This window comes from Phalacrocorax aristotelis, chromosome 1 (genome assembly GCF_949628215.1).
Source record: "Phalacrocorax aristotelis chromosome 1, bGulAri2.1, whole genome shotgun sequence".
Taxonomy (NCBI): Eukaryota; Metazoa; Chordata; class Aves; order Suliformes; family Phalacrocoracidae; genus Phalacrocorax; species Phalacrocorax aristotelis.
This window is the reverse complement of record NC_134276.1, coordinates 198766723-198838811: the sequence shown is the minus strand read 5'-3', so window position 1 is coordinate 198838811 and position 72089 is coordinate 198766723.

Here is a 72089-nt window from a genome sequence, read left to right as displayed (position 1 = left end):
AGCACAGACAGGGTAATGTAAGAGGAACTATGAAGAGGAATCAAACCATGGTAATTCCATTAAGGACACTGATTTTAAGAAATAGAATTCCAAGCACACTTCATAATGCAAAAGGAAATCAACCATTACATCATACTTAAGGCATGTGAGATGTGATGGACAACCATGTTAACCAAGGTATACGCTTATGTAATTTCTAACGTTTAGGACCTTATGGGATAGCTGACTTACAGATGCTATTGCCTACATCTGTATAAATATGTAGCATAGGGAGTGAATCTGCACCTGGCAATTGTTGGTGTTGAGGACCTTTTATCCCCACTGTATAAACTTGCTTTGGTTTTGGGGTTTTTATTTCCTTTTTTACTTCAAATTATCACTAGTCTGGTTCCTTGATGGCACCAAAAATAAAAAAATAAGTTATTGGTTGGAGCACACCAGGTGTTTTTCCATACTTTATTTGCTGATTTGATTTCATCTAAGAGGAGCTAGCTTGCACACTCTAAGACTACTCTGTGATCTAAATAATTTCAATAAGTGGGATCTCTCATTTTAGAGGTGCAGCCTTGGTCCACACAAAAATGTTAACCATTTTTGCTTTTCCTATGCTGATGAAACAGTCACTGACTCTGCCCCCTTTACATTCTACTGGAGAGTCATAATTTAATTATAATTATTATAATTACATTTTTATAATAATATCAACACCATGTTGTTCTTAGAAGTCTAGATGTAGGTAAGATTTTTAAATACAGGTGCTCTGCTACTAGTAAACCTTCTGAAAGTACAGTATACTTGGAACTATGGTAATACAGCTATTAAAAATTTGGGTAAGAAGAAAAGTACTTATACCTTAAATAGAAATTCTTAATATTAAAAATAATCCGTAGTTTTCTCAATGTATTACTTCTGTTGTCTATTAAATGTTTTGTTTGTGTATGAAAAAATCTTCAAAGGAAGCACAGAATCACAAGTAATTGAAATGATAGTATATCCAATACTTCTGCTCTACAGTACTCAATAATAAAGCTGACATGTTCAGAAATGGGAATCCTGTTTGTTAAAGAAACTGCAGATAACCTTACTAGTTCTGGTGAACTGTATAGACACTTGTGAGGTTAAGATTCAACACATAAACTTCACGTTTTACTTTCCTCTTGGATTGTAATAACACTTACTGTTCAGTATTTCTTTTTATTTCAAGTTAAATTAATGTAACTGTTTATTTTGGTGGGAGGAAGTTTTCAGTGCACTGGATTTGTGAAAGCAATATATATTCTTGCTCCAGTATCTTGGTATTTTTTTCTTGATTTATAATTCATACAAGTTATCTGCAGAAAGGTAGATTTATTTCTGTTTAGCTGCTAGATGCTCTCATACAGTAAGATTGCACTTTCCATAAATAGATTAGTAGTGAATGGCAATAAGACAGTTGTTTTTTTAATATACACTAGCATTTCAGTACAAAAAGAATGAAAAAAAAAAGCCTAAAAAGCCAATTCTTTCACTGTTGTCAAGCCAGACAAGCAAACATATTTTAAAATTTACTGCTACCAATGGCAGAGATATTAATTCAAATGTTAATTAGTACTGGCTTGAAAAGAAACATTGCTATTACTCTGTGCAGTTTCACAAATATGGTGCAAGTCTATGATTTTAAAAGGTTAAAATATTATTTCTTTTTCTTTTTATGTTTTTTTTTTTTTTTTCCCCCTGATAAAGAACTGACCTAAGTTAATTCTCAGCAGAAAATATCAGGTACAAAGCCTCAGCTGGTTGTTGTGGTTATTTACTAGGCACTTACCTTATTATTTATTCTTCCTTAGTGATCAGGTACAGAGGTTCCTATGAGCAGATTTGTTTGTCCAAGTTCCACAACTGTCACATAAGAAATAGTAATTATTAGCAGAGATCACTTAGCCTCGATCTCAGTGCTTGCAAGATTTGTGCCTATTGCTTATTTACACCTGAATAGAGTTCAGGAGTTTTATCAACAGCAGAAGCAAAACCAAATAAAGTTTCTTGGCACCTTGGTGTCGGAAGTGACAAGAACACTTGTGTAAATATCACTTATCTAGTGGCTGCACTCAATGCATTTCTTAATCTTTATGTGTAGAATACTTCTACTATGACCCTTTGTAAAAATTCATAATGAAAATAAGCATTCACCTAGTTAAAAATGGACAATCATATGTTGATATTTTATGTTAAGTCTACAGGACTTTTGTTAAACACTGAAAATGGTCCATAGTCACTACATTTCTAAAGCTACTGAAAAAGTGTGTGAAGTATTACCATTTGTCTATTTATCATTGTCAAATATTACGTAATTTGTTCCAAAGATGGAAAGGAAGGCGAGAGTGGCATGCTTTGGCAGGTAATATTAAAATGCAGAATTACAATCCATTATGTTCCATTAACAGTGAACAACCTGAATCATAATACAGTGTTAAGTGCCAATTTTTATAAGCACTCTGCTTATTAATTGACATGTGCTAGTAAGCATTATAGCTTTTAAAAAAAGGTGGAGATTAATTTGGATTGGCATACTGATTCTTTCTGAGGACTGAATACATGCTATGAAAAACTACTATCTTTAAACAAATCTAGTTCCTAGTGATGTTTTTCAAACTCATTCTAAATATTTTACCTTGGGGGTAAAAATGCACAAATATGGAGACAAAAATATCCTCCAAAATGTGCCGGGTTCCCATGGATATGTCCCTTCCTCCAGATTGTTGCACTGAGTAGAATTACTAGAATTTTTCTCTTTAAGTCATGAGCTCAGATTCCCCACTCTGCTGAAGTAGTTTCTATCTCACAAAACTTACCAGCCATTTAAGGTCTGAAGGTCAAATTACCGCTATAGATTTATCTATATACTGTAGTTGTCTTTCATGTGGTACCATTCTGTTTGCCTCTGAATGCCCCAAACTTTTCTGAAGTTTTATTTTATTACTTGAAATGTTTGAGGAATCATTCTCAAGGTTTTTTCTGCCTGAAGTACACTGTTTAAACTAGAGATTCTTCAGAAGAAAAACCTCAATCAACCAACTACACAAATAAAAAGAACAGGTAAATGTTAAGGATAATATAGTGTTACCTTGCTCCCTCTAATTTTTCACTAGGCCTACAGGGGAAACATGGGCATTCCCTGGAGAGAACCTACCAGACATAAAGCTGGCCTGCTTACATGCAAGACATTAAGGTCTGGATTTTTCTACAAAACTGTATTAGATTAAAATAGAATCTAATTTCTCAGAAAAATTCTGCAGAATTTTCATCTGAGTTGTGAAAATCACTGCTGTTCATCCTAATTGTTAACAATTGCATTATTATAGATGTCAACACATGTAATTTGGAAAATGAGCCTATACCAGAATTTACTCAAATGTATCTAATTAACAATAGAAATTACATGCTTGTTTATACTGAGAAGATCAGTTATTAGCAGAGTCAACAGATAGTCTATTTACATTACAGAGATTTTGGATAGTTTTCTGCTGCTTTTTTCCTTCTCACAAACAATAGCATACATACACTTCAGGAGAGATTTTGAAGATGTCAAATGTTAATCAACATTTCCAGGTGCATTTGCGATTTGAGGAGTCAGGGGCAGGGTTGGCTGTGTAACAATTACTTAGCTAGTGGGACAATTTCAGTTTTGCATAAGAACATCGTGACCTCCCTTAGGCACATCCCTCATCTGTGTGTTAGCTGCTAAGAATATAGTTATGATTAACTTTACTGTATGGATACTGATTCAGTAACATAGCTTTGATCTATTGATAACAGTTTGTCTACCCAGTGTCCGTGGTAAGTTCTTATATCACAAAAATATAATTAGTCTCTGTTCTGCTATATAGCATAAAAATTCAGCTATTCATGCTATTATTTTATTTTAAAACCAAGTTCGTTTTATTTCATAGCGATTGTGGACGCATCTGCACAAACCACAGAGACTGAGAATTCAAGCATATACCCCGCAGCAATAAAACTTAGTCCCTGAGGTTATTAGAAACTCTTTAAGTACACATAAAACAAAGGTAAAAATTCATCAGCTGAGATTAACTTTCTTTTGTTAAAGAACAGCTATTATGCATGCCACTTTGAGGTTCATTCTCCAATGTGTTACTGTACATAAAATAAAGGCTGACTGAGTGATTGATGGATAACAAGGCTAAGCTTAAGTAGAGCAAAGTTTTCCCTGGGGAAGTATGAAAGTGTTTAATGCTTTACTTTTATGTCAAGAAATTCTATAATGGGAAAATTGAGGAAGAGTGTTTGTAAAGAAAGAAAAAACCAAAAAGGAACCAAAATCTGAATTCACAAAATATTAGAACCTTTAATGGAGAAATATTACAATATATCAAATGTTCTGAACAATCAGACTAGGTAAAAAATCGTGGTGAGAAAAAGCTTCTCTAATTTCTTTGAGTAAGGGCTTTTTCCTGATCATGCAGAAATTGTTAGAGTGGGCAATATTTCTAATACACTTTCAAATATCTCTCCTCTGGTTTGAGACTACTTTCCTTCTCCATTTCCCTCATGTCTCTCTATGGATAATACTTGAACTACAGTTCATTAATCTTGTTAGTAATAATGATAATGCTAATGACCCTTTGAAGACTGTAATCTTTAAATTAGAAACAGAAAAAAAATTGCTAGAAGACGTTTTGTACAATCTGTTTAAAAATAATGTTATGGATTTGATCAGAAAGAAGTTTGTTTTAATTCCCTTTTAGCCAGATATTAATTTATATTCACACTGTTTTTATATCCCATAGAAATCCACCAGGTGTTGTATTAGAAATGATGCTGCAACCTGAACTGTATTAACTCTTTTTGAAATAACTATGCCTCAGTGTTCACCAACACTGTTACAATCTTTAACCTTGAAAAAATATTTTACATATTTTTTTAATTAAAAAGAGTTTCAATCTAAGAAGTTAATTGTTTCAGTCAACACAGAAACTAAACATCTCATTAATAGATTTAATCTAAAAAACACATCTGTGATGTAGAGAAGAATTTGTCAATGAAAAATAAAAAGAAAAACTACAGATCCCCATGTCGTTTTTCCCAGACCAATGAGTGAGTTTTCTCAGATATATCAGAAATGGGTGGAAGTCTGGAAGACAAAGGTTTGAATCCTGTAATTTAAACCTTGAAGGCTTGGATCATTTATAGAGGAATAAATGTATAGGAATTTGGGAAGAGAAATCAAAAATAAGTCTATAAAATTAACACAGAGCACACTAAGAAAAGCAATTGACTTTTCTGTGAGAAATCATTCATGTCTTCCTAATTTCAACATTTTCTACCTGAGCAGCAAAGCATAAAATCTTGCTTCTTACTCATAAGTGTAAAAAATGACAAGTAGTTCTTTGAAAAAAAAAAAAAGTAGGTGAAAGAGCAGAATTTTCTCAAATGTTAAATTAACGGATACTTTGAACATGTTTTACTTTAATTTATATTATACAAATTGAACTTTTCATTTTTCTCCTAGGCAAAAATGCATAGTATTTGAAATAGAATTAAGCGCATAATAACATACCTATTATGACTTTCAAGAAACTGAGGTATTCTTGTAAAGATCAAAGCAGATCAAAAATCCAATATAACCAATGAAAAGACCAAGATCAAGAGCAGAAAAAGCTGAGGAGTCAAAAAGAAATATAGAGATGGAAACATACAAATAAAAAACTCATTATTATTAAGGTACTTGATGTGTAAATGTTCAGCATTACTTCTGGTAAGTGCATTTTAAGTTCTTCAGGGTGTAATAATGGTTCCTCTGATGTTAGTCTGAATATTTTCACTGATTTTTTGTTGGCCTGAAGTTCATCAGTGTTTGAATATGACTTATATGCTGTGGATTTAGTCCTGTGATATACTAGAAGTATACAATTTTGAGTCAAAGTGCTAAATAGAGTGTTTTGGTTTGAAGGTGGTGATAGAAACTGTTCTTTATTTTTTTGTGTATCTACAGCTTTCTGTTCATAAACTGAGACTTAACCACATGCTATGAATTTAAAAAAAAATATATTTTGAGCTTTTGTAGACTGTACTCCTCCTGCACAACCATTCTGAAAGATCGATTGTATTGTTTGTGTTCTCTGAAAGACTGGAAACATCTGCTGGAGACAAGAACCCACATGAAAATTTCCAGATTACTGACAAGGCAATTTAGAAGAATTCATAGGTGAAACAGGAACAGGAAGTGATCTAAACAAGCATGTTAAATGATAGCAAAATTATGATGTACCAATGCTGTCTTAGTCATTATATTAGATTTCTGTCCTACTCTGTGCTAGCAGATGTAATGCGATACTCCTGTTCCTGTTCTCATCCATCTGGTTTGTTTTTCAAACTTCTCTGGTACTTATCAGTTTTAGTGGTGGAGAGGATCTTTGTAGGCCAGAACCCACTTCTGTTTTCTAGAAAAGCATAGGAAATAACTCCTATTTTAAAACAAAAGAGAGGACAGAGGCCTCTTGGAACATGGAGGGAAGTGGGTAAAGCAAAGGATTTCATCCTGCACTGCACAACCTGCATAACAAGTCCCAGCCCTCCACAGAAATCAGATGAGCTAATCACAATTGTCTGGGAAATAAGGAATCAGAGAAGAGACGCAGACTGTTGACACCCCTATCCTCAGAACCACCGTAGTATAATAATTACATGATTTTGGTATTTTTTCCTGTATTTTTGTGTTTTCAGGCATTTAAATTATTAGATTGTTAATAATTACCAAAAGGATGTTCACTTGACAACACATTTTGTAGCAGACAAAACCTCCTAGACTACTCAACCTATCAGTGTCACAAACACATAGCAGGATACATGAATCCTAATTCTTTAATTTCACCACGCTTAAGTGGAAAAGAAAGTCTTGGTGATGCAAGCTAACTACTTAGTAGTTCTTGCAACTGTACATTACTATAAACACTTGGACTCTTACTGACAGTTTGTATGATATATAAATAAACATATCATAATAGAAAATGTCCTTGAAACATGGTTAAAAAAACCCAAAACAATGGAGAGTACTTGATTAGTACCTCTTCTTGCTCTCTTTTTGAAAATGGGAACAAAGTGGTGTACAATTACATTTAGTGTATCTCTGAGTACTTCTATGCTGAGTATTTCCATCCTGAATTGCAACTTTTTTATTGTTTTTATTTTATTTGTAAAAGTATCTTATATCATAGATGTTATCCTAGAATATCAAAGAAGAGAGAGAAGAACGTCAAAGGAATGTCTCTGCAGGTAGAGAAGGTATAGACTAACAAAACCAGTTTTCATTATTGGGCTGATAGTTGATTTGTCACCCAGACAGAGGAGAGGGAGCAGATCCTGGGCATTGCAGAATATGGCTAACAAATTATTTGGGTTAGAGAGAAATCACAACAGGATGTTGTGATTTGTGCATTTAGATTTCTTTTTTTATTAATGAGGGAAGTATTTTATCTCTTGAACAATCTAATATAACAAGTGAATGGTTTAGAATATCTTGTGAAATCTGGATGATGTGTATGTCACATTATATGTTAATAAACAAACCCTGTTTGAATATTTGCAAAGGAGAAAGGGGAGGTACCTGAAATATCTTGGCAGCTGAAACATAGAGACTGATTTCTGTGAGGTAAAACAAACTTGTGTCCAGAAATCATCTCAGAGTGCCTAAACAAAGATATTGTTGTACTGAATAGTAGAGAAAGGAGAAAAGTGTATGTGTGAAGTAAATTAACAAATAAAACCTAAAAGTCAAAAAAAACACTCAGAAAAAGGGCGGAAAAAGCTGAGAAGTCCTCACCTTGGAATCAAAACTCTAGAAAACAGAATTCATGGAGTTTGTAAACTGTGTGGAGGTGAAGATGGATAAATATGTCATCCTTTCTTTTAAAACTGGTTACTCAGGAGTCCTATGCATTGTGTACAAATGTGCACAATTAAAAAAATCTTAATATTATGAATATGCAATAAAGGAGTTTTAAAAGTATCCATGGAAAAACACCTTTTTTAGCATTTGCCTTCAAATATTATTGTGGTCTGCCAGATCCCCCTGTACTTCACTACAGTCTGTTTAGAGAGGAGGTAAACTGTCTTTGGCTTCTCATGGGTAACACAAGAAAGAGGCTACAAGTAAGAGATTTGCATAGATAATGCGCTAGGAATAATTTATTTTACATGCTTCCTTTTTTTTATTATTTCTAAATTATTCACAGCAGAGTTCAATGTTTACCAATGAGTTGCTTATATAAAGTGAATCAAGAATTTTTTTGTGCAAATAGTTTAATATAGTACAAGCCACAAATTGATTACAAACACCTTGCTTCAAGTTTTAACTATTCAGTCACTGTTGCTCTTGACGCTACTTAAATCACAATATTATTTCCTTTTCCAGACTGAATGTCTCACAAACCAGCAGTGAATTTTCAAGATGTTGTAAAACACTTCCTTTACTAAGTGGAGGTGATGTAGCCATGATCATCTAAGAACATTAATAACCAAGGCAATTTTTGGTTTTCGGCTTGATGGCTCTGACAAAGCACTAGACATGTAACTAAGACTGAGAAAATATAGTAATTCTCCCTAGAGACCTGTTTGTCTTTGAAAATTCACATAAACATAAGCGTTCACAAACATCCTCCTTTGCTGCAGTCAGTCCTGCAGACAGAATGGCAACAGGCATCTTGTGGTATCGGACAAGCCAAGACACCAGAAATGATGGATGAGTTGGAGTAGCTGAGGTGACAGGGTATGTTAGCATTTTCAGTTGTGACTATGAGTCAGCAGAAAGCCTTAAACTACCATATGGATATTTAAAAACCATCATTACAGTAACTGTAGGTAAGCCTGAAGGCTCACAACACCAGGACTCCAGATGAATGCCTGAGGCATGAAGAATTTAAGGTAAAAAAAGTCTTTAAATGAAATAAATAACTAGATAAGTAAATATTAATTTTATCTAACTCTAAGAGTTCTGAAGACTCTCATTTTCTAGCATGAAAATAGTATATATTAAGTGGGTTTTTTTTAATATTTCTGAAAATATTCTGTTGAAAAATACAGCTGGAACCTTAGGTTTTTCATTTGGACCCTGGCTGACAGGACAGTTAATTCAAAAACTCTGCACACAAGTGCTATAGTTCTATAGTTCTTCCTATATTTCATAGAGAAATAGCCTCAAATGTCATGTGAATTAGTAACACAAATTAATATGTATATATTTATATAAACATATATCTCAGTGCACAAAGAATTCCCCACAATAACATGTCTTCTGTACTGAAAGATACAATAGACATTAACAAAATTACCAGTTTTTCAAAAAGAAAAAAACACAAACATGCACAAGGCATTTAGGTAAAATGCTAAATAAAAATTTATGCATAAAGTAAAATTACGAAAAATAAACACTGATGTTTTTTAATCTTCAAGAAAAGGACCAGATTCAATGCTACATAACCGCAAGTGTTTCCTAAAGGCTAGTTTAGAAAGTTTCAAATGTTCAGAGTCTGTTGATGCTGTCAGGCATCATTTATATGTCTTTGCATTGTATAAGGAAAACATATGTCTAATTTATAGTTACTGAGGTGTACTTTTCAGATGTTCGTCACCTCAAAATTGTAGACAGCTAAACATAATCTAATTCCAAATTTCCCTTTGGTCACTAACAATGAGTTGAAACTTCTATAGCACAATTTTTCTGTCCTATTTTAGCCTACATTAGGCAAATTGCATCCTGTAAGTGCTTGTTTTACTCTATTGCCCATAAAGGAGTCTGTTTAGGTCATTAGATGTCTGCTCTGCGAATATCTGGGGTTAGGTGAGATGGGCCAAAGCAGTAATGATGAGGCAATGCAATAATCAGTGCCTAAGTACTTTTCTTGATCCAGATCTTAGCGTCTAGTTAACTGACACTGTCAGCACTGCCCAGCAGTTTGAGACACAAGATTCTGTTGCTTGAAGGACCTCTTTGCATCTTTCTCAGTATGATTCCATTAATATGACAGTTCTGGATTTTCTGGTTTGGGTAAAACAAGTGTTTAGGTAAACACAAAATGACTGAAAGCTGGAAGGGGACAATTCCTACCACTTCCTGTAACTGCTGATTCATTTGTCTCTGTCTTTTCACCATTCTTCTGCTGAAATTAAAGGGGGACATCTAAGCAACTTTGTGCAGCTAAAGACAGGTTATTTTCTCTAGCTTCTATTCTTTCTTGGAACGCAGTCATTTAGCACTCTGTAAATTGGGACATGGAAAAGTATATGAAAATTGTAGAAAACTAGGACAATAATAGAGAATGCTAGCTTTTTGCCAGCTTAGGTCCTTGTGCATGTTTGGAAGTTACGGATAATTGCTTGGACTCTGAAGCTAGTTTGTTTATTTCCAGAGCTTTTCCCTAAGGTGGGTGTGACAAATATGGGCAATTCATTTTCTCCACCTGACCGGAACAACTGTTTGAGTTTTAGTTAGTTTTACAAGCTGACCCATCCACTCAATCTGTGTGATACATTTGCTGAGGGCTTTGTTATTGTAATGACTCAGAAGGAAGAGAACCAACACAGAAGCAATGCAATTAGTACAGCTGGTTATCATCCCATCTTTAGATCTTTTACAGTATGCCCAGTGAGATGGACCGAGAAAGCATGATAAAGTTCTTTATTGGCTACTGGTCTGGAAAGGTTCTGATGGCTTCTGAAACACTTAAGGCTGCTTGAGTGTACATGCTTATTTAAACGTAAATGAACACATTCCTATAAATGAATTAAAATAATGAGGGTTTTTTCATGGATATTAATTCTGGAATGATACTGGTAACAGAAATATCTGAAAATGGAGAACAATGGAGGAAAAATCATGACAGAGATGCCATGTGTAACTTATTGTTTGGGTGTCTCCTCATATGCTCTTCTTAAGGAATACCAGAGATAGAATGAATTATCCATGATCTGCTATAGTAGCCACCCTTGCCAAGTGGGTATCTTAAACTGCTGGTTTGGGTTTTGGGTTTTTGGAGGAGGTGGGAGACATGGCTATAATATACAACACATTCTGCGTTGAAGTAAAAAACACAGATTCCAGCTATAAAGAATGTTAATGCAGAACATGTTTTTTCCTTCGGAATTAAAGAAATACTGAAATCACAGAACCACAGAATGGTAGGGGTTTGAAGGGACTGCAGGAGATCATCTTGTCCTACCTCTCTGCTTGAGCGGGTACACCTAAATCTTCATCTCTTGAAAAGCTGGAGTGCAGTTTGAATGTCTTTGAGGAAGGTACGCTTTAGTTAAATGCTCATTATTGGACCTGGAGTGCACAGTGGGTCATGTTAGATGATCCAATATCCTTTTCTGGCACAAAAGTCTATGAAACTATAAGCTAATAATATACCTATAATATCCTAGGCAAAAAATAGTACATGAAGTTTAAGTCATTAATATAATGCTAACAAAATTCTAAAAGAAGGGATGTTTACTCACAGCGTAGCCTACTATTACTGAAAATGTCTCCTTAATTGAACATCAACTTCATTAACTAAAAGATCAAGCATGATTTCTGTGGAGTGAAATGCATGGCAGAACTTACCAGTAGTGGACTTTTCTTCTCCTCAAGACACTTCCAGGTCAGACTTTTTGTTTAAAATATGATCTGAAGAGATTTCCTCTTTTTAATAAGTAAGTCAGTAGTCAGAAAAATCACCCAGAGGCTCTTTATGCAGAGCAGGAAAGATTATTTTATGACCTCTATGTCTGGAATGCTAACTTGGTGGGAGATATCCCAGTCCTTACTTTCCCTGCCTTTCCTACTTTAATGAGATGGTTCTTGTGGGGATGGATCAGACAGTAACTTCATCACAGATCCTTTAATATATTTTAAATTCTAGTTCTCACCAGATTTGTAAAAATGTTTGACTTTGGGCAAAAATCTCTGAGGAATATCACCAAGTTATCTTTTTGGTACAAGACAGTAAAACAGCTATAAAAATCATGTAGAAAATCAAGAAACACTATTACAAATGTCTTAGAAACTGTGAGAGAAAGATGATGGAGCAGAACTTGGAAAAGTAATGAGGGAAGTTGGAGAAAACTAAGTTCCTTGTATATGATAATAATAGGATATTCAAAGGATGCAAGAGTTGAAAAAAGAGGAAAGAACTGTAGAAGAGAATGAGGTAGAAAGCATAAACACTGGGAGAAATTATGCCTGACTTTGATGCTGCTACAGAGTGTAAGGTTTATTGCACAGATATGTTATTTTATAGTTTAGTTATATTTTGCAATGATGGGCAACAATAAGGTGGTACTCCCTGTGCCTGAGAATAGGATATTATTTCAAATGCATATTTACTTTCCAGTCATTATTCACAAAAAATGTGATCTGTGGTTACTACACTGTTGTTATAATGAACATTGGTGATTTATAGCCAAAAACTGCATCAGCTAAGAAGCAGACTCATTAAGATTTCATAGACTTTCACTGTCATTCATGTTTTAGTCTTCCCCCCCTCCTCCCCCCCCCCCCCCCCCCGATTTTTTTTTTTCAGGGGGATAAGGGGATGGAGGTTAGCTGTTGAAGTGTATGTACAAAAAAGTATTATTCATGGCACAAGGGAATGAAGCCATCTGTTCATTTTCAGCAGGGACACAGTGCAAGCATTTTGATTTAGTTCCACCACTGGATTTAAAATCAAAGAACAGAATATCCTCTTGATGCATACAGTAATTTCTTGTAAACATGTTTCTAAGTGTTCCACTTATTACTGTCTGGTTCTCCTTGGTGGGATGTCCTAGGCACTAGAGTACAAACTGCTCTTCATCCCGTGTGAATTCTGATTTCAGTCTTCATATATGTTGAGGGGCTTCTTTTTCCCTGAGGCAGAAAATTCCAGTTCTTTTTGAGTCAGATTATATTAATCATCAAACCCCCAAATCCATTTTGTTCTACACTCATTACCCCAACACAAGAGACATTATTAATTGCTTCACAGATGTTTACAGTTCCCTCAGTCAGTATGAATTCTAGACAGAAGGATTAGAAATGCTGATTTCTGATAGGAATTAGAAATTCTGGATTCAGTATAAACCAGGACATTTTACTGATAAATAAATACATGAGAAAAACACAAGAGCATATGAATACAGTATAATAAAGCATAAGTGTGTGAGTTGCCACTTAAATCAAACTTTACAGTAATGGACAATACATAGTGTTATGACTAAGAAAATGCAAACAAACAAGAAAACAAAACCCAAAATAAGACGCTGCAAACCTGTGAAACTGTCAAAGGATTATGAGGATATGGTTTGGCCAAACAACTCGTGAATTTTTTTCATTTTTATTTTTAAAACGTTGCCAGCTGTCTTGTAAAAAGCTAGCCAAAACTCCTAAGTTTAACTAAACGTATTTATAAGTAATATTTTCATAATATTTTATCTGCAGATTATTGTTTGAAAGACAGTTTTAATAATCTTGTTACAAACTCTGTATCAATCCTAAATATTGTCAGCTCACAGCCTTCTGTCATATGAGCAAGAGGAATTTTTTATAATTGCAGGAAGTTTTCATCTTCTTTGTAAAGTGTAATTGAGTTGTTGCCCCAAGACTAGTTTCACACAGTGATCATGAATTCCACAACATGGGCTAGGAAGTTTTCTTATCAAAGATCCATTCTCCTAAACTAGTCAGTACAATATTCTTTTTCTTTTGGACTCCACACTATCAGTCTGCAAAACTGGGGAAGTAAAGAACAGAATAACACTATCAGTCTTTTGAGGGGATACAATAAAACTCAGAAGACTGCTAAACTTTTGATGTAAGGAGGGTCAGCACTGCAGATATCCAGTGGCTGAGTCAGAGTCAACTGCTGTGGAGGCAAGCACGTTCTTCAGGTCACCTTGACGTTCCAGCAGGATGCTGCTGGTTCCCCTGTACCGTGGATGTGAACTCTAAGGACCAAGATAGGGGTCTTGTTAACTTAAGTATGTTGGGAGAACTCAGGGATTTGGAACTGAGGGTGCCCACCATACCCATAACACTATTCTGCTAATATTTCAAAGATTGCGTGATGTTGAGTTTGTAGTAGTTATCCACTAAATTGGACACTAAATTTTGTCCATTGACACAATTTAATTAGTTATTTTATAAGATTGCTATGATTATATTTTCTACTGCCATTCTCATAATTATATTATTGCCGTAATTGCCAGTTATTATTTGTTGTTTTGCCCCATAGTTGAATGTTGTTGAACAGTAGTTGTTATTGTTATGTTTAAGTGTTAGAATTTACATAAGCTTCCAATCAACAAAAGCTATTAAATATCATACATATCTCTTCACATCATTAATTAGTTTGCATAGACTGCCTCAGGTGTACAACAACGCTATGGTTTCTTACCAGACTATATCCATGCATATCTGTCTAGCCTTTCCAGACAGCTCTAATTTCCCTTCAGTTTTAATTACAGATTCCTGAACCACTCTCCTGGAGTTAAATACTGGAATCCTGTTGATATTTTTTTTCCATTAAGTCTCAGTTTACACTATGTTATGTGTTTTTCTTGAAACTGAACCTCCTGTGCCACACCTAATCTCTGTTTAGTCATGTAGTTCCAAAAATATCTTGATTGAATTCAAATAGGATAGTTTGCATCCTTGCCTTCTCTATCCACTTTCTCTTGCTGCCTGGGCACAAGTACAGAGCTGTCAACTGGTTGTTCAAGAGGTATAATCCTTTTGTTGTCTCTTGTAATTCTCAGACATAGAGCCACCATAATGCATCAATATCTGCTGAGACCTGGCCAGAACATCTTCAGTGCAGACAAAGTATTTAGGAAATGGAGCTGCGAAATTCTGCTTTTCAATTGAATATGTAAGAATTGCAAAATTTTTTAACATGTGTGATTTGGCTAAATTCTGTGTTTTTTTCACAAACATGGCAAAAATCCATGTTTCCTGACATTTTTCATCTCACAACTCAAAGCAAGAGGCACAAAGAGCTTATAAGAAGATTCTAGATTCCTTTAACATGGATAAAAACCCAGAGATTTACCCTCAGCCTCTTTCAGAGAAAGGTCTAGCCTATATGGGCTTGAATTTTTTCTTTTTATACTAGGCATACATAATGTTTAGAAGCTGAGAGCTCAGATTATTACAGTTTAGCTAATTTTGGTTAAGTAATAAGACAGGTAGAAAAAGGGTGTTATTATGGGAAACATTAGGAGACCTTATAGTAAGTAATGCTATCACCTCTACTTGTTGTAATTACAATTAAATACAGTGTTGTGTTATTTTAGCTGCTGTTAAAATAGTTGTGTGATTTAATAAAATGCCATTTAAATAAGTTGCAAAACATCTTTCTTGTCTCTTGCAACATTTTATCCAGCAGCATACAGGTCTTAGTTTGATCTGAATTTTTAAAGGATGTGGCAATATTTCCATATAATAGTGTGTCCATAAGGACTGCTGAAGCCAGGATTTTTATTCAGTGTCAGTTTCTCAGCAGAGAATTGTTCTGTTCTTTGTTTAACACCAGACTGATTTGTCTGCACGTTACAAACACAATGATTTGCTTTCCCAGAAAACAGTAGTACCATGTTTTACCAAAGTGACAACTGTGTTTGAAAGACAGAAATTACTTTAGAAATTGATATCAGTGCCCTGACAGCTAATGTTCATTAAGAGATCTCAAGATATTTTTATAAGGATAAGGGTATTAATGCGTGAATATCTAGTCTGGGTAAGTTGATTCTGTGTGAAACATCCCTATACTTCTCTCTGGAGAGGTTATTAATCATTTCCTTTCTTAACATCTCAGGTTCAGGTTTTTTCGGGGGTGGAGGAGCTGTTTGTTTCTTTGGGTTGTTTTTAAAGAAGTTTTGTTTATAGAGGATAACTACTATACTACACTCCAAAGACAAGTGCATTGAAGTAGTGAATGATCACTTCACACAACAAAAAGCTCTATTGGAAGAATAAAAAATATAAAGCAAAGAATATAATGAAAATAGAAGTTGCTTGCATGAAAACTAATTAAATAAAGAGCCTTACAGATAGATTAAACGTCTGTGGTGTATGCCTATACAAAGATAAGAAGATATATTAGAACAAGAACAATAGATTATTTGTGGGATGACATTTTAAGGTAGCGCCTTCGTACTCCTTGGTTTCCAAAAGTCAGTTGCACACATAATTGAACTGACACTAGCTAGTGCTAAAGGCAATTATTAACTCTTCACCTTTCCATGAATGAAGTTTGGGTATGAATAATTTTAATTTTATTTTTAGAAAAAAAACTGTTTGTGAGAACAAAACATAAGACCTTTTATGAACATAGTCATATCACCAAAACCAGGGTGAGCACTTTGATGTTATGTCCTGGTTTTGGCTGGGATAGAGTTAATTTTCTTACCCAGTATCTAGTATGGGGATGTGTTTTGCATTTGTGTGGAAACCAGTGTTGATAACGTGGAGATGTTTTAGCTGTTGCTAGTAGTGCTTACACTTGTCAAGGACTTTTTCATCTTCCCATGCTCTCCTGGGTGCACAAGAAGCTGGGAGGGGACAGAGCCAGGACAGCTGACCCCAACGATATTCCATACCATATGACATCACGCTCAGCATATAAAATGGGGGAAGGAGAAGGAAGGGGGAGACATTCAGAGTGCTGGTGTTTGTCTTCCCAAGTAACCATTACGCTTGATGGAGCCCTGCTTTCCTGGAGATGGCTGAACACCTGCCTGCCCATGGGAAGTAGTGAATTCATTCCTTGTTTTGCTTTGCTTCTGCACACAGGTTTTACTTTACCTATTAAACTGTCTTTATCTCAGCCCAGGAGTTTTCTCACTTTTACTCTTCTGATTCTCTCCCCCATCCCACTGCGGGGAGTAAGCAAGTGGCTGCGTGGTGCTAAGCTGCTGACTGGGGCTAAACCACAACATGCTAGCATTACTATTTGTCCATTATTTTGTTATCAGGGTCTAAGTTATCAAAGAACTTTTAAAATTTACATAGGGGACTGGAAAGAAAGGGAATTATTCAGGATCTACTTATATCTACGTATATGTATTTGCATGAGTACATGAATCAAGGAAATGTGCTAAGGCAGATGCACAAATACTTTTCACATGGCAACAACCGTTCATACAGATTTTACATCAAAAATTAGCTCATTTACACCTGGTACAATTTGGAATGGTCTTATACTCTGACAAATTTTCAAATAAATTTAGCTGAAGTTGCATACTTTTGACAGAACTGACTTTGCTCTCTTATAAGGTTTAATATTTTTCATGCTAAACTGTTTCAAAAGTGCTTTATTTTAAATTAATTTATATGTCTTTTGGGGGCTGATGATTGTTGTGGTCATTATATGAATTATTGGCTGAAAATTCCATGTGAATGCTGCTGTGTTCGTGCTCACTAATGGAAATCAGTATTTCATCTGTTCAAAGCTATCAAGAATGTAAACTTTAATACTATTTCTAAGCAATTGGCTGAGAATCCTTAGTACATAACACATATAAAATATAGTCATGACAGAGACAAGTAACCCCTTGAAAATGAATAATTTCTAAGTTTATGGCTAAACAGAACCCTAGCTGGTTTAATGTGGTGGAAGTACATTGAAATTTTAGCAACTCCCAGCTAAGCATGTGAGCTGTAAATGTAAACAGTTGGCAGCAGAATAGATGTACTTGCAATTCAAGAACATACTTCACCAGAAGTGGAAATCTAACTCAAAAGCATCTTAAATTTGGTGAAGGGGAAGAAGTAGAGGAGAATGATTTTGCTGAGAATGGAGATACTTTGCTCATTTCTTGCATTTTCCCACATACGCTATCTTGCTCTCTAAGTTATAATACTGAAAGCTCCCAACTGATACCCACACATAATTTGTGCAGCATTCCATTAACATTCTGACAAATAGTTAATATTTTTAGTGACTATGGGCTGTCTGAACACTTGCCAGAAAATTATGAAAGTGAAGAAAGTGTTTCCCATGTTACCACACAGAAGGTGTTCTTGTCAGTTTTCCCTCTTGCACATTTGGTTCTGCCTCATCCAGGACATGACAGAACTAAACTATTGCTGAGCAGGAGAGCTTTTTAGGTCTGCACTTTGCCAGCTACTACATTTTCTAGAGAAACTGTACTATTAACAGAGAAGTAACGGTTACTGCCAAACAATTTTCTAGTTACAGATGAAAATTATATGGAATACCATGGCAGGGATATCCATCTCCATTTTATTTGTGTGACCAATCAACAAATACCTACAATGGAAGAAGGGTCACAGAAAATAGGTGTGGTAGGTTAAGCTTGGTTGGCTGCCAGATGTCCTCTAAGCCACCCTCTCACTCCTCCTCCTCAACAGGACAGGGAGAGAAAATATGATGGAAAAGCTTGTAGGTTGAGATAAAGATGGAGATCACTCAGCAGCGAGCATCACTCATCACGGGCAAAAAAAGACTCACGTTGGTGAAACAGCAAATAATTTTTTTGCCAAAAAAAAAAAAAAAAGAAAAAAGAATGAAATAGTGAGAAACAAAGACAAAACTAAAAATACCTTCTGCCTACCCTTCCTTCTTCCCAGGCTTGATTTCATTCCTTCATTCCTAAATCTTCTACCTCCTCTTGCCTGGCATAGGGAGATGGGAAATGGGGACTGTGGTCAGCTCATAATATTTTACCTCTGCTACTCCACTTTTCACCTGCTCTAGTTTGGGATCCCTCATGAGGGATGCAGTCGTTCATGAACTGCTCCAACATTGAGTCCTTCCCATGAGATGCAGTTCTTCCAGAACTACTCCAGCGTGGGTCCTCTCCATGGAGCACAGTCCATCAGGACCATACTGCTACAGCATGGGTCCTCCATGGGCTGCAACTCCTGCCAGGACCCTGCTCCTTCATGGGCCCTCCACCATTTGCAGCTTCCTTCAGGACATATCCACCTGCTGCAGGTTGGGGTCCTCTGTGGGCTGCAGTGTGGATATCTGTTCCAGTATGGTCCTCCATGGGCTGCAGGGAGGACATCCTGTGTCACCATGGTCTTCTCCACGGGAATCTGCTCTGGCATCTGGACACCTCCCCCAACTCCTTCTTCACTGTCCTTGGTGTCTCTAAGTATTTTTCGTGCACCTTTTTTTTCACCCCCCACTCTCTCAACAGTTGTGCAGCATTTTTCACCCTTTCTTAAATATGTTATCACCAGCCTGCCTGACAGGCTCATCTGTGTCTTGTTGTGCGTCCATTGCAGCAATCTGGAATCAGCAATATCCAGCATCTGGCATCAGCTATGTCCAGCATCTGGCAGCCTTGGTCTCTCCTCACATCCCCCTGCTACCAAAACTTGGACACATAAACCCAATACTATAGCAAGGATGGTGTGCTCGTGAATTTCAGAAAAGAATATAGTGACCACAGCTATTACAAAGGAAGCACAACATAACGGGGACCAGAGAGCAGACTTTGCTTTAGATAAACGGCTGTTTCATTTGACTGCATCAAGCAGTTATACAAATGGACTTCCCTAAAATGCTCAATAGAAAATATTATCTTCCCCAGCCAGCCAGACCTGCATGGGAAAGTGCATATGTGGCTTTCATAAAAATTGAAAAAAAAAAAACACACAACAAAATGAAGTTTAAAGAGAGCAACTAGCTTGAGCTAGCTTTAACTCATGTGTTCTTTCCTGGAGACTGAGGACACCCAGCACTGTGATTAGAGACCAGCAGTAGGAATCATGTCTGTATTGTGATCTAACTGTACACTGCTATTTTTACATTGTGTTTATGTTGTGATTTCGTTATATTGCTGTATCATTCCGCAAAATCAAAGTCCCATGTAATGTCAAATATACACAAATAAGTAAATTTGATATTAAACACTAAAGCCTCCTTGTGTGGAATATCTAAAAGAACCTGGCCAGAGAGTACTAGATTCTGAAAATTTACAATAATTTCTAAATATAAAAATAAGAGTTAATCCTGAGAAAAATGTCCCAAAGCTAAAAAACTGTCTCTAACAATAACAACAGAAAAAGAACAAGCCCAATTATTGCATGTGGAGTGACTGGAAGGTTGGAAAAGGAAGAAAAATAGAGTAATTATAACTCTATAACTACTCTGGCCTGTCCATAATATTAAAACCATTACATAACTCTTTGAAGTTTTAATTTTAACTTAGTTTAAGGCAGTGAACAATTCCATTTATATCCAGATATAATCTGATCAGTCTACAGAGTGTTATTAATATCATGATCCATGTCTTCAAATCGTCAGACTGCATTACTCACATGTCTGCGTATGACATGTCTAGTTTTTCAAGAAACCACTGAGCAGAAAATATTTACCGATTTCATATTTTGAAATTTATTTCTTATAGCTAGCAGTGATAGACTTTATGAAATATTCCTTCTAATGTTTTGAAATACTTATGTTTGTCTGAAAATATTTAAGTTACTGTTAATAATATTCAACATTTTACTTTCCGCTGTGTTTTCTGTAAGTCAGACTTGTAGGCTAGGCTGGCAATCCCTTATTTGAAAAAGCAAGATGGTGTTTGAAACCTTTATTCTGAAAGAACATCCTGTTCCTCATTTAGTATTTAGCTTTGTTAAGCAGTGTCATATCAGATTAAAAGCAAGTACCAAAAAATGAATAGTGAAATCTCCACTCTGCCAAACGGCCAATATATGATGTTAGTCACTGTCAAATAACCTCTGAGTCTTGGACACATCTCCCTTGATCATAGAACAATTTGATCTGGAGTCTTATGAGAACAAACCTGTCCTTCATTGCGGCATAGTATCAAATCCATAGATATTTTATGGGCCATAAGCAGCTGATGGATTAACTCCCTTGCACTTGAAAAATCCTACAGAAAGGCTCCCCTGCTTCTCATGGAGCTTTCAGAGGTACCCTCTTTACTTTTTAGTAATTCAAGGGAAAGTCTCTTGCTTTGTACCACTGTGATAAGACACACTGTGCTGAAAGAAAGGCTAATTAGATTTGACATTTTAATTGAAGAATGATAAATACTCTTTACCAAATTTTGTAGAAACAGTTCACAGGTGATTGCTTACAGAATAGGTTTTATCCACAGCAGCCTCAAGGTATGCTTTGAAACTCTTTTTGGCTACAACTAAGAGAATGAAAAATATCTTTTCCTTCATTTTGCCACATCTCACTCTGTTGTGAAAGGTATATATTATTTGGCATCATCTTCGTTATTGATGGGTTAGTTGTTCGTAATGCAAAAGCTATTTATTGGTATGTCTGTAAAGGTTTATAAACTTCATACTTGGAAAATAAAGCCAAACACTGTATCAGAGTTAATAGAAATATGATAGAAGAAATAATGAGAAAAAACCACTTTATTTTAAATCAAAGGAAAATGTCCACTGCATATTCCTACTACATCTGTGTTGTAAATACCTCTGTGTCTGTTTTGCCACAAAAGGGGAAGAGCACTTATTTTCCTGGTCAAAATGCCTTTGAAACATTAAGAGCTATGTTCCCTAAATCTCTATGTACTCTGCACATAATGATAAGATTTCCACAGGCCAGCAGATCACTTCCTGAGTGAATTTTCTATGTGTTCTCCTACATATCATGATTAACATTTTCCAACTACACTTCTAATTAGCATATTCTGAGTTGGCTGGAACCACTAGATATCTTAGGGTTTAGAGTTGACTCAATCTTCCATGTTTTTACGTGAGTCTGTTAGGCTGAACGTGAAAATTCAAAAATTAGTGGGTATCGCTACTGGGTTAGTGGGTTAAATGAATTAATTTCCAGAATGCCTGTGCTATTGACCTAAGGAAGGGCTAAGTATATCTATATAGACCTAGTCATCAACCATTAGGGTTATCTGTAGTTTCTGATTTAATTCAACTTGTGTTAAGTTCTCAACTTGAATCTTCCTTTATGAAATTAATCACAGTAGAAATAAATAGATTCTATTTGCTAAACACTAGAAGCACAACTGCACTGTAAAATAAATCTATATTTAACAAAATATTTTCAAGTTCTGTTAAATAGTTAAAGAGCACTATAAATGACGAAAATAATATTTTATTGAGACTGGCAATGGCAGTTATCCTGTTTATCAGCAAAGTGAGGAGTGACACATATATGGAGGATCAGAAGGGCTTTGTATGACCAATCACGTGCATACTAATATCTTTCTGAAATGTAGAATATTCGGGCAAAGCACAAAGAGACAGATAAAATGTTTGAGGTAAATCATTTTGCCACAACTGACATCCCACTTATATATAAATTATGGCAATGATAAAACTAGCTGACAAAGCCAGAAACAAACAAAATGCTCCTCAAGTGAAATTATCATATCTTTAACAGCTATATCAAATGTGACTTAAAATTATAGCAAAAAGGTTCAGTCATCACTTTTTGTATATCTTTTCTCCTTTCATCCTTACTAATGGAAATGCAGTAGCAGAAGCCATGAAGAAACAAGCTAGAAACTTTTAGAATCCACATTTCTTCCTTAACAGCCCAGAATAGAAACACAGTAAAAATTAAGTCCTTAGATTTACTTTCACAAAAGTACTGAAGAATCAATAAATAAAATATAAAGGACCTGTGAACATCAAAACCCAGGAATACAAGGGATGAACACCTATTTTTTAGTCAGTTGAAAGTCTAGTGGTGACTGGCCGCCTTCTAGTTCACATTGTGTATGGGCTTAGGCTTTAAGTCCTGCCAGAGATCGCTGCCAGCATTACTACAGCCGTTATGTGGAAATCCCAACACACCTGCCTGTGTTTGCATTTCTTTGCAGAACCCAAGCAAAACCATGTTTAAAGTACACCAAAACCACACTCAATAGCAGCATATCAGCCATAATTATTCTCTCAATAAAAACCATTGTGATAAGAAGTGTTGTTTTGTCACCATGCAACAGTGATATTCCCAAGAAGGGAATGACCTCAGTTCTATGCTTCCTTCATCAAAGAGGAATCAGAATTTTTCAACTTACTTTGTCTTGCAATGTCCTTTCATAAAGGAATAATTTCAAAAGATATAGAAGTCTGTAGAGCTCCCATGTATCACAGAATAATAAACATGAAAATCCTGCATAAAGCACAGGGTGATAAACACCATTTTCACTTTGATTTATTTCAATTAGTTCCACAGATAGGGTGGAACCCAACCAATCTAATTTAAACACTTAAATCAGGCATTGCCATGTCTAACTATCCATGACTAACTCTTCAGGCTTTTGGGGGAGGATTCAGGTAAGTTAAGGATTTGGGTATTTCAGGTGGTTTTCTATCAAACCATAAGTTACAATGACAATAGGCTCTTTTAATCATAGATAGGTAACAGGCAAGATGCCTTAATGAAATGAGCAGGCAACTAACAGAGGCAGCCATTTGTACAGCAGTTTCTGGACTCTGTTTCTCTGAGATCTTCCTGTGCTTCTAGGAACATTTTCAGGGGCCTGAAAACCCTCTAAAGAACTTGACCTTTCATTAGGGAGAGTCAAGCACTCTTTTAGCTGGTGCTAAGTAGAGAGAGGCACATATAAAAGCCAGGACTAGAGCACAGCTGCCAAAGTGCAGTGAACAAATTTATCAGTTTACACAGCAGGGTACAAAGAAGTGATTTTTCAGGTCAGAGCAGCATATAAACATTCTCAGGCTTGGTGGTGATACACCACAGGGCATGTTCCCCAGCAGGTGTTGGAGCAGCTATCCTGGCCAGGACAAAGGTTTCAACCCAGACGGAGCTTTAGATGCTGGGTGCAGCCCTGCAAAGCTGTGGGGAGTGCATGGAGCCTCTTCCCAGGGCTGGAGAGGTGGTCCCCTTTCCTGCAGGAGGTGTGCTGTTGTTGAAAAGCTGTGTCACAAATTGGAGGACTTATGGGAAGAAGCAGGAAGCATCAAAGAGGATGAATGAGAGACAGACAGGATCTCTCAAAGACCCTATAGCTTCAGAGCCTAGAACCCCAACTGCAGTAGAGACACAGAGTCTGTCCCTAGCAGGCTGGTAAGTCGAAATTCGGGGGAAGACAAAGGCTGGAAGCTGGTGACTTCTGGCACCAAGAGGAGGGCTCTTGCTCTGCCTGAAGGCTTGCAACTATGAAACAGGTTCATTGCCCTCAAAGCTGAGGATTTGGAGCTGGAGGATGAGGTGCTTTCAAGCAAAGCATCTGGGATGACTGACCCTGAGTCACACAGGAGCACCAGGTGGAAATGGCAAGTGGTAGCAGTGGTAAATCCCTGCTGTGGGGGATGGAGGTACGCATCTGCCACCCTGGCTTGCCATCTGGAGACATTTTCTGCTTACTGGGGCCCCAAATCTGGGATGTTGCAGGGAGACTACCAAAGCTTGACTGATTATCTCCTCCTGCTGTTCTTCCATATGGGCACCAATGGTACAGATAAGGGCAACCTGGAGAGTATCAAAAGTGACTATAGAGGTCTGGGGGCCATAGTGATATGGGGGCTCCTGTGGTGTTATCCTCAGTCCTGCTGCTGAGGGGACAGGGTGGGGCTGGTACTGCATGTCAACTACTCATTGCAGAGTTAGTGTCAGCAACAGTGGTTTGGTTTCTATGATCAGGGCACCCCATCTGAAGATAAACATCTGTTTGGGAGATATGGGATCTACCTCACTAAGTGGGGCAAAGGTATCTTTGCCAGTAGGATGGCTGGCCATCATCTAACAGAAGGGCTTTACAATAGGAATCATGGGGGAGAGAGAGAGTTTCCAGCAGCCCTGTCACAGAGTGATGGATAGGGCTGAGAAGCGAAGGACCTGGGATGATATGAACAAAAGGGAATAAATCAGGGCTTAAGTTTGGTCACCTCAAACATTTGAATGTAAGCAAGAAAGTGCCTAAAAGGCATCATTATAGGGAAACACCCCACAGATCCTTTCTAAAAAATTAGCATGCTGGTTTGCGTGAAGTTGCCCTGTGCACTCCCACACATATACCAGGAATAAAAGCAAGGAATTAGAGATTGTGTGCAGTTGGAGGGCTATAATCTTGTTGGGGTTATGGAGATGTGGCAGAATGGCTCAGATGACTAGAGTGTTGCAATAGAGGGATACAGGCTCTTTAGGAAGGACAGGCCGAAAAGATGAGTGGAATTGACCAATAGGAAACTGCAGCTGGAAAGCATGCAGCTGTACCTGGGGATCGATGATGAGGCAACTGAGACCCAGCGGGTAAGGGTTAAAGAACAGTTCAGTGTGGGTGACATTGTAGTGGATGTCTGCTACAGGCTGCCTGACCAGGAAGAAGAAGTGGATGAAACCTTCCTGTCCTGTCACTACAGGCCTTGGTAAAACGGCTCTTTCCATCCTTATTACAAGGATAGAAGCCCCTTTTATATATTGCAAGGCTACAATAAGATCTCCCTGGAGACTTCTCTTCTCCAGGCTGAACCACCCCAACTCTTTCAGCCTTTCTTCATAGGAGAGGTGTTCCAGCCCACTGAGCATTCTTGTGGCCCTCACCTGGATCCACTCTAACAGGTCCATGTCTCTTTTGTGCCTGGGGCCCCAGAGCTGGATGCAGTACTCCAGGTGGGGTCTCACCAGGGCAGACCTCAACCTGCTGGCTACACTTCTTTTGATGCAGCCCAGTGTACAGTTGGCCTTCTGGGCTGTGAGCTCACATTGCCAGCTCATGTCCAATTTTTTGTCCAACAGTATACCCAAGTCCTTCTCCACAGAGCTGCTCTCAATCCATTTTTTCTCTTGTCTGTATGTATATTGGGGATTGCCCAGACCCAGGTGCAGGATCTTGAACCTGGCATTGTTGAACTTCATGACATTCATACAGGCATTCTTCTCAACCCTGTCAGGGTCCTTCTGGATGGCATCCCTTCCTTCAAGATAATCAACTGCACAACTCAGCTTAGTGTCATCCGATAACTTTCTGATGGTGCACTCGATCCCCCTATCTATGTCAAAACTTTTTTTTAATCCAAGGACCTGGAGATAAGGGAAATTCTGGAGCAAGGAAGATGTACACTTGGTAAAAAAGGATCAGATCAGGGAATACTTAAGCAAACTGGTCACGCATAAATCCATGGGCCCTGATGGGATGCACCCAAGAGTACTTAGGGAACTGGCTGGCTCTTGGTGACCCTACTTGAACAGGAAGATTAGATGAGATGACCTTCAAAGTTCCCTTCCAATTTCAGCTGTTCTGTGATTCTGAGATTAAGAGCCAAGTAGATAAGAGTTGGAAAGAGGTAGAAGGGCTCTTGGAAAACTTTAAGATGTGTACCTTCCATTCAAAGCTGCCATTTTCATTCCACAGAATTTGAAGGGATGGACAATCATTCCAGATACACTTAGAGGAACAGAGATTCAAGTAAAAACTGAAACCAGAAAGGAAAAATCTCCACAATCAGAATAGCTGAAGGTCAGAAGAACTGGAGAACAGAAGTATACACTTTTAACATTGTGGTATGAATTCTAAAACAGAGCTGTAATTTTCAGACAATGTAAAAACACCTTGATTTCCCTATTGCTGTCTACAGTAAGCATTGTCACAGCAGACACATGCAGTTCAACACCTAGGGATGAAGATAAATTTGCTACAGTGATAATTTATTTTTCCTTTAAATAATTTTCAGGGAAGATGTGGAGAGATTAATTTGACTTCAGGATAGGAGGCTAGCTTCTTTCATTACAGCTTTGCAATTTATTTACTTCATAGTTTCACAAGGGAGATATATATTATTTTCAAAGACAGTATGATCTGAGATTTTATTTTGCATGTCTCCAAACCTCTCGGGTTTTTCATCTTACAGTACATTATTTGCAGAACAATAGCAGGAGTAGTAAAAATAATAATAATACCAATAATAATAATTACAGTAGTAATGTGTGGGAGAATCCATCTGAAACAAGCCAACATAAAGAATGGAGGGATGTATTCTTTATACTTTGTTCACTGTAAAGAAAACAAGTAACCATAAAATATGGTATGCTTTCCAAGTCTCTCACAAGCACCTCTTGCCATCTTTGTTCATCTTCACATTATCTCGTGATTCCAATTATTATCTAATCCCAGACCTATTTCCTTAGAAGAATTTAAAAAATATCTGTTTTCTTCAGCGAGTGCTAAGCATCATGTTTATAATGATCCTCAGGCTTCTGAGTCAGACTGAACCCCCATGGTGATAGAAGATCTACAAAAACAAAATAGAAGCTTGCACCTGGCACCTCCCATATAAGACAACGTATAATTTTAAACCACTCTGCTTTTCTGTCTCTTTTTTTCTTTTTATTCCTGCTTTCTAGATAATCAATGTTATACACTAGTGAATACTGAGATTTGTACTTTGGCTTGGTAGAATATTACACATCAGTAGACACATAATGTCTTAAACCTTTTGAAGGACTTTTGAGATCAGACTAATCAGCCGTAAAACCCTCCTGGGTATGTTGTAGAACTGTACCTTAAAGCAAGATTAAAGTAATTGCTTGTGAGGCAGCAATAATCACATATTAAAAAGTTTCGAGACTAAGCTGATAGAAACAATTTGACCCTTTGCTTGGATTTCATGTGATGCACATAGTTACAGTCATGCAGTAGTTACTTAAACACATGTCTATACTTCTCATAAGAAACTGTAACCTTTGTAAGCTTTAATAGGCCTCCTGTGTGCATGTGCTCATTCTGGCTGGGATAGAGTTATTTCTCGTCACTGTAGCACCTGTAGTAGTTGGGGACCTTTCCAGCTTCCCCTGCTCTGCCACGTGGGCAGGAGGCCGAGGGGGGCAGGGCCACAGCCCAGGCAGCTGACCCCGACTGGCCAATGGGATGTTCATTCCATACCATGTGACTCCATGACCAGCACATTAACAGGGGCAGTTGGTGCATGGGTGGTAGTTGTGGCCTAAGAACTGGTGATATTGGGTCAGCAGGTGGTGAGTGGCTGTGTCATGTGCTGTTTGTTTTGGTTGTTCATTCCCCCTTCTCCCTGCCCTGTGGGTTTTGTGCCTCTCGTTGTTTTCCTTTCCATTGCATTTTTGTTGTTGTTATTTTATTTTACTTATTAGGCTGTTCTTACCTCAACCCATGAGCTTTGCCCTTCTGATTCTCTTCCCCCATTCCACTGGTGGGGGAGTGAGCAAGCGGCTGTGTGGGGCTGAGTTGCCGGCTAAAACACTACAGTGGAGTATGAAAAATGTCTAGTAGAATAGAAATAAAACTTCCAGACATCCAGCACTGCAGCTGAACTTAGGAACATGTTTTCTAAAACTTCTAATTCTTTATTTAAAATGTATATGCTCAGAAAATTATGTTTAACTTTGGAGAAATTTGCTACTTAAAACATACCTTCTCTAATGATTTTTTAGCCAAGTTTACAAAATTAGAAGTTTCATTCTCTTCTGCTGTTCATATTGAGTGGACTTTACTGTTTTCAGAACAGTCCCATTAAAGCTATTCTGTCTGTTTCTACTTTGAGTGTGAAGAAGCTGTCTTCATTTTGTAGTTTTCCCAGCACAATCTCTTACTACTATGTTTGTAGACTTCCAGATAATCATATATAGGAAGCAAGCACTGAAGCAAGGTCAAAAGTTTCAATTAAACTGAATTATTTTTGTGTTTTCTATATGTTTTATTTTTTTAATGTATTTATCACTCAGGATTTTAAGTGCTTCAGTTAATTTTGTATAAGCCACAAATTTAATGTCCATTTGATAGTAAGAGAATAGAAATCTTTTTCTTATCAACTGATGAAAACAGTAGTTGCAAATTTCATATGATTATATTATAAGAAGATTGGATCATAAGGAAATACTCAGAATTCATATTTTGTTGTTATAATACAAAACTATTCTCAGCTGAATGATATATTCTTAACTTATTATCTAAGAAATATTTATAAGAAGTTTTCCCAATTACTTAAGTAATTGGGAAAGAGACAAAATAAAGTCCAACTGCATCATACTTATGAAAGAAGAAAAATCCAATATGCAAGTATTTTGTTTTGGTCTTCAAAAGCTGTGTGAAGAAGAGTATATATGTGATTATAAATGATTCACTAGTTTTTATGGTATTGTTTCTTTAATCCAGTGCTGTCGACTTGATCTTAATGAGTAACTCCAGAAATTAGGTATAAATTATCATATAAGTGTTTACTCTAAAAATATAGACCTTTATTATTGTGAATAATAGCTACTGTGGTAGTGTGTTTGAAATGTTGACCCTGGAATAATAACAGCATGCCACTCTAAGAAAATATTTTTTATCATTCATATCAGTGACTTTACTCTAAATAGTATTGAGCCTTTGTTTCTATACAAATCAAAGGTTTGAGTTAAGCTACCTGGTAGAAGGAAATATGATCAATCAGAATCTTCTTCTTCTTAATTTTTTTCTTGAAAGTGTTTTCTTAATATTGAAAAAATTCCTTTTCTGTTGTTTGACTCAAATATCATAACAGTGAGTTTACAAAACTGATACAGAGCATGGAATAAATCTACTTTACTTTCTATTATGAAAATAATACCTGCAAAATTATACTGCAAGAAGACAATATTTCTGATTTCCACAATACATTTATGAACTATTAGAATGCAACATGTACTTAAAAATTAGATAAAAGTTATTATGAAGATATTTAAAACTTTGGATATGAACTATAGCCACATGTTTCTTACCTTTGAATTATTTTTTGACAAAACTGTTTTATAAGGTAAATACATAGTTAATTGAAACTTCTTTAATAAGATATTTATCTAATTAATTCTAATTAGGTGTTAAATTAGGTTTATTTTCCTTGTCCATTCTTAACTGTAATAGCAATTCCAAAATTTATTTGTGCATACTGTAACCCAGAATATAAACCACTTAGATCTGGATTGTTCTATTCTATGGAAAAAAATGTGACTGTGAAGTAGTAAAGTACCTTGACAACTTTTTCCAGACTTCTCTCAGTGTGTTTCTTATCACTGAAGTGTAAGATACTTTCTCTATTATCTCCCTTGTCCTGGATGGGACCTTCCCAGACCTGTAAATCTCAACAGAATCCAAGGGAGTGCAAGATACTTGCCTGAAGGTCTTCTGCATCTGCTCTGGCTTTAGTTTCTAAGACCCTTCAGCCTGAATATTATGTCAATAAACTTTACCCATAATCACCATAATCTGAGTTCTAGCAAAAAATAATCCACTATACCTGTTCATGTGATAACATCATGGACTTCTGGAGAGAGAGAGAAGATGAAGGCAAAGTGAGGTACAGACCTGCCTTCTGTGTTCCTCAAGTAATATAAACTTAAGTTAGACATTTTTCTGCTGGAATCAGTTCAAGGAATACATGAATCTAATGAATTTTGTATCATTTGTCTTTATATCCTATCTTCAACACTACTCTTTCTTATGTTCTACAATACTTACAAAATCAGATAAAAACAAAATTAGATAAAAAAAGGTTCCTAAAATTTTGGGACAACAAATAATCTTCTAAACAGATGTGTCTACTAATTTGAGATGCCTTAGAATATCAGAAACACCTGTACAGAGCTGACCAGATACAACCTGAGGCAGTTTATACTCAGCCTCAGCTGTAGGTCCAGGATGACTAGACTAGTTTTAGATGAATAAGAAATGAGATATAAATCAGAATATGTGCTACTGAAATGGTATATATGAACTTGTAGCAAAAAAATTTACAATAATTTTTAAACTGATGAGGCTTTGTCAATTAGCTTGATAGGATAGAAATCCTACAACTGTTTGTTTGAAATATTTCAATTAGTTCTATAACTATGATTTCTTATCAAGGTCAGTCTTGAGCTCTGTGGAACACAATTTATCAGAATGTTTAGATTGTGGTAATTTGCTTTTGCCCACAAATATTAAATATGAAATTATATGGAATAAAATTGAATTTTCTGCTCTACAGCATCATTACATCCTTGTTGTGATAAATTCAGTGCTTCGAATCCGTTAACTTTTCATTGTGTGGTTTTATCATCCACTGCTAAAATTAGCTACTGACACACTTATCAAAGGATGATAAATGAGCTGTCCTTTCAGATGTCTGATTATCTGACCTTTATTCAGTTAAAAGCACAAGGGCTGACAGTATTAAGTGCTTGCTAGTTTAGAGTGAAATTGAACCCAGGAAATTAATGTTTGGTATTGTCTTCAATAACACAAATTTACTCCATCAATTTACATTTAAATTAAAGAAAAGAAAATTTGTTGTAAAGCTCTGTAGAAACCTCCCTATTTCCACACCTTTTTTCTAACAAATTCATTGTCTCATGAAGAATCCTTAATTCTAAAAGTTGCCTTTGAGAGAGAACAGGACTGTAGATAGTCAGCCAAAAAGCACAGAGGGTTGCAGAATGCTTTGAAGTGTCTAGTGAAAGTATGTTAACTTTTATCAATTTCCATGACACTCAGACAGTCTGTTATCTGGATAACCACAATTCTAGAATTCCTTATCTAAAAGTTAAAGTACTGTCCACCAACTTCAGATAAATAATACTAATTGTTTACTAATATTAATTTGCTCTTGTAAAAACAATGATTTATGCATCTATGCATACACAAAATTTAGATGCAACTGTTAGATTGCATAAATCAAGTACAGCACAATAATCAATGTTAAATAAACAATCCTAAAATTGTTTTGAACATTCAATATGAAATAAGCTTTGCTGGAAATTAGGTCTCTAAGCTTCCACTTTACAGGGATTTTCCACATACCCAGAGACCTCTAGAAATAAATATTGGCCAGCTAAACTGTGTTAAATGTTATCATTGGTGTGAGCCTGAAGAAGATGGTAGAGCTTCTTGCAAAAAGATTTTTATGCAATCCAGCCATCTGCCTTGGCTGTTGCTTGTCACTGAGGGAAAAGAATGACAGAGCAAGTCTTTATAATCTCCAAACTACAAGATTTATGAAGATGCATCCTAGTTATAAAAAACTTCAAATTAAAAAAGCGATATGTAGCAAGTTATCAGATTCCTTTGATATAGGGAAAGTAGAGTTGTGTTTTCTTTTCTAGGCAAACTTTGATAATTATATTCTCCTTCCCAGGTATCTGGACATGAACTATCCTTAAACTAGAAGTCAAGATGTTGAGATGTTAGCATATGAGCAAGCCAATATTCTTACCACCATTACTTAATATCGTGAAGGAATCACTTCAGGATTAGGGCAAGTTCATCTCCTTTCACTGGCTGAAGTGTACACAAAGAAAGCTCTTATCTGTTTTAAAAATATGAAGGTGTGCAGGTATTGTTTCAAGTTGTTTTTCTTGGGAATAAAAACTGAAACTTTAGGAGACATTTAATAAGGTTTTCTTTGAAGACTATAAATGGAGGAATGCACAGTTGAAGCATTTCATGTAGCAAATTCTTCTCATAAGGGCAGATCACTCCTAGGAATAATGTTCTTGGATTAGTTTTAATGTATGAATCACTGATTAAGTTGGTATACCTTATCCAAACCTTTTTGCTAAGACAACCTATTTTAGCCAAAATGTAGTTCCATCCAATAGTCATTGGCAGCATGACAGTGAAGATCAAATCTCCCCCTTTCCTTACTCTGTTCCAGGTTAGTTATTCTTGTCTTTTAGACTGATGTCCATCACACTAGTTAACATTTTGGCTGTCAGTGTATAGTTAAAGGTGGTCATCCGAGCATTTCTTCCTGTGAATACCTTGACAGAATATTTTAGTCTTCAGTGATAGCTCATGTTTCTCAGTACAAACCTACCTCCCTAAGTTAAAATTAATTAAAGTTTAAAGGTCAAGCCAAGTGCAGGATCAAATCTTCTAAATTTAGCTGTTGACATACGTCCAAAGCCCCACCACAGTTCAGTACAATCTATGAGTGTAGACAGAGCTTGAACTTACTTTAAAGTCAACATCTACCAGGTGGCCAGCTAAATAGCTCTCTAAACTCCCTTGGCTATATAGTCAGTTTCTACTGACTATAAATGGAAGCTTAGACTTTTAACATTTTTCTGGATACTTATGTCTAGACATGTGCATGTAAATGTCTTCATATCACATTAAATCACAACCTTATACATTTAATTTCCCAGGCAGAGACATGTAGTAGTTCTTGATATGTATGCAGATATTCTCGCAAGCTGACAGATGTCTCTCTGAAAAGGTATGGATTATTATGCTTCATATCTGCCAGCTGTGCAGGTACTGTATAGAATCTTGAAGAGCACTGGAAACTAATGCTTCAGTAAAAGAATCACAACCAGTGGCTGTTTAGGTGGCCAAAGTTAGATAGGATGAAACCCATCTTTGCTCTCCAATTATTGATTCTCTGAGCAGAATTGATTCCCAAGAATGTGAAGTAGGTTTTGACTAAGATTTGAAGGAAAACATCCTTTTCATTTTATTTAGGATCAGAACTCTCTTCCAGGGCTAGTTGTAAACAAACCAATTTACATTCAGAAAATAACTATTTCCCCCTGAAATCATCCTCCCTAGCACATTATGCACTAAATCTGCAAGGCATTATATCCTTTTTCTGTTTGCTTGTCCTTAATAAAGAATACATAAAGATTTGGAGCAAGGCTAGTATTGGGAGAAATAGCAAGAATCATTATTTTAATTCCTATCACAGTAATATTCAAAACAGCTTTCTTATCTAATCTAATCAAACTTACCTAACTTCATTTTACGTATAAAGTTAGGATCAAATCTAAAATTTTTTAATGTTTCCAAGAGACAAGCCACTTTCTTTCTCTTTAAAAACTCTTTAAAGTTGAACTTAAAGGTCTTCTGAGGGTGCTGATTTTTTTTTTTCCATTGACATGACAAAGACAGAGCCTACAATAATAGCTGGCACTAAATATCTAACTTCTATGTTACTGAAGGTTAGTGAGATGGGCCCCACACAGGGTACACTAACTAATAAATAGCAACACCCTATGCAAAATTCTGTTCAAATTAATAAAGCAGAGAAGACTGTCTGAAATTTAGCATGATAACACTTTACAAATACTTCTAAACCACTAGGTTGTTTTATAAAACTTTAAAAAGTCAAGAAATTGAGAGGTATACAGAATACCAAAACCACTCCCTTGCTCTTAAGAGCTAATCAAAAAAAGGACTTCCATCAAGCAGATTTTGAGAAACTGAAAGTTCTAATTTGATACCAATGCTGACATATGCAGTAGCAGCATTCAGTAACAGACTCTGACAGCTTAGTATGCAGAAAAATAGAGATATTCTCCAATTAACTGTAAAATCCTCAGCAGCTGGGAGTATGCAAAACCACGCCCATAACCTTTGTTGGCCCTGATACTTGCCTTACAGTACTTACCTTGTCTAGTATTAACCACTGACAGGCCACGCTGCAGCTTCAATTCTTAAATTTTATTTTAGATTTTATGCAAGATTATAAGTATCCTTCTGTTTCATTTACAAATGAGAAACTGAAATGCAGAGTTCATTTGCATTTCATAAAACCAAGCTAGATGGTAGGTTAGCAAGGGACCTTGATATGATTGCTAGCCTCTGGTCTCCATAGGTTAATGGATAATCAACAACAGGAAATCTTTAGAAATCTGGTTGTATCTGGACAATGTTAAATTGTTCAGAACTTTCGGGTAAGGTCTCATCACATAATTAAAATATTCCTCTGCAACTCATTCTCTCTGTCATGTGAGTATGCATGGCTGATTCTTACTTTCAAAGACGTACCTTAATTTTGACATTGTACATGTCTTTCTAGGTTTGCAAGATCAGAATGGACACTACCCGCCCTCTCTGTCTTTAACCTGCCTGTCTGATAGTGCTGTCATGAGTAATACCTCCTAGAGACAACCAAGTATATTAGTCTGTTTACATTCCAGCAGACTGACAACGCATCATGCTCTAGTAGGTTCCTGGCAATTCAATACAGATTATCTGTCAAAAGCCTTAATAACTTTTAAAGAACTAATTAGAATTTATTGAAGTTCTTGACAAAGCAACCCCATAAAACTGTGTACAAGCCCTGTGCAGCAAGGAAGGTTCGTACTTTCTGAGCCAATGTCCAAACCTTCAGTTCAATATGATGTTGGCTATGGAATTCTACCAACTGTGTATGCCCTGGACAAATGAGAATTTAAAAAGAAAAACAATATATTTGACTCATAACAGCCTTGAGAAATGCTTTGTAGATTCTGGGAACATTCCTTCAGGATTATTGATTACTTCTTTTTTTCATTCCTGTAAATACTAGGTTTGTTTCATGAAAAATTTTTATTTTAGCAGCCTTTTGTCAGTTTTACTTACTTTTTTTCCTAAGTACATGTCTACAAAAAAGACCGTAAATGAATCAACACTGAATCTGTTAATAGAAGCGCATGGTCTTGAGGAGTCTTATGAACAGCATGTCTTATAGAAGGCTTTAGGATGAAAGATTTGACTATAGAAAGTACTACACATAGAATCATAGAATCGTTACAGTTGGAAAAGACCTCTAAGGTCATCAAGTCCAGCTGTCAACCCAACACTACCATGTCTCCTAAACCATGTCCTCAAGTGCCACATCTACATGTTTTTTGAACACCTCCAGGAATAGTGACTCCTCCACCTCTCTGGGCAGCATCTTCCAATGCCTGACAACTCTTGCAGTAAAGAATTTTTTTCCTAATATCCAATCTAAACCTACCCTGGGGCAACTTTAGGCCATTTCTTCTCATCCTATCGCTAGTAACTTGGGAGAAGAGACCGACACCCACCTCACCGCAACCTCCTTTTGGGTAGTTGTGGAGAGAGATAAGGTCTCGCCTCAGCCTCCTCTTCTCCAGACTAAACAACCCCAGCTCCCTCGGCTGCTCCCTATCAGACCTGTTCTTTCATGAAGCCATGCTGGCTGGGCCTCATCCTGTGGTTATCCTACACGTGCCTGGTGAGCACACTAAAGATGTATCACTCCATAATCTTCCCCGGTACCGAGGTCAGACTGACTGGCTTGTAATTCCCTGGATCCTCCTTCCGGCCCTTCTTGTAGATGGATGTCACACTGGTAAGCCTCCGGTCATCTGGGACCTCCCCTGTTAACCAGGACTGCTGATAAAGGATTGGGAGTGGGTTGGGAAGCTCCTCCAAGTGCTCCCTCGGTACTCTGGAGTGGATCCCCTCTGGTCCAATAGACTTGTGAGTGTTCAGGTGGTGCAGCAAGTCAAAAACTGCTTCCCTCTGGATTATGGGGGACTTTTTCTGCTACCTGTCCCTTCCAGCTCAGGGGGCTTGAATGAGTTTGTATAGCTTAGATGTATGTTTCTACCGACAAAATGGTACTATACAAAAGTATAGTGATTCAAGCATTGAAAATAATTATTAAACCACAGAAAAAGAAGTTTGGCAAGAACCTAGCAGGTCTTCAAGTCCACGCTTGCCTCAAGGCAGAATCAGTGTGTCTATTACATTCCTCACAGATGCTTGTTCTCATAAACCCCTCTGATAAGAATTATCCCACCACCATTCTAGTTTTTTACTATTTGAAATTTTTAAAAGTCTCTCCTGATGAAGCAGCCCTTCTCGTTCTAAGCTTTTTCCAGCAGACGTAAGGAACGACTGCCATTCTCTTTGAAGAAAACTTGAACAGTGAAAAGGCTCTTAATTATTTTTCTTTAGTTTTCTATGTTCTAGAATAAACAAGCCCAATATTCAAACTTAGCTTGTAAGTCAAAGTCAATAAACATTCAGGTATTCCAGCTACATTTAATCATCATGGACTGTCCCTAGTTAGCTCGCACCTTTCAGGAAGCATAGCACCCATAAATGGGTTCAGTATTACTGCTGTGGACTTAATTCTGTCACTCATACAGGACTATTCTTATTTATACACCTCATTGTCCTATTTGCTTTTTTATGTATCATGACCCATCTTCAGATCAGAACTATTAGCTGGTTTTGTCTTTCCTCATCTTGTACTTGTGTGATTACATCAACCTAAATGTATTTACTGATTTGAACATCTTTTGTTCAAATCTTTTCAAATGTTCAAGATTATTTTGTATTCTTACTCTATCCTTTGTGGTTTTCAGCTTCTCAAGCTTAGAGAGGTACGGTCATCTGCAAAATAAAAGGGCTACTTGTTTCATTTCCTAGGTTATGAATGAAAATACTTAGTATCTGTTGTCCAAGATAGACAAGCAGAAAATTTCGCCTTTCTCATCCTCAGGTGGCAAAGAACCCTTTGATAATGGTATGGTAAGTTTTCCCAACTAGTCTTGCACACATTTATGAATGTGCCTCCTATTATGTTTTTGTTTTCTTACAGATATCAAATATGGCTGAGTCAAAAGCTTTTCTGTGGTCACAGCATATAATATTTCCTAATTCATTCTGAACTCTCAACCTTGCCAGTCTGCCACAGAACAAAATTAAATTGTACTGACATGATTTGTTCCTGATGAATCCATACTGGCTGATACAGAATTTGTTTCCTGTGTATGGGCACGGTTTTTTCCCTATATTTATGAGGACAGAAAAAAATATGAGTTTCCAACTCAGTCTCTTCCCATTTTAGAAGAAGCATTATTTTGTAGAACCTCATCCATTTTTCATCATTTCTTCAAAAATAACTGTTTACATCTCTGCTAAAAGCAATTGTTCAAGTATTTCAAGATTAATTTTTGTAGGCCTAGTTTGTTTGAAGCCATCTAAATTATGACATTACTTTATAATCTGTTTTTTTATGCTTGCTACTCCGTGACTGCTGTCAGTGGCACTAGATGACCGAGTGCTGTAAGAATTAAATTATTTTCATTATTTTTGTTCAAGAGGCTTTCATTTTCTTTTCTAGTTCAGAATTTATTTTCATTTGGTTCATATTTTCTCCTCTTTTGAAACAGGATCTCATCAGTCTCACAAATCATCTAGGTATGAAACACATGCAATGAAAATAATTCTCAATAGAAAATAAAAAATATAATTGGGTAAAAATTGATAATACAGAATCATAGAAATACCACAAGAAATGGAGGCTCCAATAACATTTAATGTGATTTCTTCTGTTCCTACAGGAGGTAAAGGCAGAGCAAGATTTTTAAATTATATGCTTCAGAGAATGGTGCTATCAAAACCATAGTTACAAAATGCCATTCTTGGGCTGAGAGGTATATCTGAAGAATGGAGTCCATTTAAATAATTGAGGAAATAGCATTCTGGGAATTAAATAAGCACAGTTAATAAAAGAAAATTTATATTAGGAACTCAGAGTACAATATTAGGATTTTTTTTACACATCTAGTAAATTAGTGAGATGCAAACCAGGCAAATCCAGATTTAGTCTTGAAAAAAAGAGTGAGTAAAAGCAGTGTGTGAAAGTAACATTGGCTAAGAGCTAGGAAGCCTGCTATGATTAAAGGCATCTATACCTGTATAAGACTACTATGTTTACAGTCTAATGTACAGATTGTTCAATTAAGTGGAAAAACTGGAATTCATTGCTGAGGCTGAAAAGAAGGTACAGGAACTGATACATGGGAGAATAGTTGTTAAACACAAGGAAAGAAGACGTCATGAAAATCAGAAAAAAATGTGGACAATTACAGGGTGTTGAGATGACTGATTTTTGTAAATTGAAACAGTAATGACTGAAAATGATTACTCCTGGAATAACATGACTTAAGAGACATCTCTCTAGGTGAAATGATTGGCAGCGATAAAGCTATAGTTGTTATAGATGTCTATGCTGTTACGCTCCAAATTTTGTTATGGGAAAAAGGGAACACATCTTACATGTCAAACTAAGAATTTATGGCCAGTTAATGTTTTAACAGATGAACAGTCTAAGTTATCTGTTACTGAACGGTCTTATTAATTATGCAATTAAAATTGCTATACAAAGCTTCCTGGTATCTACCCCTTTCTTCTGGTACTGTGTTCATCCCTCCAGTGTTCCTCCAAGTCCAACAAAGAGCCACTAAGATAATTAAGGGACTGGAGCTTGGGCCCAAGCTCAAGCCTTGGCTCCAGTCCTTGCCTTACCTATGTCATGGAATTACTGAGGTTGCCCAGGATCTCAGGAGAATCAATCAAAGCCCTGTTCAGTGTAGGGTCAGCTAGAGGAAGTTGCCCAGGGCCTTGTCCAGTCAGGTCTTGAATTTCTTTAAGGATGAAGCCTCACAATCCCTCTGGGCAACATATTTCCATGCTCATCTGCCTTCATTGTGTCTTCTTTTTTAGTGTAGTTGAGCTAAAGACAAATAAAATCCAAATAAACCAAATGTCAGAAATCTGAATTATTTCAAAGGCAATCACATGTTTACATACTCTTCTTAATCTAGTCGGAAAATTTACATGTTGTGAAATAGGTGATGATACTTATTTTTTCAAGATGTTTTTCAATTTGGAGTAAGAAATGAGATGTATCTGTTAACTGCAGTAGTGGATAGTAATTCAAACTGTTCAATTCTTTTCTGTTTTAGAAATACCTTGAGGAGGGAATAGCATTACTTTGCAAAGTAGACACACATCCAGCTTTTTCAATGAAGTCTCTGGCGAACACATAGAGATGCAATGCCCTTCCCTTTGCTAGTAAATAGGGCAGTATCTATTTTCCCATGGTCAGAGTTAGAGTATAGCCAAATGTAGGACTAAGTTTTCACTTTATGCTGCAGGTAAAGATTGTGTAAATCTCACCACAATGGATACAAAATAAATGTATTCTCCTAACCCCTGTGCTGCTGTGAGGCACCCAGTAGTAGTTTACTGTTTCTTTCACCAACCTCCTGTGTACACAGCTGCCTTCCAGGTGGTTTATACTTGTGCTAGCACAGACTGAGTGCTCAAGGCCAGAGGATGCTGTGTGCTCTGGATCTCTGCTTTGTGAGGCTGCCCTCACAAGCTTTCTGTATGGCGCATGGGCCAGTCTGAACCCGAGGGCTGCTCCTGCAGGGGTAACTTAGCATCAGGGTCCTTTCACCGTATTGGCTGGCTCCTGAACAACATCTTTGCATAGCAGAGGGAAAAGACTGAAAATAGTTAAGTATTATCCACATAGAAACAGATTTTACTCAATGTTCTTCATGGCCAATGAGAATATTTTATGCTTCTAAGCAGTCTACTCATTTGAAATTATACAAGTTTCATTAGTTAAGATATATCATTATGACACGATAGGTTCCTTTATAATTCCAGTTGTCACTGGGTAAAATAAAATGTTTGCCCCTTAAAACACAGTAACAATGCAGATGGGAACCAAAGTAGAATTTTATATGCAGTTAAAATCATAGGGGGAATTTAAGGAGTTCAAACATAATTGTCTGGGGTGGAGTTTTGCCAGAACAAAGAATTTTGCTTTTACTGAAATGTCCTTTGGATTTCTAAAGATCACAGTTGCTCATGTGTTCGGTTTTACACCTTACTGGACAGATGGTATTGCCAATACAGCAATATCCATGTAATCAGTTTAATGTCTGGTCAACAGGGGAGGGTTGTGCTTATGAAATGCTGTCATGGGCTTACAATGGCCGGCAACCAGGTGCCCACCAAACCACTTTTTCATTCCCCCTCCTCATAGGGACAGGGGTTGAAAATAAGATTAAAGTCTTGTGGATCCAGATAAAGGTAGTTTAATAAAGAAAAGCAAAGACCACATATGGAAGCAGAGAAAAGCAAAATATTTATTTGCTACTTCCCGTCAGCAGGTGAAGTCCAGCCAATCCCTGGGAAGCAGGGCTTCAGTACACATAGTGGTTTCTTCAGAAGACAAACACCTTGATAATGAATGCTCTCCCCTCTCTTTCTCTTAGCTTTTATTGCTGAGCATGATGTCATATTTCATATGATATCCCTTCGGCCAGTTTGGGTCAGCTGTCCTGGCTATGTCCCATCCCAAACTCTTGCCCAGACCCAGCCTACTGGCCTTTATGGGAGGAGGGGTTTTGGAGAGACAGCCTTGATTTTGTTTGAAAACTTCTCAACAGTACCCAAAACATTGGTGTGTTATCAACAATGTTCTAGCTACCAATACAAAGTGCCACACTATGAGAGCTGCTGTGGGAGAAGTTAACTCCATCCTATCCATACCCAATACAAATGTCCAGGACTAACTTCTTTTGAACATGGTACTCACCAATCAAAAAATATAGGTTTTTTAAAAATATAATTTGCATATTACTGTCACTCGTCAAGTCCTATAATTTCTGCACTAAAGTTAGTATTCATTTACACATTTCAACTCCCTGCCTAACAGGTTTGGTTAGATAGAAGAGTTCTGTACAGTTCTTCCATCAAGTTTAATTTAAAATGTTATTGTGGAAACTAATACAAACTATTGTTGTTAATCCCAGAGCTTAGTTAAAGTAGAATATCTTTGTATTAAGATATTGGTTTTATTTGAGACTAAGGAAAAACAGTCACTTTTAATTAGTAAAGATAATAAATTAGCACCAACTTTTCTCCTTTGCATTTGCATGGGACCTTTCAATACAACTTAGCTCATTAGATTGTTGACAGCTGCTGATGCAAGTGGTCTACTGGAGGTAATTAATGGAGATTTTTTCAATAAAGTGTCACCTCAAATTTTGTCATTTAAGACTTCAAACACCTCTGGAGACACAGAAGACAAGTGTGTAAACAAGACTTCACACATACAAACAATGCATAGCAGTAGCAATGTGGTGCAGAAAGATAGCAAGCCTATCTGATGGCCTGAAATATGATCAATTCTGGCCTAGGCAGGTAGGCAGATAAGATATTTACATTTAAAACGGCAGAAGTTAAGAAAACCACCCCAAAACAAACTTTGCTTTATATTTTTCCTCTTTTCAAAGCATAGTCTTGTTAAGTGGCTAAGATTCAACCTTGAATTAAAAAAAATAAATGTGGCATTTGGTAAATATTAGAGGAAATACAGAAAACAAAATTCTGCAATCATAAAGAAGACTACAGAAATCAATAGGACTCACGGAAAAGTTAGAAAGAGTCTGAGGACGTATATTGTTGGTGGAAGGTTTAAGCCATCAAGGATAGTAAATACCATATGGGAACAGCCTTAACAGATAGATACTGAACAACAGAAAAAATAAATGTAGTTCAGGATTTGGTTTATTGCTATAGTGACTGATAGAGCAACATTAAAGTACCACTTCCCAGTGATAATTCTAGAATTACTTGATATTATTTTCATTCCTAATACTGTCATAAGAAAGCTATTAAACCTACTTGATAACAATTAATTTAATAAAGCAGAAACTAAACAAGGCAGTGTATTTTATTCAGAGAATGTGATGAGAAAGCAGTACCAAGTTTTGCACTAGTTAGTACGCTGTTGTTTATAAGGATAACAGGCAGCGACTGAAGTAGAAAGGAATATTTTCTGTTTTGCACAGTTGCTATATGAATACAGTATTTGAGTATGTTTAGAGAGTTTCCTCAGGTTTAATGTCTAAGGTAAACTAAAGCTCACTAAACTAGCAAGGCTAAGTCATATGAGGATGTAGTCAACATCACAACTGATGATGTCACACAGCCAATCAAAATAGATAAAAGAGCAGTTTAGAGGGGGATTGATAGATGTAAAGATTCAACAGATGCCAAATGGAATTCAGGTTTTAAGCCTAAAACTTATAGCAATAACCCTACCACACAATTACAAGGCTCGGGAGTACTTCAGAAGTTTTAATACAGATGTGTGCTCCAGTTTCATCTCAGCTCTGCAATGAGATGAGAAACAGGCTCCCTTTAGTAGCCACAGCAACTATTCCAAACTAATGTCACAAATAAACTAATATTGCCATTCAGAATCTTGGAATAATGTGTAATTTAATAAAGAATTCAAGATGGGAGGGAGTTACACATGATCATACAGGTGAGATGTTGTACAAAGACAGAGTTATTTAAATTGGCTTTAGGAAAAAAGGGGAGTGATATCATTCACCTTGGAAAATGCAGGTCAATAAACTTGGGATGAGTTTACCTGAAAAACATATATATGATGGAAGGGTGAAAGGTAGAATGCTGAGAATTATTTCAATATAATAGTGAATTGGACACAACACTTGTGAAGGACTAACAAAATATAAAAGAGCAGGAATACATTGATCTGCACATACCGCAGGGTGAAGATTAACAGTCCATTTCTCTGAGGATCAGATTCATCTGTCCTTGAACTACTTTGCACCATTTAAGAAGCTCATTATTGGAATTAGATAGGTAAATGAGAGAAATAATTTTCAAAGAGCTGAAGCAAGTATCAGAATATATATTATTTGAAATAGTACAAATGATTTTATATGAGTTATGCCAGCTTTACTCTACATCCTGTCTGTATTTGGAGTTCAATAATTGGTTGCCAGGGATCAATGAAGCAAAAGTCACCTAATCAATCCAAAGAAAACGTTAATTGAAAATTGTACTGGTTAAATCTACCTCTGTCTGAAATTAGAGCATCCTAGACACTAAAACCCACATTTGAACTGCTATGTACTTGAGGTTGGCAACAGTAAAACTACATTATTGCGTCTGACTGACTACTTAATTCTAGTGAGGTCTTACAACATGACACATGAGAAACCCAAAATATTACACAGAATACACACAATCATACAGGTTGGAAAAAACCTTTAACATCATCGAGTCCAACCTGCCATGTCCACCACTAAACCATGTCCTTCAGAACTATTTATACACATCTTTTAAACAGCTCCAGGGATGGTGATGCAACCACTTCCCTGGGAAGCCTGGTCCAATCCCTGACCACTCTTTCAGTGAAGAAATTTTTCCTAATATCCAATCTAAACCTCCCCTAGCGCAACTTTAGGCCAGTTTCTCTCATCTTATCGCTAGCAACTTGGGTGAAGAGACCGACACCCACCTCACTACAACCTCCTTTCAGGTAGTTGTAGAGAGCAATAAGGTCTCCCCTCAGCCTCCTTTTCTCCAGACTAAACAACCCCAGCTCCCTCAGCCACTCCTCATCAGACTTGTTCTCGAGACCCTTCACCAGCTTCATTGCTCTTCTCTGGACACTCTCCAGCGCCTCAATGTTTCTCTGTAGTGAGGGGCCCAAAACTGAACCCAGTATTTGAGGTGTGGCCTCACCAGTGTTAATCACAGGGTGACGATCAATTCCTTAGTCCTCCTGCCCACACTATTCCTGATACAAGCCAGGATGCTGTTGGCCTTCTTGGACACCTGGGCACACTGCTGGCTGATATTCAGCTGGCTGTCAACCAACACCCCCAGGTCCTTTTTCTGCTAAGTGGCTTTCCAGCCACTCTTCCCCAATCCTGTAGTGTTGCATGGGGTTGTTGTGAATGAAGTGCACTTAGCCTTGTTCAACAGTTGACCTTGGCCCATCGATCCAGCCTGTCCAGATCCCTCTGCAGAGCCTTCCTACCCTTGAGCAGATTGACGCTCCCGTCCAACTTGGTGTCAGCTGCACACTTACTGGGGGTGCACTCAATACCCTCATCCACATCATTGATAATCTTTTAACATCTAAGAGGTTGAGACCATTTGACTGGGGGTATTGTAGCTCAGGATTCTGACCATATTTGAAGGGAGACTTTGTCATCTTGATCTTCTGTTGTAATATGCCAGAAAAACAGGGACAAAAATGTGGGTAGTGTGTGTGAAATTCTCTGGGATAAGATGGCTAAATCAAAACAGTTCTTTCAAATAACGAGCTCATTCCTCACCTATTACCATTGTAGGAAGTCGTCTCATTGTGTTTCAGCACTTTAGCATCTCAGTACACATCCTACCCATTTTAAGCATCTGCAAAACTTCTTGTAGTAGTTAAAACTCTATTGAGTATTATTGAAACTCTAAAAGACAGAGAGACAGAGGAGAATGGGAGGGAGAAGGCAGAGGGGGAAGACGACTTGTAAGAACCAAATTCAACATAAACTCAGGAAATATAGGTTTTGAATTGCATCACATTGATACATTTTGAATTGACTACATCAGAATTGGACTGGGTTAATCTTTACTTTACCTAGTAAATATTGCAGAAATGTTAAACTGAAGCTTGATTTTATGGAGGTTGGCTCAGCAAAGACTTTTATACATAGATTTTAGATAGGGTAGGCAAGTTCATCTAGGATTACTTTCCTAGTCACACATGCCTAACTTCTGCCTACACTTATCTTTCATCTTTCTTAGGGTCTTCACTGTTGTTCCCAGAAGCCCTAGGGACACACATATACAATATAGTTCCAAATCTTGTATTAAGAATGGCAAAATCCTTGGATCTTCTTAACTTACATTGACTACGAGGCTTGGAGGAATACATGCATTCAGAGTCTTTTGGTTTCTCCAAACCAAGAATTAAGCGCTTATCCAGGGCCTAAGATGTCAGAAGCAGGATTTAGATCTGCAAAACAGGATGTTGTAAGCTTCTCATATTAAGCACAAACATTACAGGTTTAGGATCACGTTGTCATTTCCTGTAAAATGCTTTTGATACTAATCATATTAACGTAAGGTAATAATAATAGAATTTACCAAAGCAGGTCTTCCTTCTGTCATGTCTTTCAGTCTTTTCTTGGGATCTATTTCTCTTAAATGATTCCTATTTTTGCAAAGTTAAAAAGGACATAAGTGTGACTAGGTTGTACTGATAAAACACTAGTTGTGTCACCATAACCATGAAGCCACATCTTTAAATCTTTGAAGAAAAACAGGAGACTATCGCAAAAGTACAAGTAGATACTTCAAAATGAAAAGCATAGAATGATTTCAGAGACCACAGTGTTATAAACATAACTTACAAATGAGTAATTACTTATAAATACAGCTTTGAGAGCTGGTAGTGTCCATTTTAGGGCATAATTTAAGCATGTACCGAATTGTGGCACAGGCTATTGCAGATATGGGTGATTGATAGCATAGGTGGAATAATCTTTAGATTGCTTACAAGACAACAACAAAAAAACCCAAACTAAATGCATACATGTCTCTTTTCTTCAGAACTGTGTATGCAAGGCTGATCAGTCTGATATCCTATACAGATACTAAACTATCGCTTTGTTACCCTGAAAGGGAAATGTACCTCCATTTCTTCTACTGGTTCTGGTACTCCACCTCTGAGACTCAGCTGTAACTGGAATATGACTCAATCTATGTCATACGCTTACGGCAGGAATATCTTCATCAGCCTTTTAGGCAGAGTTCATTGTCTTTTACAATAGAGCAAAGCAACTTAGACAAACAGAGCCTGGTCAAAGTTATTACTCTATTTAAATTTTGTTTTCTAGATCTAAAAAGTACATAATTATCTATCTACATTGCTATGAATATTTATTTGGTTAATATATACAGAAATAGATTTTATTTGTAGCAGAAATATAGAACAGAAAAAATTCATCAAATGTATTACTCTGGTTTAACAACTTATTCCATAATAATTCATCTGCTATATGTGCATTTTTCAGCCTGTAGCAGTAGAAAATAATGTGACTCTGCTTATGGGTAAGCGTTTTCTTATTTGATATTTAGCAGTGTTTCTTGATCTACATTAACAGCACACCAAGAAAGTATAGGCAGGTATTATGACTGACAAATGGGGAACTGTTAAGCAATAATAATTTTACAAGTATCTGAGTCCTATCTTATATTTAGATATTATAATTAAGATTTACCATCTCAGAAAGAAATGAGGTTGTTGTAAGCACAAGCATAATGAACTTTTATTTGTTGGTTTTTTCAAGGCAGTTTAGACAGAAACATAGAGAATATAAACACATCTATTTTAGTTTTGCATAAGATACATTTGTTAGGATTTTCAGTTGTTTAAGATTCCTACTGAATTTTATGAGACCTTTGAATCTCAAAGTATTTTTACAGACTAAAAAAAAAAATCCTCTTTTGACAAGTCCTCCAAATTTGGCTTTCCTACAATTTGGCCATCTGTTTGTGCTGGACCTGGATTCCTGTAATACTGGCAATGGCCAATATTGTCTCAGGTGGTGAGTGGAAGAGAAGAAATGGTGACATATGGTAGTAGGATGCTTAATCCAGCCAAGCAAAAACAAATTGTACTACATAAAAGCAATTACAGTTTATTTTTTATGCACTGAACATACAGAATGGCATTTTAAAGATTTTAGTGACATTTCTTAAGGAGTCAGTAAAAATTAGTTAAAGATCTTTAGGCTAAAAATAGACAAAAGTAATTTTTCAACCTGCATTCTGGGTTAGGGAGTAAGAAAAAGTGTTTATGCTATGAGTTTAAGTGATGAACTTAGATCTACTATGCGTAAAACGTTTCCTTTGATAGTCAACAGAGGTACCTCAAAAAGGATATTTAGAACACCTAAATTAATTTACAGGTGTCTTCCTTATGTGCTTTAAAATACTCTTTATAGTCTTTAAAGCAGAGAACCAGAAAATTAATGTTAAATACTAGTATCTCCTCACAGGAATACCCTGTTGTTTTTAAATTTATACTTTTTGGCTATCTACACTTTTTGGGAGCAGGATATGGAAACATGATTTTGAAACAAATAAAATGGACAACTACTGTAATGAAATTGCAGAGATACAGTTTTACCTCCCATGTTCTATAAAACTGACATGTTCTGCATAGCAATGCAGATCAAGAACCTCTCTTTGTGGTTAAGCACTGTGCTTTGTCCTACTCAAGTTAAGATAAATGGTCTTTCTTTGTATGAAATCTTCACTCTGATACTCTATCAGTCAAAAAAAGCTTTATGCAGAGACTGATGTGGTCATTTATATTGGTATATTCTACAATCTAAATAATGTGCAGAGAAAACACACACCTTGTCAGACAGAAAAAAAAAAGGGGAAAAAGAATTTATGCACAAAGAAAAGCAAAAGCAAAATGCTCCCTCTCCCTGACCCCCAGCCCCCACATTAAAGCTGTGGAAAAAAGACCTGTCCAAGGTACAATCTCTTTTCCATAGACAACCTCTGAAAAACATTAATCTGCTTAATGCATAAGTGCTGTAACTAACACATAATTATGGTTTCCACTTAATGCATTTCGTATAGTATTCTGCATTTAGGTTTTCTGAAGAAATGGCCCTATGGATACAACAGATTCAAATACCTATGACATTTTAAGGGCTGGGTTTAGGGCTCAGTACAATGAAGTGGAATGACATTTAATTACTGATGTGCAGCCATTCATTTCAGCTAATTATGATCCCTGGAGTTTAGTCATCATATGTAATTAACTTTTACTTTCATAAAAGCTTAATGTGCTGCAAAAGCAGCAATGGCTGTGAATGTTACACTTCAGGATTACTGACAGTCCAAAATGAATTCTAAAAGACAATTTTTCTCACTAAGTGTTAATATAGCCATCTGCTCTTAAACAATGTAAATTAGTTTTAATAGGAGCACAGATATCGTTATCTATGACTTTTTTTTTTAATTTCATGGTCATAGTAACCACAGTATAAGCAAGCAGAAGAATAATTTGGTCCCAGACAAGCAATCATAATCTATCCAAATAAAACTAGCAAAAAGACTGATGATGAATATTTGAAAGGCAAGCTGGGTTTTCTTGTTTTGTTTTGTGTTTTTTTTTTTTTCTTTTTTAAGAATATCTTTCAAACCATTGCAATTACTGAAACTTAATTTGACTTGTATTTCTAGAGTGTCTTAACAGTATTTATGAAATATAAAGGTCTATATACAGCTATTGACCAAACATAATGGTTTTGTAGGAAGCAATTTAACTACCTCATGTGTGTTTAGTCAGCTTTTACTGATCTTTGTTACAGAAAAGGGAAAATGGACCAAACCTCTTAAGTAAAATCAGAGAAGAATTTTATCCAGTTACACCAAAATCTTGGGTTATGCTTAGCAAGCCAATTACAGTATGTCTGTATGATACAATACAGTCAAGTGTAGGGACATACCAATTAGCTCTCAGTGAATGGGTGGGGGTACCAAAGCACTATAACAGTTTTGGTGAAACTTTCTAAGACGACTAAAATAATCCATTTCTCAGTGGTGTTATGTTACCTATTAACAGCATGCTATCACATATACATGGAACAGGTGTGTTCAGTACAACGCTGGAGAACCCAAACACACACCCATATTCTTTATTTATTATGTTTTGGGGGGTTATTGCTGAACCAAAAACTGACTTTAACAATGTTGATGGCACTGGCAGAGCTCAAGCTCAAGCAGGGGAAGCAACAGGTACATGGCCAGGAGGCAGGCACTGAAACCAGCTCAGCCCAGTTCCAGCCAAGGTAAGCCCAGGCCAGCCCTGAAACTGCACTCTCATGTCAGGAGTACAGACCCTTATACAAAAAAGAGCAAAATCATTTTTACTGGAGTGCAATGTAGTAGCTGCATTGCTTCACTGTGTGAGGAACTGGAGAGTGACAGAGACACTAGTCCTAACCAAATAAAAAACCATATAAAGGAGGTGGTAAGAAAAATAATATACTTTTATGAGCCATTAATAAGACAGAACACCTTTTACAAATGCAAGAGAACATAAATTAGGCCAAAGACCAGGAGGAGTTGCCAGTGGCAGCAATATGATAGAAATGATAAAAGTTAAAAAGTTTCTGAAATACTCTGACATTCTTTAAGTCTTTCAAAATCTTTCTAGTAGAAATAACATGTCTGACAGTCAGTCAGCTTGAGTCTTACACCCCAAAACTTTAAATTAAAAATTAGGGACACCATTTTAATGTGAACACCATTCAGTATTGGAGCAAGCATCCAGTATCCTCCATGTCTCTATAGTGATTTTCTATGTCTAGATTATTATAGAGAAGTACAGTTGTCTTTTATAATATGATTTCCTTTGGCCAAATTACATTATTTTGTTAATGTTAAACCCTAAGATATCAGGTTCAGTACAATTATAAACTGACAATAATAGATGGCCTTAGGCAAGTAAGAAGTCAGATCAAATCATTCTCGTTTCCCTCTAGTCATAAGTTCAAAGAGACTGTGGAATTATGATTTGGCCCTTGAAAAGACTCATTCAGGACTTCAGCTGCATGCTCAGGTGTCCAAGAAGGCCAACAGCATCCTGGCTTGTATCAGGAATAGTGTGGGCAGGAGGACTAAGGAATTGATCGTCACCCTGTAATTAACACTGGTGAGGCCACACCTCAAATACTGGGTTCAGTTTTGGGCCCCTCACTACAGAGAAACATTGAGGCGCTGGAGAGTGTCCAGAGAAAAGCAATGAAGCTGGTGAAGGGTCTCGAGAACAAGTCTGATGAGGAGTGGCTGAGGGAGCTGGGGTTGTTTAGTCTGGAGAAAAGGAGGCTGAGGGGAGACCTTATTGCTCTCTACAACTACCTGAAAGGAGGTTGTAGTGAGGTGGGTGTCGGTCTCTTCACCCAAGTTACTAGCGATAAGATGAGAGAAACTGGCCTAAAGTTGCGCTAGGGGAGGTTTAGATTGGATATTAGGAAAAATTTCTTCACTGAAAGAGTGGTCAGGCACTGGAATAGTCTGCCCAGAGAGGTGGTGGAGTCACCATTCCTGGAGGTTTTCAAAAAACATGTAGACGTGGCACTTTGGGACATGGTTTAGGAGGCATGGTGGTATTGGGTTGACAGTTGGACTCGATGATCTTATAGGTCTTTTCCAACCTTAATGATTCTCTGATTCTATAAGGTTTTTATGTTGACACTTGGAAAGATTTATCTTGAAAATGGGAAAAAAGAAAAGGTAGCAGAATGAAAAAGAGAACAAAAGAGAAAAATTAGTACCTTATATTTATCTGTGGAAGAAGAATGTTTAACTTAGCTTTCTTTCCCCTAACATACAGGTACGTTATTATATTTACAAAAAAAAAAAAAAAGCTTAACTGTCTTTGAGCATTGCTGAAAACTGAGGGCATTTCTTCCTGAACAGGAAGAAACAAGTGCAATACAAAAGTAAATAATTAAAGTTAAATAGGAAGGATGGCCCATATAGCTGGTAATAAGATAGAGCATTACACCTCTAGGTCACTTCTTCACATCTGCACCAGATCAGTAGTGACAGAAAGTGTTACCCTTTGACAGGTATTCGATGGCCTTTGTGAAATGATTTACAGGGGTTAGTCCCATTTCTAATGGACAAGAATCCAAATTGCAAATGATATTAACTAGCATCCTTGTGTGGTAATACAAGCAGAGAAGTCAACGCCTACATGTACTTGAATACTTAAAAAAGGTATTGCCCCCCTGTAGATGGTCAGTCACAGTCAGGGTTGAGATTTACGGGCAGAATCTGTTGGTCAGCTGGCCTTTTGAGAGATCGGTTGTAATTATACAACAGTGTTGTGGTTTAGCCAGCAACTCAGCCCCTCAGCGGCACAGCCGCTCGCTCACTCCCCCACCAGTGGGATGGGGGAGAGAATCAGAAGGGTAAAGCTGATAGGTTGAGGTAAGAACAGTTTAAGAATTAAAATAAAACAATAACAACAAAAATGCAATGGAAGGAAAACAATGAGAGGCACAAAACCCAGGGCGGGGGGCAGGGAGGGGAAGGGGAATGAACCACCAAAACAACCCTCACATGACGCAGCCACTCACTGCCTGCTCACCCAACACCACCAGTCCCCGAGCCACAGCAACCACCACGTGCAACTACCCCTGTTAATATACTGGTCATGGCATCACATGGTATGGAATGAACATCCCATTGGCCAGTTGGGGTCAGCTGCCTTGGCTGTGGCCCCGCCCCTCCCGGCCTTTTGCACATGTGGCAGATCATGGGAAGCTGGAAAGGTCTCTGACTACTACAGGCACCACAGTGAAGAGAATTAACCCATTCTCAGCCAAAACCAGCACATTCTCCACCCCTTATTCCATACCTTTTACACCATGCCCAGGTCCCATACCATCCAACACAACCTTTCCAACCACCACGCCTCCCCTTCCCATCCTCTTACATAATACACAGACACCATTCCCTTAGTTTAAGGACCTTCCCTGTAAAATGTCCATAAAAACGTCCTTTGGGTTCACCAAGTCCATGACTCTGGGCTCCATCTGTTGTATCAGTCTTTCAGGGTGGGAGAGATGGTGTGTTGGGTTGGTTTGCCACATACCAAGCCAGTCATCGTTCCATCACTGCTGTACTTTGATTGTTTCATCAAAGTTCATTTTCCATGGATTGGGAGGTGTGTACTGTGATATCATTGATATAACATATAGCAACTACAGAAGAGATGACACACAGTATTATATAGCAGTTTGCATTATGCCATTCACTTCATTGGCTGTTTTCACCCAAAATCAAATCCATTTGAGGCAAATATCAGATTTCTCCATCCTCCCGCATCACCCACCAAGTGCACCCAGGTCCTTGAGCAAAAGCAGTCCCACGAATGGGTTTGTGTTTGCCTGAGGCAGGAAGAACCCAGACTGTTTTCTTCAACATATTTTTCACGTGCACTACAGGGACTCTATCCCCTTCCACAGTATGTAAGGGTTCTGACTGGGCAAGGCCAGCTCGATTGGCAGATCCCCTTGTGTTGACTAACCAGGTGGCCTTTGCTAAATGTGTATCCCAGTGTTTTAATGTCCCACACCCCCTCCATTGCTTTCAGCATAGTTTTTAACAGTCCATTGTACCGTTCAATTTTCCCAGAGGCTGGAGCATGATAGGGGATGTAAATCACGCACTCAATGCTGTGCTCTTTGGCCCAGGTGTCTAGGAAGTTGTTTCAGAAATGAGTCCTGTTGTCTGACTCAGTTCTCTCTCGGGTGCCATGTCACCACAGGACATGTTTTTCGAGACCCAGGATAGTGTTCCAGGCAGTGGCATGGGGCATGGGGTATGTGTCCAGCCAGCCGGTGGTTGCTTCCACCATTGTAAGCACATGGCGTTTGCCTTGGCGGGTCTGTGGGAGTGTGCTATAATCAATTTGCCAGGCCTCCCCATATTTATATTTCAGCCATCGTCCCCCATACCACAGCGGTTTTACCCTCTTGGCTTGCTTGATTGCAGCACATGTGTCACATTCGTGGATAACCTGTGCAATAATATCCATGGTCAAGTCCACCCCTCGATCACGAGCCCACCTGTATGTTGCATCTCTCCCTTGATGGCCTGAGGTGTCATGGGCCCACCGAGCTAGAAATAGTTAACCCTTATGCTGCCAGTCCAGATCCACCTCAGCCACCTGCTGATTGTTTTGATGTTCTTCAGTGGCCCAACTCTTGGGGATGTGAGCATGGGAAGCTGGAAAGGTCCCTGACTACTACAGGCACTACAGTGAAGAGAACCAACTCTTTCTCAGCCAAAACCAGCACAACCAGTTACGTAGAAAATTGTTTTTCAACATTACCATTTCAGATATATTCCCATGTATCTATTTATTTCCATAGGTTGTTAACAGAACATGAAAAAAGAAGATAATGTATGCAAATGCTTTAGTAGGTGCAGAAAGATTTACATAAACAGAACAAATCCTGGTCTAACAAAACACAGGGACACCGGGAGGCTTTCAGAACAATAGTGAGAAAAGTAAATCTCACCAGCAATTTTTCTGCAGAATTCATCTGTCTATTCATCTACCTTCTTAACAGGCTTTCCTAGGTACATTTCCTTTTTATTTGTTTATTATCAAAAATGGAAAATAAAAAGACATTCCAAATAGTAAGCTTATTCTTCTGGGCTGACACTCCTAGTTTGATTCTTACAGAACAGTCACTCAAGCTTACCTTTCCACTTTATTTCCCCATTTCTTGTTTGTATGCCCTTGGCAAGTCATGCAAGAGGAGACATCCTTCCCTTCAGACAGTAGGCTAATAGTATTAGCATAAAGTTAAGCTAGTATCCTGAATTTTTAACATTAAAATAATAAAAATTTTGCACTTTTATAAATAACACTGTGTTTTCAGACATTACAACTCTCTCCATGTCTTTGTGTCTATTGCCAGTATTCAGTACTATTTAGACCTTATTTTGTTGTGAACTGGTAACCTGTGTCCTGATATGTAGTCTAGCAGTTGTTAGAGCTAAATCAGGCACGCTTGACAGGTGCCACATCTGATTAGACTGTAATACAGTTAAGCAGATTGCTCTGTGATGGCCCATTAGAAGCATGGTTGTGAAGAACTTACTGATCCATAAAGAACTGTCTGTAGCAAGCCACACTGGTCTTTTCACATCACTTGTATTTTTCAATTGAGAAATGTTGTCTGGTTCTTTGTATTGAATGGCTATACAACTTAAAAGTAGCACTAAAGAATATAAAATAAAAACTGTGTTAAAACATTTTATCTTTTATATTGCACTGACTGATCCTTTTAAAGGAAGTATTAAAAACAACCTCCAAAATAAAAAATGAAAGCCTCTTTAAAACACCTTTAGGGTTACTGTTCTAACATTATAAGAGAGTCCAAGCAATATAAACCATGAAGGAACACATGCCTTAAGAAGAAAGTCATGTTCAGTTAAATTTTATATCAGCAAAATAAATGAGATAAAAGTAAAATCCAGGGAAAAAAAAAATTTCTTCAAGAAAATATGATGAGAATAAACATGCCTTTTTGGAAGATGTTTCTTCAACAATACCTTTTAAAATTTTACCTATGTTGTTACCAAAACTGTACAAGAATGGCCTTATTCACAAAGACCTCCTATCATTTTGATACTGAAACTCAAAATTTCTTATTATGTAAATATAACTTACTGTATCACATAGCAGCAGGCATGTATGTAAAAATATAAAGAATGCCTGTGTTTCTAAATTATTCAACATCAGATTGTTTAACTGACTCTAACTGAATATTAGGATATTCACTTGCTGTCTAAGGAAATGAAAACTTAATATGCAGCGATATATTTGCATAAAAGGTTGGATAGAAAGATTGTACAAAGGTTCTGATCAAGACCTACACTTTCTATGTTGTCTTTATATTTCTCATTAAAATATCACTCGACATGTGAAAGAAAAACATACCTTTCTACAGAGGGTTGCTCAAAATATTTGAATACTCTATACAGTTTAGGACAGTGAGATGCAATGGATCGTGTAACATTGTGGAATCTGCTGATGGCAATATGATTATGATGCAAGAAGAGAAGGCTGGTGAAAAGAGGAAGTATTGAAAAAGACATTTTCACTACATTATAAAATAGATTCTAAATGACAACTATTCAGCAACTACTGTGATGGACTTGTTATAAATGTGAGGAACTACAACTATCTGAAAGGAGGTTGAGGTGGGTGCTGGTCTCTTCTCCCAAGTCAATAGTGATAGGATGGGAGGAAATGGCCTCAAGCTGCATCAGGGGAGGTTTAGATTGGATATTACAAAAAATTTCTTCACTGAAAGAGTTGTCAGGCACTGGAATAGTCTGCCCAGAGAGGTGGTGGAGTCACCATTCCTGGAGGTGTTCAAAAAACTTGTAGATGCAGCACTTCAGGACATGGTTTAGGAGACATGGTGGTGTTGGGTTGATGATTGGATTTGATGGTCTTAGAGGTCTTTTCCAACATAAAAGATTCTATGATTCTGTGATTCTAATTGTTAGGAACACAAGAACCTACAATTTAACATGCTATTTAGTAGAGTTGGTATATCTTCGCTGTATTCTCAGCAGCCACTTTGAAGGTAGGCTGCTTTCTGACAAAAGAGTTTTAATTTCTCCTGCTATCTCAAAAACTTTCTCTCTAAAAGAAGACAGGTACTTACTGCTCTCTACTGGCAATATGAATATAGTTATTTAAAGATTAAAATTCTGCATGCATCAACCTCTGTAGCCCTAATGACTCAGTCACATATTAAAGTGAATATAAGAAAAAGATCAAACAGATATGAGGAAAAAAGTGTAAATGTCATTCTAATTTTTGTAGTGGAAGACTAGGCCAGTAAAGACAAGCATTATTAAATCATAATTTTTGAAATCTAATTATTTTAATAATTTGTAAACTCAGATACCTATGCTAGGACTTTGTCCAGTTTCCTTTGTCAAGACGTTGACATTCATAATATCTAATGATCAGTAGGGGAATAAAGTACTCAGAAAGCTGAAGACTGTAGCCCATTTCTGTACGAGTTTCTAAACTCACAGCAGCTAATTGTTAATTCATAATAAGTGTTGAGTGTATGATATTCAATATTACAAACTCTTGATTGCTATTGAATGTTTTCCCATGTTAGTAACCAACCCAAACTCTCATTTAAACTCAGATTATCTATCAGAAAATGTAACAGAGGAATACAGCTTCTGGAGGATGTATCAGTTATCTTCCCCTCATGGTCCAAACACGAAAAAACACAATTGTACATGTCCTCAAACACATACATAAAGACAAACACATATGTAGATATATATCTTATATATAGAAAAAAATATTTAATGAATATTAGTTAGGCAGCTGAATTTAATGCTCCTTTACACTTTTTGGTGTTTTCATGATAGGGGTCTCAAAGATTACTACCATAAAATACCAAAGAAAATTTTATGTTATGTCTAAACCCAAGAACTCCACAAAAACCAAATACATTTTCAAGAAAGAGAAATAACTTTTTTTTTAAAAAAATTATTCTCCCAACGGAAAGTTACAGGCTTGAGCATGATGGTAAGATAAGAGAAAAATATATTTTGGTGTATGGTGAAATAATCCCATTTTACTTACTCTGCTTTTCACTCAGGTAGAACAACTAGTGACACTGTGACACCTAGCTTGTACAAAATGATGGGCAAATATTAACACTAATTTTTTACAAAGATCATTTAGAGTCAAATCCTGCTTTAAATTATCAGACCATGCAGATAACAAACACAGCCCTCCTTGACTGGCAGACATCAGAAGCTTGTTGAAGCTTGCTCACCGGTAGGGCTTCTCAAAAGATTTTCTGAAGGTTGTTCAGAACCAATATCCTCTAAAGAAATTCAAAACTGGGGGTAGTGAATTGAATCCTTTCAAAATTATTTAATATTAATTTTTTTTTAGCTATGTCTTAGGAAATTTTCATGATGTGTCTGGTTCTTGTGAAACTATTTATAATGTATAAATATTAATATAATTAGATTTGTGAAAAAGAGTTTGCCTGTCTTCCTAAGAAATATTAATTGGAGATATTTCTTTTATTTCCTTTGTTTTTTTTTCTTTTTGCATAATAAAGATAATTAAATGTATTACAAGGGGTAGTGGTTTAGCCAGCAGCTCAGCCCCACACAGTCGCTCGCTCACTCCCCCACAGGTAGATGGGGGAGAGAAACAGAAGGCTAATGCTCATGGGTTGGGATAAGAACAGTTTAGTAATTAAAATTTAAAAAAAAAAAAAAAAAAGCAATGGAAAGGAGAACAACGAGAGGCACGAAACCCGGCGGGGGGCGGTGTGTGTGTGGAAGGGAGGGGGAAGGGGAATGAACTGCAGAAACAAACCACATGCAATGCAGTCACTCACCACCCAACACCACACCTCCCCCCAAGCCACAACCTGCCCCCCCCTCAATGTACTGGTCACGGTGTCACATGGTATGGCATGAACCTGCCATTGGCCAGTCGGGGTCAGCCGCCCCCACCATGGCCCTGCCCCTCCCAGCCCCCTCCGCCACGCGGCAGAGCGCGGGAAGCTGGAAAGGTAGCCGACCCCCCACGGTGAGGAGAATTAACCCCTTCTCAGCCAAAACCAGCACACAAGGGAGAGAATCAAAGCTTGAAACTTAAGTACTAATAAATTAACTTTTGTTTAGTTTGTCTTCAGGAGCTGAAAATTTGGTATTTCAGCAATCACTTGCTGTAATCTTAGTTATTAAAATTGTTGGAGAAACCAAATAGTATTAAATCATTGCTAGTTAATGTTCTGAAATACTTAAATGACTGTTAATAGAATATAATGTGGTTTTGCAGTACTTACAAAGATATTTTTTCATTTGCATTCCCTCTTTACTAAAAAAAGTATATTTTACCTTGGGTTTTTTTGTTTGTTTGTTTTGGGTTGGGGTTTTTTTGTGAATACAGCACTAGTATGCATTTTAAGAAGGTCATTTTTGTGTGCTAGAACATTTATAAAAATTCTTTTCAATTATGAAGTACCATGCAATCTTATCTGAGAAATAAAATGACTACATTTTAAAAATGTTTTGGCTAGACTTTTTCAGAATATTAGTATGGTTCAAGAGAGGCACTTTAAATGTTCATTTCCTTCGTATTTTGAATGTTCAGGTGAAGATAGCAGGTGCTTTAAACCAGGAAATTCCTGTTGAGGTTATTTGTATTTGAATACATTTAAAACTTTATGAAATCTACAGCTCTGAACTGGGGTGAAGGAGCAAGTTGTGACCTGTCAATTCTTGTTATATCAGTTACTTACCATTAGTTGGAAAGTATTTTGGACTTTTTAAAATTGGAAATTCTCCTAGGGAGAGGAAAGCATTCTGTTCATAAATTCTGGTATTTTGGACAATTAACAAGATCCTTTCAAAACACCTGTGCTTAATTGTCTGTGCTAATTTATTGAAAAACTGCACATAGTGGTATTCAAAATACACCAGTTATTTGAGCATGGCCTGCTCTTGTGCCAAATTATTATTTTCACCATAGTGATATGAAAATGTCATAGTTAAGGAATGAAGCCCCACTAAGTTGGGTGCTATAGAAATGAGGATCAAATTTGTTCCATACTGATTTTAGTGTAAACTGAGGAATGTAATTGAAAAATTTATGTTTCCATTAACTGTACAGTAAAAGGATCAGCTACTCATATGAATTTTCATCTTTGCTCTCAGTGTTAAGTCTTACAAGTAATATGAACCTAAACCTCAGCTATCTCTTAACAGCCACTTTAAGCTCCATATCCTGTAACTATAAAAAGACCTACGTGATTGTGCTGGTTTTGGCGGAGAATGGGTTAATTATCTTCACAGTAGCACCTATAGTAGTCAGGGACATTTCCAGCTTCCCCTGCTCTGCCATGTGGGCAGGAGGCCGGGAGGGGCGGGGCCACAGCCGAGGCAGCTGACCCCGACTGGCCAATGGGATGTTCATTCCATACCATGTGACTCCATGACCAGCACATTAACAGGGGCAGTTGGCATGGAGGGGTTGTTGTGGCTCAGGGACTGGTGGTCTTAGGTGAGCAGGCAGTGAGTGGCTGCGTCATGTGAGGGTTGTTTTGGTGGTTCATTCCCCTGCCCTCCGCCCTGGGTTTTGTGCCTCTCATTGTTTTCCTTTCCATTGCATTTTTGTTGTTATTGTTTTCTTTTAATTATTAAACTGTTCTTACCTCAACCCATGAGCTTTACCCTTCTGATTCTTTCCCCCGTCCCACCAGTGGAGGAGCGAGCAAGTGGCTGTGTGGGGCTGAGTTGCTGGCTAAACCACAACAGGGGTGTTTGGAGAAATCTTCTTTTTTTTTCTTGTGTGATTGAATAAAGCTAAAAACCATGATACTACTCAGCACTCTAAAATATTTTCTAAATACTTCATATCTTGGAAATAGACCCCTTATATCATCTATAAATGTACCACGGCACAAAAATGCCATTTAAATGATCATGAACAAGTTTACCTTTATCTCCATCACTGCGGAAGTATTTTAAGTTTTACCCTTGGAATTTAATGCAGATTAATTGTTTCTAGGAAACTATTTTAAAGAATGAACTAGTATCTCTTTAACCTTTCAGTTTTGCATTTCCAAATTTTTACTTGTGGTTCTTATATAGAGTAGCATTTTTTTTGTTACAAAAGTTAGCCATTTCAGCCTCTCTCTTCTGTTACACTCTCAAATCAGGTCTACTACTTTTAGAATCCTAAAACTGATGGTTTCAATGTGGTGGTAGTCGCAGGGGTGGGTTATGGTGTGTTGTCAGCACCTGGAGTCCTTCACCAAATGGAAGATGATGTTCATGTCAACTCTTTTTAATTCTTCCTTTAGAGATCCACTCCAAGTAGCTTTTATATGTTTGCTAACACTCTTTTAAACATCTGCTCTTTTTTCTTTGGTATGAAGCTCCATGTTACATTCAAACTTACTATATATGGTTCATTTTACATATGTTAGATACTATTTCTTTATTATCTTTATTACCCCTCGAACAAGCTTTGTCCTGCTCCAATTATTTACTGTCGTTATTGCTGTTGGGTCTCCAGTGTTAAACTTGTGGCTTTGTGCAATCTCTTATCATCCCATGTCTGATCTCCCTCACTTCACCCCACATACTGTGCCTCCCATCCTTAGGCTGCTGTTGCCATACTAAGTTTGTATACTTGTACACTATGGTATTTAGACCGGTGAATATCTTACTCAACACAGAATAACTGTTTGTTACTGCTGTCCATGTAAAACTGTGGTCATACCACATAAAGATAAACACAGGGGAAAAAAATTAGTCTTTGACATCTGGTCTGTTAAAGAAATTGCTGTCACCATTAAACTAAGAAAAAGAAAGCTAGAGGCAGGTCAAGAAAAGTTCAGACAGAGCAAACCTGACAAGATTCAGTCCTGGCAAACTCAGTACAAAGCTTGTGACCTGTAACTAGCAGTGGTAATAGACATTCCAGGTCTACAAAGTTGCACTTAGAATATTTCAGGAAATGTCTTGGTCATCATATTGTGTTCATGCTATATGATCTTGTAGCCCTGCAAAGTTGCCAATGCTAGTATGAATATTAAATTTGGAAGGCCTCAGGCTTTCCCTTTCTGAATATTTCTTGATTTTGATTAATTTTGGTCTGAGAAGCAGTGAGAACTGGTTGGGGTGCAAATTAGCAAAGCAATGAATATAAAAGAAAGTAAGTTCTAAAACAAAGGAAATTCAAAGCTAGTAATATGAAATTGGTTTATGGTCTCACTATCCAAAGTGGTCAGAAATAGGCATATTTCTGACATCTTATAAAGGTGAATATTGTTGAAAGATTCATTTTAGGTCAGGTAAAATATATCACTTTCTATAGACAAATATAAATAAAATAAAACCCTACATGCTTAGAAAATCAATTAATGTATAAAGCAGTGGCATAATCTGGCTTATTGTAATGGCTCATGTGCCTTGTTTGGGGCCAGAGGCTCACTGATAATGTTTACACAAAACAAGATTAAGTGTGTTCATGCAAAGCAAGGTACAAGATTTGTTCACTGATTGATTGATTTGATTGATTAAGATTCTGACAGAACAGACAGTTATGGATGAGTCGTAGGTACAGTAATGGAAAATTCAGAGGGCACAGGCTCTGTGAGAAAGGGTGTACTTCTACAGAAACTCCTATTGATGACTCGTTAGAAATGAAGTATTTTTACAAAAGAAAGTTGTGGATCTCTATCGTGAAGTGCATGCAACAGGTTGGGATAACAGAACTGTACCTCATCTCCTCTTGAACTTGTTCCATGCGGAATTGTAAATTATTTCTGTTTGTCTTTCAGAACTGTAAAAAGTTAGGCCTTGTGTCTGTCCTGTTATATAGATATCAGTCACAAGTTTCAGATCAGCATCATATCCCAGACCATGGAAGTCCTCACACTTTGACAATCTGTGAAGATGGAAGCCAAAGCTCGTGATGTAACCCAAAAACATTAAAAGCATTTTATATACATCACAATAATGTCCAATTCTGCTATAGTTATTCTTAAAGACTTTTTTTACATGGGAAACCTTACTCAAGTCTTATATTTTTATCAAAGGGGTAAGTGTTACCAACAAAATAGTCTGCAGAACTGGGCTTATGTGTTGAGATACACATAGAAAATAATAATTAAAAATGTGGCATAGGAATTTTTTTCCTATAGTGAACATTTTTATGCAAACCACTACAATTGTAAAAGTCTATACAGAACTGTAAAGATGGATGAAAGCCTTACTTCCAGAAATTCCCAATTGCATTTTTAATCAAACCTTTGACTTCATCCTCTTGTACATACCTTCCTCTAAAACACCAAATAAGGCTCATTAAATCTTATACACAGTAAATCTTGCACCCCAGAAATGCCCAACTTTGTAGAAACATTGCTTCACTGGGCACATTCCCACTGAGCCTGGGTGCTTCCTGACTGGGCAGCTGTAATCACTCAGAAATATTCAGTGGCACAGCGAGGCCTTTATCCTTTTAAGAACTGTTTTGCCATTCATATGGCAAATCCTAAGAGGAAACCTGAAAAGTTAGTAGGGTCCCTAAAGCATTCTGGGTGGAATTCAAGGAGATTGAGCTCTCCCTTTAGAAATTGTGATGTTAACCAACCAGAAATAAAGGAAAAAGGAGACAAGAAAGAAAGTATTCTTTCTAACAGTAAGGCCTAATTCTTTGGCTGTTTTTATGGGGTATAGATTAATCCCTCTCTCCAAGCAGATTCCCCTAGAATGCTGTCTCCCAGTTGAAAGTTATTTGTCTATAAGGCTATTTTGCGAAAGCTGAAGAGGCTGAAATAATCCTCTTTTTTGAGCAGCAACTTTAACCCAGATTAATTTCAGAAGATAATTGAGAGGATGAGATCCCCAGTAGCTGCAGTTTCTTTGCACACCACACTGGCTGCTCATAGGCTCAGCACATTCAGATCTCCTTAGCAGTACGTATGTGACTAGATGATCTGAGAAGGAATGGATCAGTCTTGTGTTCTTAGACTGTGCCTGGAGTTTGTAGCCTAGTGGGGCATGCTGGATTTTACCCAAGAATTTTAGGTGTATACTGGTAGAAAATGAATGTAGACTTTTGATATTGAAATTTCATTTTGTTCTAGGCATCATCCATTCAAGAAACAGAGGAATATTGCATCATCCATATGCCCAATAAATAAAAATAACTGCATCTTCCAGTGTTGAACACTCATAACAAACTGACTGTGGATGAGGCACAGAATAAGAATCATTTGCAGAAATTATTCAGCAAATAAATTCAAATAAGGGATGCATTTGAGAACATAATAATCTGCTCACTGACAACTGGCAAACAGAAACAGAGGAAAAATTTGTCAGATAAATGACACATTATGAATTATTCACTCAGTTTTGCAACACATTGATTATACTATGTAATCAAATACTGTGCAACTCATTTAACCAGTGGGACTGAGGTCTGGAAAAAAAATATGGTTTCGCAGCTCACTATTAAGAGGGGGATAAGGATAGTTTGTAAAACATCTGGCTCCACAGCTTTAACCCTTCTGAACATTTGTTTTCCCAGTTAGGCTCATTTGTTGTGTAAGTCACAGGAAAGATCATCATAAAGACTACTTTTCATATTTTAGCCAGACTGCTTTTATCCTTATTTATGTACTATACATATTAGAGTTTATTTCATTTTAACTGGACATTGTTTTACATGTTAAAGGAACTTTTTAGCAGGGGGCCTCTGTTCTCAGTGTACATGAAAATAGGTTCCACACATCTGTGGAGATAAATCTATCTGATACTAACATTGACACATCATAGGATAAATGTACCTGAGGCATAAATTTTATTCTTCCAATCCTAATTGAATATCAATATCATCATTCAGTCCACAGAACAGTAAGCAAAAGAGTGAAGAGGAGCTATACATAGTAAGGGAAAAGCAAGAAACAGACATAGAACAGAGGAGACATGAAACAAAGCTCTATAAATGCATCCAGAAAATATGACAGATGGAAGACACATACCCTTGAAAATGACTTGAGTATCACCTCTATCCCTGAATGACAATCAGAGTCACTCCAGGGATAAAGGAGGAAGATGAATGGACCATCAGACTGCTATGAGCTGCACAGTGTGACAAAGAGCATGATAAAGCAGGTACTGAGAGAAGGTTGTGCTGCTCTTCAAATGTAGATCAAAAATTAAAGGAACTGGAAAGAGGTTTTCTGCAAATATAACATCAGTTCACTCCCCTTAGCAGACATGAGAGAATCCCCAATTTAAAGTGTCCCATAGTGTGTAATGTTGAAACAAATATTAACTTAACAAGCAAGGGAGGTTTACCCACTTTCTCTGATTTATACTAAAACAGAGCCCGTGATTATTCTGTACTTCAGCACTCAGAGACATTACATGAGATGCAGTACACTCATCTTCTTACATAGACTTTTAGGTGTAGTTTCGTACTACATATCCTTAAATCATCACTAGTAAAACCCTTGGCGCCATTCAGTGTGGAATCACAGGTATTCTCATGCTGGGAGAAACTGGATTTTTAAAAAAGTGGAACACCCGGGTTTACCTAAATGTACTGCAATGTTTCTAACTACCTTAATATTGCCATATGTCCTGAGTCTTGAAAGTGCAAGAAAATAAACAAAGCACTGGCTGTTAAATTACCAGTTGGCACAAGTTTGCACTGTGGGGACTGACACAAGTTTATGTGTACCATTATCCTCATGCAACAGAAATAGTTTTAGTTGTCATCATTTTAACAGAAGCTCAAAATTAACAAGAGGCTGATTGTTCCCAGTTCCCACTGCAGTCAGCCGGAGCCCAGATGGAGGTACACATGACCAAAACATTCAGTACAGAAAGGGTCTTCAATCAACAAAGAGCAAATATAACAAAAAATAAGGATTATGTTCACTAAACTTTGTTGAATATATACTGAAACTAGACAAATGCTTTTCCAGAATAAAGATCTTTCTATGGAGGGACTATAGAAGCCTTCAAAGATATCCATTCTGATAAGATTAAATAATTAGCCTTGCAGTCACAGGCCCTGGTCCTCATGGGGGGCTTCAACCACCCTGATATTGGCTGAAAAAAAAAAAACCACAGCAAAACATGCATGATCAGAAGGTTCCTGCAAAGCATCAAGGACAACTTTTTGATGCAGATGGTGGAGAAGCTAAAAAGGTGAGATGTGCTGCTCGACCTTATCCTAACAAACAAGGAAGGGCTGGTTGAGGATGTGAGAGTTGGGGGTAGCCTTGGCTGCAGTGACCATGAGATGGTCGAGTTGAGGATTCTGCAAGGTAGAAGCAGGGCAACAAGTTGGATTACAAACTTGGACTTCAAGAGGCCACCTTTGGCCTCTTCAAAGACCTGCTAGGAGGAATTCTATGGTCTAGGGCTCTAGAAGGCACAGGGCTCCAAGAAAGCCCTGTGCTCTCTTGGTATTCAAGGACCACTTCCTCTGAGCTCAAGATCAGTGCATCCCCAGGGGGAAGAAGTCAGGCAGAGGAGCCAGGAGACCTACGTGGATGAGCAAAGAGCTTCTAGAGAAACTCAAGTGGAAGAGAGAGGTTCACAGTATGTGGAAAAAGGGACTGGCCACTTGGAAGGAATATAGGAACGTTGTCAGGGTATGCAGAGAGGTGACGAGCAAGGCCAAGGCCCACTTGGAACTAAATCTGGCAATGTATGTCAAAGATAACAAGAAGGGCTTCTTTAACTACATCAGCAGTTAAAGGAAGACTGGGGATACAGTGGGCCCGCTGCTGAACGAGGAAGGGGCCCTGGCGACACAGGTTGCAGAGAAGGAGGAGTTACTGAATGCCTTCTTTGCCTTGGTCTTTACTGCTAAGGCTGGCCCTCAGGCATCTCAGCCCCCAGAGAAGAGAGGACAAATCTGGAGAAAGGAAGGCTTGCCATCGGTTGAGAAGGATTGGGTCAGAGATCACTTAAGCAAACTGGATCCTCGTAAATCTATGGGCCCCAATGGGATGCATGACCAAGTGCTGAGGGAGACGGCGGATGTTCTTGCTGAGCCACTCTCCATCATCTTTGAAAGGTCGTGGAGGACAGGAGAGGTGCCTGAGGACTGGAGGAAACCAAACGTCACTCCAATCTTCAAGAAGGGCAAGAAGGAGGACCTGGGGAACTATAGGCCAGTCAGCCTCACCTCCATCCCCAGAAAGGTGATGGAGCATTCATTGCACAGGTCACCTCCAGCCATGCAGAGGAAAAGAAGGTTATCAGAAACAGTCAAAATGGATTCACCAGGGGAAGATCATGCTTGACCAACCTGATGGCCTCCTACGATGGCGTGACTGGCTGGGTCGATGAAGGGAGAGCAGTGAATGTTGTCTATCTTGACTTCAGTAAGGCATTCAACACTGTCTCCCATAACATCCTCACAGGCAAGCTAAGGAAGTGTGGGCTGGATGAGCGGACAGTGAGGTGGACAGAGAACTGGCTCAACATCAGAACTCAGAGGGTTGTGACCAATGGAGCAGAGTCTGGATGGAGGCCTGTCGCTAGTGGTATCCCCCAGGGGTCTGTGCTGGGTCCAGTCCTGTTCAACATATTCATCAATGACCTGGATTGAAGGGTCGGATTGTACCCTCAGCAAGTTTGCTGGTGAGACAAAACTGGGAGGTGTGACTGACACGCTGGAAGGCTGTGCTGCCATCCAGCGAGACCTGGACAGGCTGGAGAGCTGGGCCAAGGGGAACCTCATGAAATTCAACAAAAGCAAGTGCAAGGTCCTGGACTTGGGGAGAAAAAACCCCATGCACCAGTACAGGTTGGGGGCTGAACTACGGGAAAGTGGCTCTGTTGAGAAGGACCTGGGAGTGCTGGCGGACAAGAAGTTGACCCTGAGCCAGCAATGTGCCCTTGTGGCCAAGAAGGCCAATGGTATCCTGGGGTGCATTAAAAGGAGTGTGGCCAGCAGATCGAGAGAGGATATCCTCCCCCTCTACTCTGGCCTAGTGAGACCACATTTGGAGTTCTGTGTCCAGTTTTGGGCCCCCAAGTTTAAGAACGATGCGGAACTGCTTGAGCAAGCCCAGCGGAGAGCTAGCAAGATGATCAGGGGACTGGAGCATCTCCCTTAATAGGAAAGGCTGAGAGACCTGGGTTTGTTCAGCCTGGAGAAGAGAAGACTGAGGGGGGATCTTATCAGTACTTATAAATATCTAAAGGAAGGGTGTCAAGAGGATGGGACTGGACTCTTTTTAGTGGTGCCCAACAACGGGACAAAGGGCAACGGGCACACATTGGAACACAGGAAGTTCCAGCTGACTATGAGAAAAAACTTAATTCCTGTGAAGGTGACAGAGCTGTGGAACAGGCTGCCCAGGGAGGCTGTGGAGTCTCTTTTCCTGGAGACATTCAAAATGCACCTGTACGCGTTCCTGTGCCCCCTGCTCTACATGTACCTGCTCAAGTGAGGGGGTTGGATGAGATGATCTCCAGAGGTCCCTTCCAACCCCTACCATTCTGTGATTCTGTGATTCTTCAAATAATTAACTCCCATAAAAATATATCCTCCTCAGCAATATTTCACAACATGCACTACAGAAGAGTGTTATGTGTTCTGTTCTACTTACAATGTCCAATGAACTTTCAGGCTGAAGGAAGGTACCAAGTAAATTCAAGTTCCCAGGGGCTGAAGAAACCCTGAAGCCTAAACTGAACATATTACCATTTCTTTGAGGTATTATGTCCCAGTTTAAGAAAGGGTAACACAAACTGGATCCCATTCCAGCATCAGATGGTGAGTTTGAGATTAATCTAATGTCATAAGAAATCTAAATCGAGAAGAAAAGATGTCTTGAGTATATTCAGGAATACTGTTGATAAAGCCCATAACAAGTAGAACACATTTTTTGGAGTGAAAGCAAAATGACATTGGATTAGGACATCTGTTTATCAAAGTGGTTCTGTTACAAGGCAGAAAATCTTTATTTTCTACCCATTAATTTACTTTGTTAGGAAGCATCTTGAAAGTGGATATTCAAAAAGGCAAATACTGAACAAGAGAAGAGGACAATGTATGGTAAAGCAACGGACACAACAAGGAGCAGCAATGTAAGCATCAGAGTCTCCTGAGGACTTATCTTCCTGCCTTTGGTCATTTTTGTGAGGAGTCAATGAACAGTCACTCAGAAACAGGAATACTGTGAGCATACTACCTATGGGGGTGTCAACATGCCTCTGTGAAATGGCCTGGATAAAAAGATTGGGTTGTGAGGGAAGCATCACACACTGCCTGTTGTGAAATGATATTTGCCCCAGAACGGATAATGCTAAAGAGGAAGGGGACTACAAACATCATCTGGGTTAAGTGGTTACCAAGGAATTAACAAGAGAATTTGAAATAAAGGAGTCATTTTGAAAAGCAGTATGAAAGAAACATGAAGATTTGTAAGGGGAGGAGAGACCCCAGGGGGAAAGAGTGAGGGCAGGTGAGTGGGTGCTGCCTTCCCCAGAGCTGCCTCACCACGGGGCTGCAGGTCCGGGGGGTGGCAGGTCAACCCTGGAGGTGGAGCTCCTGCATCTGCCCAGGGGGTGCCAGGGGGTACCCACACACCAGGAAGGGGTGGGGAGGGCAGGGTGCCTGTGTGTGTGTTAGAAGTGTTTGGGATTATTCAGAATTTTAAAAGAATACTTAAGAATTTGTGGGTGCTTAGTATTGTGTCTCATCTGTTTTGTTAGTGATATTGATACTGAATGTAGAGTTCACTGATTGCTGGTTAATCACATACTGTTAGTAAATCAACAAACTGCTTCAATCCTGTTTTGATTTAAACCATGTGAACTGAGCAGGTTTTGCCTGAGACACTATCTAAATAATTTTAGACAGACATGTCAAACATTCGCTATATGCTATAACATTCAAGATCTTAGGGAGAAGAAGATGAAGGCACCTGTCATATACTACACTTCAAGTTGATAAGGACGATGATTGAAGACAGTGTCAGAAGTGTAGACTGTCTGAGGAAAGCAAGCATTCCAAATGGCATTAGAACCGTGTAGAGAGCTTTGCACAGAGCTCAGTGCATTGAGGTCATATGGCTGCTCATCTATGCATTTCCATTTCTTACTGTATTTCAATTGTTTTTACATAATTCCAAATTCTAAATTCAAATTTTTAGTTCACAAATAATTATGAAATTCCAATAATAAAAGATTGTAGGATTCTTTAATCAACTTTAAATATTTATTTGAAAGATATTTTAATTAATATTTTTTGTGCAATAATTATCTTTCTCTTAGAATAGCTTTTACACACCACTGTCAGATATCAGAGACCAGAGTTCAGATATCAGAGATGTTGCAATTATGACAATAATTATATTACTAGCTGAAATCATGAAAGTAAATTTTCCACTGGGAGTAGCTGCTGGATGTTTGTTACATAAAAATTAGTTCTTAAAATATAAATAAACTTAGAAATCCAGATTATTTAAGTGAGAACATGTTGTTTTACTAGATTCAGTTAAATAATGACAACTATTTTACATGGGAAATCAAAACATAAGAATTCCCATGGAACGATCAGCATTCTACTCTTTCATTATCATGCTAAACATTGAAAACAGGTCTAACACTGTTTAAAGTAAAGAAAAAGGTGTTGGTAATCACTTCTTCAGTATTGGTAATATTCAGAATATGCTAACTTTATTTCTCCTAAATCAGAATTTGTTCCATTAAAATTCTATTATTGTAGAAATATTGGGTTTTTACACAGTTTACAAAAATAGGTCAAATTAAGTCAAAACTCCACTTTACTGTTTAATACCATTTAATTTAGATTATAATAGAATTTAATTTAGAATACAATTAATTTATATGAGGTATCTTTAGAAAAAAGTTTGCAGTTTTAGAGGAGACAATGATGTCATGTGAATAGGAACAGATTTTAGAAGTCTAATTTTATTATGTCATTCATAAGCTATTAAATAAAAAAACTTGAATATTTGTGGTTTTTAACTTGATCTTATTTAGTAAAGGTCAGAGCAATGCAGATGAATTTTTCCTAATAACATTTTTAAAGTTTAAACAGGTGTTACTTTTTCATTTTCCTTCTTAAGTGACAATAAATAATATATGTTTATATATATTTACAACTTTAGACTCCTGAAGATACACAGATCTTAAAAACTAATATCCAGATGACTTAAATGGACGGTCTTAATGCCTCATCATGTTTGTTTGATGATAATGAAGATGATGTTGGATAAAAACAACAGCAGCAACAACAGCAGATATCTAGGTGGCTTGGGCATCTGCACTGCAAAATTCTGGTTTGTTAGCTTGAACTCTTTCAGTCTATAACAAAAATTGTTCATATTAGCAAAATAAATTTATTTATTTTCAGTCTTTTCATTTTAAAACATTAGCAAAAGGTTCCTTTTGAACTATCAAAAATATTTTCAAAATTTGGAAGGCAGTTTATTCACTAAGAATTAGTGGATCTGATAAATCCTTAATCCCCAAAACTTTTGTGTTATCCCAGGGAATCCTTTCCTTGAGATATTTTTGTTTAGTAGTTACTGGTTTAGAAACCAGGGAGATTTCATGTAATGGATTCATTAAAAAAAAAATAATCAGGCATTGCCTAAATTAAATTTAAATATTAAAACTTGCTTTTCAACATGTTTTTTTAAAAATATACTACTTTTCTACATCAGTCACATTCCATCAATGCTTATATTAAGGTGGGCCAAGGTCTTTCTTGTTCAGGAACAACCCATGTTGAAATAACGTCAGCCAGTAGAAGACCAAAAACTATACAGCTTCATTTTAAAATTTCCAGAAAGACTCCTTCAGGGAAAAGGGTTATAAGAGTCTATTTTAACAATATTGCAATTAAGTTTAAATAATTTAGTGTCCTTTAGACCAGGAAATGTTCATTAACTATATGTCCTACCTTGGCAAGTTAGGGTACTGGTGGGGCTAAATGTTTAATTTTTTAGGTGGTGTAAATTAAATCTGGGTTTGGCTCAGCTGTTTTATCTCAACACACAAAATTTCTCTAAAATCTGTTCTTACCAATGTGTCCAAATGTAGCATTGATAACTTGACAGACTGACACAACAGGCCCACAATACACCTTACCAAACTCAGCTTTTGGTAAGTACACTAATATGCCCACATTTGCCAAAAGCTGTAGGTGTAATAGATGCTCTGATATCTGATACCATAAAACAGTAAAAAGCTACACTATGTAGCACAGGGAAATCCAGTAAGTGTTCACTGTTTAATGTTTACTTCAGAGAAAATTCAGTTCTTAAATGGATTTAAGCCTGATATTCCAAACTTGAGAAATAAAGATGCCTGAAGGAAATTCTGGGAACTGACTATACTAAAAATGAGATTATTTTCATTGTGAGACCATAAAGTGTATCCCAGAAAAATGACAAATATTTAGAGCGTAGACACAAAAAATAATAACAATATTATATTTTATTTTGTTTCTCCTTATTTTATCTATATTGTCCATGTTTTTGATTTTCTTTTTAATGTAATGTGTGTTTAAAAACTGCAAAAATCATTACAGGAACAAACATGCATCCATCAACAGTGAAACTTGTGATGACTGCTTTTCTGTGACTCCTTTGGTGCTTGCTCTGTGTTGTGCTTGCTTAGCAGCCTTTCTTTCAAGCCTGCAGTAAAACAATACTCTTCTCTATCTGGCTGTTTTCACAAAACTTTTACAAACTTTATTTCCTTCAGACGTCTTTGCTGAATTTGGTAGATTTTCTAACAGAACTACAGGTTACTAGGGATAGAAGTATGCTTAACTGAATAGTCACTCATACACATTGTGCTCATATCATTTCCCCAGACACTTAGGAGGAGGAAAGAAGAAATACAGTATTCCAGGTTTCTCCATCCATCTGCTTCCTGTTACTGAAACCCATTTAAAAAAAACAAAACAACCTGGGATTTCTTTTTTACGTTCAGGTATTTTGCTTATTTTGAACAGATATGAATGAATCATTTGCCAGAGGAAAATGTCCCAAATTTAAAATATTTCATGTTGACTTTATTTTAAATGAATGTATGATGTTTAATTTTACATTACTTCAAATTCCTTTCTAGTTTTCTAGGATTAAATAACCCAAGTTTCAAAATATTCAGAGTACAAATGAAAACTCTTTTTTCAATTCTAAAAGAATAAATATATTTTGCAATTTTTACTCATATAGAAACCTATACATTTAGTCAAACACAGGATGTTCCAACTAAGAAAAATTATCATTATTAAAATATTTCCAGTAAGAGGTAGCTTCTCAATGAAAGGAATAAATTCAGGATGCGTCTGGCAGACAAAATATAATATGCCAGTGTACAAATGCTTAAGTAGGTAGAACATTATATTCTTTACTTAAAACTAGTAACAATGAAACTGAATGCCTTTTTACATGTGTTCCATACTGTGGAAGAAATTTTGTTCTTCTTCAAACTTGAAGTTTTTGTTCAATTACTTTCCATTCCACAGTATAGTCTGTGGCTATTGTGTGCCATGTACGGCTCAAAGATTTTTCATGTCTGTCAAGAGACTACAGCTACAAACTTTATCAAATGCATGTTTTCAAGCCTGGAGTATCACTGCTTTT